Raw genomic sequence first — 72089 nt, 5'->3', positions numbered from 1 at the left:
ACCGAAGGCCCTAACCGAGACTGTGATGCACAGCAAACTTCCGCTCAGGCTACTCAGCTATTTGAGCTTGTTCAGTGGGAGTGACAAAAAAGTTAGCGGAAGTTGCAGTAACTTGTGGCGCCATCTAGCGCTGATCACTCGGGCAAGAGGCTGTAATCTTTTACTGGGAGTAAAGTTCACTTAATTTCATTGATTGCAGCAAACAAATATTTTACTGGTAATGTATTCACCACCACAAGCGACAAAGACGCGGGTTCGATCCCAGCCGCGGCGGTTGAATTTCGGTGGAGGCGAAACTCTAGAGGCCCGTGCACTGTGAGAAGTCAGTGCACGTTAAATGAACCCAGGTGGTCGAAATTTCCGGAGCCCTCACTATGGCGTCCCTCATAGCCTGAGTCGCTTTGGGATGTTAAAACCCTCATAAATAATCAGGTTTCGTTGCAGTACGAAAGATCGAGAGATGGCCGTAGTCAAAAAGAAGTGTATAAGGGCGCTAGTCTGAACTCTTTGTAGACCAAGCGTTGATATTGCATAATTACTGCACTCTCGCTAAACTGGCGCTGCGTCCAGGCAATGGCAACAATTTCTTCATTGTAATCGCACCTCGTGTCCATTACAACGCGTCTCTTTTGCAACGTTTTGGAAGAAAGCATCATGCTTCTCCAGCTAGCCAAACATTCACATTTCAATAACTGTGTAGCAATGCGAGCGACCGCTCTAATCAGCCTTGAAATGTATAGTACCAGCAATTGTGTTTGTTTATTTTTTCGGTGTTTAGCCTTCCTTCCTTCCTTGTAAAGGTGTAGTGGTTTTGTATGAGTCATTTTCCTGCTCCCAGCGGCCAAGTAACTTAAAGTTCTCTCGCGCGTACTGTCACTTTTTTGGTACTGTTAATTTAAATTGATGTCTTACCCGTAAGTCTTTAACAAAAAGTGCATCGCAAGACGTTCTTGCATGTTTCTGAAGCCGTGTAGATAGATAGATAAAGAGGTGGAGGGAAAGACAGGGATGTTAAAAAGCCGTGTAGAGACTATAGAACGAGTACGCAGAAAAGTCATCGAACAGGAACCAAATGTTTCACCAACGGCTGAAAACTCTTGCGCACATTCACAGGAAGAAACAAGCACGACTAATATATTTTAATTAACGCTGACACACTGTTCAGGTTACAATGACACGGTCAGAGCTAATGCCCGTTGATAACGAAAGCGCCAGTATGGGTCGTGCCTGCGCAGTTGAGTTGAGCTTCTGGTTCAATATGATAGTACTATGTGGAATGAGTACATTCTCTAGAGAGAAAAGCACTCTAGAAGACATGGTATTGCGAGTACTTTACATTGAGTGGAAAAGAGATTAGCTGATGTCGCACGGAGACTTTTCCTTGCCAATTCATTGTTCGAAAACTGACATTATGGAGAGTGGCGACTAGTGTATTAACCGATGAATAGACAGACGGAAAACGAAGGTGTGTGTACCCTCGGGCGTATAGCATTATTGCAGACTAACCGGTCCTAAGGGTATCGCTCGAACAATGGCAGTAGATAATCTTATGCAACTGAGCGCCGCAGTGTCAAGGCTTCTGTGAGACATGCTCAGTTTGACGCTGCCTTAATAAGGTTCTTTTAGATCAGTAGACATAACATGCTACGTAGCCTGTTAAGAAGACTTGCTTTGGGGATGTATAGGAGCCTTAAACTAAGAAACTAAGGGGACCACGTATACTATAGCTTTCTTGTGGGTCTGTCCACGCATGTACCGATATATTTTTCCTTTCGATGAAAACCAGTATATCGCTGCTTTACTAGCCCTCAGCGTGAATTGCTTTAGCAGGAAGAAGTAATATAGAGAAATAGAGAAACAAATATTTACCGCAAAGTTCTCACCCTCCTTGTTGTATTAACATGACACAAAATTCTGACAACCTGAAACTGACTCAGGGCTAAACCTGGGGTTAAAAATACGTTTTCCTTGGAAATGTGGGGCAATCTAGCCATTGAAATAGAGCGAGCGGAAAAAAAGAAACAAATAAACAATCGAACCGAGCTTGCTGGGTGACACTTTATTGGGAGGAGTGTGGTGCCGGTTTGTAGATTTTATTTTTTCCCCCTCGCTCCTCTATGTGAGTTGAAAGGAAAAACGCGGAGGCTGTTTTAATCGCCGATGTTTCTAGTGCTACGTATGCTAGATCAAACATTTTTGCGTGATGCAATATCAGTCAGTACTGCTGTTTTTTTTTTTTACTCCCTTGGCGAAAACCTTCCGAAATAAAAGAGCACACATGTGGTTATTCAAAATTTGATAAGTGAATTAACAGGCGTCATCTAGCGTCTTGAAGCTTGAAGTGACCTGGCATCACTTAATGTACAAGAAACTTCCTTCGTTTCATCAGAAAATGTTTAGTGTAGCCTCTTGGCTGAAGCTCAAATTAAGACAACGTGAGGGTTTTTCAGCGGGAAAGAAATAACACGCCTAACGATTCTCACTTTGCTGTCTTACCACAACGCTGTGGTTGAGAAGTAGGAAAATATAAATGAAACGTCCAGTGCTGCCAGCAGACTGACGGTACGCCTGTCAGGCCATAGTACAATGAGATTCCCGATGACATCAAACTCAAACATAATTTTTCGGCATTATTGAAAAACATTTTTCTTGTCTGCCCAGAACTGTGGGAATGAATGCGTTTGTGCTTGGTTTTGTACATTCATAAACCTATTTTTTGTTGTTTTTCAGAATATGCATGTGCTTAACATATTTGCAATGCCGCTATTGTAGCATCTCACGTCTTTTTGTACATGTATTTTGAATGTCTGCCATTCTTTAGTGAATATTATGTATTTGGACCTTTCACTAGCCGAGTTGGCTGTGGGTCCAATCAGGTTTTGATGTATTGGTTTTATAGAATAAAATAATGATGATGATGAAAAAAATAGTGATTAGCAGGGGCAATATATGAAAGCACGAATGAAAAGGAACTACCAGGAAATTTAACTTCCGCGTGCTGAAAGGCGGAAACTACAGATTCGGCTTTTGACAACTGAGCAACTAGTTATCAAGAGCGATCACGCGGACAGTGTTTATTATATTAGGAAATAATTTTCGTGTTAAGGAATGAGGCGCAAGTAACAAACGCGCGATTTAAAATTGCAGTTTGAAACAATGTGTTGTTTTATTCGAGAGCTTAATATTTGGGTCGTCATCTCAACAATAACGGCGCAAAACACGGCTTAAGTGCCCCCCCCCCCAAAAAAAAAAAACATTTTTTTTAGAATAAAAAACTGTTGACTGTGATTTGAACACAGTTTGGGTGAAAATAGACAAACGGTAACATATATAGCTGAAAGGCAGCAGTGGATTAGTAGTGAGAAACACTGTCTGTATTAAAAGCTTTTGAACGTGAAGCGCTCTGTAATAAATAATGAAGGTTGACGTCTGCTCCAAAAAAGCAGCTTTGATGAACAAAATCACGGCGAGAAAGCACGCACGTGGTCTCATATCGTCATAATAAAGAGGTGACAAACTTTACATGAAACATTTTATCTATCATTTAATCGGCTGCTTCCAATAGCTTCATAGCAGAAGCGATTCAATAACCTGAAGGCAAAATTCATTTTCAAATGTCGATCTTATCTTGAACGTGATTCATTAAAACTATACTGCTACCACGTACTGAGAGCAACATTCTATTTATATTTTTGGACTTCCAAATTTCCATCTATGCCCAATGCAGGGAAGCAGTTGCCAGTTAGCATGTATTTACTTGTGGTAAACTTCTCGGATGGGCTAACACACCGTTGAATTGAACAGGAGCTATCTTTCGAAACGATTTCGAACCTCTTCGTTTAAACCACGCCGCACGAATGAAAGAGGCACGTAGTTATCCGGACGTCGTAAATAAAAGACGAAACCCGCGCCTAATTAGGTTAACTGCTGTCGTCTGCGCTGACAGGTAGCATTAGTAACGTCAGGGTTGCCGAAAAACTTAAACGAGGATGCGTCGTTAGGCGCCGAAGAGCTTCTCCTCATTCATTCCTCTCTCCCACTGCCGCAGTCGGCGAGAGAAAAAAGAAGCGGGCATCGCGGAGGGCCCTTCGTGAAAACGAGGCCTGCATTTTTACCTTCCTTTTTGTTATTTTAAATAAATAATCACTATATATATATATATGCCAATGTGATCCGCGCTTGTCAGCGCTGTCAACACCACGGCGTGTGCCCCGGCTGTTTCCGACGTCGGCCGCTGGAGGCGTGCACGTCGTCGAAGCAACAGCGCGCTTATTTCCACGCGGCACATATTTCACGCGGCACACACATTGGAGCGCCGTCGGTTCATATTTGGAAGGGCCTTCCGTTCGCTCGATGCCGATACTTTAGCCGGTTCTGATGTTTGCCTTTCTTTCTTTCTTCTTCTTTTGGAGCTGTTCTCTCCCGATACGCGACACAACAGGCGGCCGTCACTTGCCTCGACTTGCCGTCAGGAAAAGCCGCGAGGTATATGGCTCCGGCTTGGAGGACAAACGAGTGCACGTACCCGGTGCGGAGGAATAAGAAAGAAAAGAGGAAAAGAAAAGGGAAGAAGAGGAAATGGAAGGCCCAATTTAGGAAGAGAAAGAAAAAGCTAAGGAAAGGCTCGAACAGAGCGGCAGATGAGGACAGAGAACGTTCGCAGAAAACCCCGGGTATTCGCTCGCGCCGGGGAGAGATGGAAGGGGGGGTGTCCTTAGTTTGGGCCTGTCACTGCAGGCTTGAAGAATTTACGACGAACGCCGCTCTCACTCTCGGGGACCTCCGTCGGCAAGGAAGCAGGGGAGACACAGAGCCGCGCCGCTCTACAAAAGCCTCGCCCCGACTCTGCCTGCTTGCGTCGCTGGCTTCCTCCCTGTGCCAGAGGCAAAAAAAAAAGTCTAGAGAAGCGGATGCATTCGTTCTCGAGCCGAGGAGGAGCTGGAGGAGGAGAAGGAGGCAAGCTGGGCAGATTGGGCGCGCTTTCCCCACGGATGGCGCAGTGCAGCCCTCCCTCCCTTTCCCCTTCAGCCCAGGCCAGGCATAAGCCCCCTCGATTATGTCTCCTCGCCAGAGCGACCCGAGAGGCGCGGGCACCCCTGCCTGCGTTTCCTCCGCGGGGTCCGCTCGCTTTTCTCCTCTCCCTCCTCCTTCGTTTCTGAACGGCTGCACAACGTTCCCCTCTGGTTGAGCGATCTCTCCTCCTCTATATTCCAGCGTTGTGGAGCGAACGCCCCGCGTGAATGCGGCATATATTGCCGGCCCGGTAGCCCTGATACAAAGCAGTTTGCGGCGGGGCGGGGCGGCGAGTGTGAAGCTCTACTGCAATGTGGTAGACACGTTCTGGTAGTTTTTAATAATCAGTTTTAGTATTGATTTTAACATAAGAAAAACAGATGCGCTCTCGTAAAAGAACCAATGCGCGCTTCTATATAGCGACAAGTAAAGTTCTAGAGGGTCATGAAAGCAGAGCTTCTAATATCTCATTGTGCAAGACACTGCCAAGAAACCGCTGACTTTCGGTACCCTAAAAGAGCGTGCTTGAGGTAATCTCCATTACGGAAGCTATCACTGGAAGTTCACCTAGAATGCGCTTTCAAGCCCATCAGATTTGCATCAAGTCTGCAACGTCGATGGCGCAACACTTCCATTCTGGAAAATAAAGAAAGCAATTTAACAAGAAACCCAGGATGTTAACTTCTTGCGAACGACATTTTGCTTTATTTCACGTTTTTTTTTTTTGTTAAAGTGCTACTGCAAAACCAAATTAGCTTTGCAAGATTGCAAAATGGTGATAGTTTATTATTTAAAAACGAAATGATAAGTTAAATTAATAGAAATCAGTTATGAATCTTTAGAATAAATCCCCCGCTTACATAAACTAGAAATTGAACCTCAAGTACAATAATGTGACGCTATTAGAAACAGCAAATCTTCATGAAAATGCTCCAGTACATAAAAAAAATCGTGCTACTGAATTCAATGTTGATCATTCTTGAACTAACAACGGCTATCACAATGCTTTTCCTTGTTTATTGAGTTCATACCTCGCGCAAGGGAAAAAGTTAGGGACCTTACACTTATAGAGTAAAAAATCTTTTAGAACTGCGTGCGTAACTCTAAATTTCTCTTTGAATTATCTCCTTTATAACATGTTTTGTTGCCAATGAACATAACGCTTGATGGCTTTTCATAGTGACTTAAATTTTTTTCTACTCTCTTTTCTCCTTCCTTTTTTTTTTTATCAGCTCACCCCTTTCCCCCCTTGTAGGGCAGTGAACCGTTTATTATTCCTGTCGACCTCCCTGCCTTTCCTCCTCCTCCTTCTTCTCCTCCTCCTTTTGATTATAATATATCCTAGTATGTGTTGAATCCGAACAATGTATAGCAGTGAACTGATATTACTAAGAGTTTTTATTCACTCAAGTATTTATTTTGTATCGCGTTATGTGTAGATGTATCATAGTGGTACATGGCGGCCAGCCGAAGAATGAGATGGTATGACCGATGGCAATGAGATTATTTAATGACTGCTGGCTTTGAGCGAGCGCTCTGTCCCGCGCCATTTCAGGCTTCATCGTGACAGTATGTATACAAATGCTGTGCCCTGTGTATACTTTTACTGAACGGGGATTGAGAACCTTCGAATTGCTAACTGTGCGGTCATTCGACGCCGAACTAATCAAGACTGTGCGCTCAACCATCTTCGATGTGTTAAAAAAAAAACATCGTTTATTGTGTTACTGTGACAAGCATTATCCCACCTTGTATTCGGCGATTTTCTTTTTTTTTGCGCCGTGGCCGACATCTTAAACTTGCAAGTGGTAGCAAAACATGGCCTTAAAGAAATTACAAAAATTAAAAAAAATTACTCATTACTATGAAACACTGCTTGCACAAATAAACGACATTCAGCTTTTATTTAGAGTCAAATGATACGAATTTGGTTTATTTATTTTTCATTTAAAAATTTGAGAAAATGTGCAGGAGTGTGGGATTTCGAAATTTTTATCAAATCTTGCATTTACACTGTAGTCATTCCAACTATTTTATCTAAGCTGTGCAGAAGGCAAAGATGCCGATTAAAATGTTTCAAAGAGCAAAACAACATAAGCCATGTCAGCGAAAAAATTCTGAAGTTGAGCAAATTTGTTTTTTTTTTAGGCGTATTCAGCCATCGATTGAAAAGTGAGGCAGTCCTAGCAAAAAAAAAATGAAGGAAAACACTTAAGCTGCTTCATAATGGATGACGTGATAGCGTTAACGGGTTAATAGGTTAATGCCCATATAAGCCGAATTCTAAACTTTAATAGATCCCGGATAGTCCTCATACCACTCCTAACGCAGTGGGGCACCGGTTAAGCGATGCACCACTGCCCTGCGGTGGCAGGTGCTGCCACCGGTGGTGCTTGTGGAACCAAGGTTGCTCTTCCCGAGGAATCTCTCACAACCAATAATTAAATTAACTGCCACCTGCCATGGTGGTCAGATTGCTGAAATTCCTGCGGGCAGGTTGCGATGACGCCACAAGGTCACATCACCTACGCGGCCCATACTGGCTGTTTCTCCGGAGATTTTTCGCTCACAACGCCGCCGAGGGCGACGACGGATTTTATACAGAACGGGAGCTTTAACAAAATCGCGTTGATATCGAAGACAGTAAGTTGCACAGCACCATTCAATGGCATTTATTTCGCAAAACTTATTCTGGGCAATTTTTATTTTAAGCCAGAAAATTATTTTGCAAGTTGAGTCCTTGCGTTCCATCTCGGCCTTGCTCCGTGCCTACTCTTCACTGCTGCCCATGCACTATAATGCCGGCTGCGAATATACACAGGACCTGCACTCCACTGCTTGAATATAGTGGTGCACTAGGCTTGGAAGGAGCCGTCTTCGGATATGCAGAAACCTGTTAAAGAGCATCGTTACAAAAAATAAAAAATGAAGCAGCTGAGTGGCGTGGACAGAAGATCAGGGCCAGACCAAGACTGCTGCAGCCTCGCCCCACATCAGCAAGTATTCAGAGGCCGCACAAAGGTCGATTACTGATCCCCCCAATGAGCTGTTTTAGATGGAGAAAACTATTATGCGTGTCGTAGCCGATTAGCCGACGACTGCATAGGCTAGTTGGTATAGCATTTTCGGTCCAAGCTCGGGCGGAATGGCTATTGTTCGTCCAGGCGCTCATTCTGTTTCGTCGTTCTGTTGGCCGTGCCAGTGCACTTCCGTCCAAGTTAGAACTTCCATGGAAAAAAAAAAAAAAGGGTGTCGTAACCCTCTCGCCGGACTCGCCGGACGTTTTGCAAGAGCGTCGCCATTGAAAGGAGTACGTGGGTTTCACCACATCAAGCCTTTATCTCTTTCAACAGTGCATGCTGCTCTTACGTCATACTCAGGGAGCAAAGAGTTTAAAGTGACGAAATTTGAACAAACACGCCAGCGGACCTTTCAACACCGAAATATCAGGAGCATCCACTTGGAGCACCATGCAGGCGCGTTGCTTATGTGTCACCTTGACGTTGGCTCTATAGCGTGCACTGCAGTGCAGAGCGAGCACCAAGCAACGGCGGGGTTGAATGTAAGGACTTAGCTTGCAAAATTATTTTCTCGCCGAAATTAAAAAAAAAAATGTTCGGTTTAAACATTGCGAAATAAATGTCATTGAATGGTACTGTGGAACTTACTATCATTTATATCTTTACTACGACCGCCTCACTATGCATGTAACTGACGGCTGAACATGCCTCAAAAAGCAAATTTCATCCAATTTAGAATGTTTTCTGCTGACACGCCTTAAGTTTTTAGATCTTTGAAACATTTTGATCTGCTTCTGTGCTTCCTGGACAGCTTGGAAAAATAGCTGGAATGACTTCTTCGGGAACACAAAATTTGGTTAAAAAATTTCAAAATATTATATTTTTGTATCTCCCCCGTCTCTTGTCTCTAAAATAAAATAAAACAACTCCAGTTCAACTTACTTCACATGAAAGCGCAACGCCTTTTATTTACACGAAGAAGTTTCAGAGTTGCGATAAAGAAGTTGACTTCTTTACAACTGGTTTGTGAGACTAGGTTTTGCTACCACTTGCAAACTTTAGATGGCGGCAGCGAAACGAAAAACGTTTTCCGACAAAAACAAGCTGGTATAATGCTCGTTATAGTGACGCAATAAGCCATAATTTTTTTTTAACGAAGTCGAAGATGGTCGAGCGCAAAGTTTGTATCAGTTGGCGGGGATGACCCTGCAGCTTTTACCTAAACTTCTACCATATTCTTCTAAATGGAAACAAAATATATTACGATATGATTCGTGCACACGCCAATTCAAGATGATGTTGCTATGCACTGAGGTTACTTCTATTAGTTAAACTACGTCATTAATTACAAAGACAATAGTATTATCTCCTGAGAGCAAGCCTTCGATTGGCGCTGCTTGTTTCTTCAGAATTAAGGCAAAGTCAGCAGAATATTGCCGAATATTCAATGGCACTCAGGCAGTTGTTGCTGCCTTATTTTTGGATTTATTCATTAAAGGTAATGCATGTTTTTCTTTTTCTTTTTTAGTAAGCATTAACACAGGGAGAATATTACTCCTCTGAACGCCTTTTGCTGTAATATAAGGAACTAGGCAATATGTGGCAACAGTCCATTTTCGGTTGACGTGTACGCTTATTATAATCAATTGTAGATAGTGCATGTGCAGACTTTCCTTGTCTTTACTTTGCGTATTAAATTGTAAATGAGAACAAGTATTCAAAGTGAAGCAATGCACATCACAGATGATGTTCGTTTGTACGCCTGTTCAGCATGCTTAAAAAAATTATTGTGTATATTGACAGACGAACAACTACTCGTTATCTATATATTTTCTGATGTGCTTAGCCTTATTAAGTCTCAAATTGCCATCGTACAATGATGAGAATAAAATATTCGAATAGGATAAAATTCCTAATATTAGGGTACATCAGAGCTGGAAGGCTGCTTTTCTTAGTCATTCGTTAATGGCCGATTTTATTTGCGGTATACTGCAATGTTGTATGATAATAGCTGTATCTTACCGGCACTCACCTACGGGGCAGAAACGTGGAGGCTAACGAAAAGAGTTCAGCTTAAGTTAAGGACAACGCAGCGAGCCATGGAAAGAAAAATTATAGGTGTAACGTTAAGAGATCGGAAGCGGGCAGAGTGGGTGAGGGAACAAACACGGGTTAATGACATCCTAGTCGAAATCAAGAGGAAGAAATTGGCTTGGACAGGGCATGTAATCCGAAGGCAAGATAACCGATGGTCCTTAAGGGTAACGGAGTGGATTACAAGAGAAGGCAAGCGTAGCAGGGGGCGGCAGAAGGTTAGGTGGGTGGATGAGATTAGGAAGTTTGCAGGCATAGGGTGGGCGCAGCTGGCAACGACAGGGTTAATTGGAGAGACATGGGAGAAGCCTTTGCGCTGCAGTGGGTGTAGTCAGGCTGATAATGATGATTACGATGAAGCGCTGATAACCAGAGAATGATTATCTCACAAAATACGAAACAAGGTCCTGTCGACAGACAGAAACGCGGTGTATTAGAAGGATTAATGCAATGCTCTGTTTTTATTTTATGCTTAGCAATAAGTGGTGTTCGATTGACTAGGCCATAAGATAAACTTTCGCTGATTGCTGCAATAACGATATGTGTCCCGTCTGAAATGAACAGGCAATCGCTTTATCTTTTCGTGAACAAAAAAAAATAACAACACCATTCCTACGCATACCTAGATTTTGAGAATACAATGTTTAAGCCGAGGGTTTGAAGGGGAACACTTCGAGTTGGGCGTACACGTAATGCCAGGAAGTCTTGATGGCTGTTGGCTTCCTTTGCAATACCGTATAGCAGGAATTTTGCATAGCATGGTGCCCATACCTAGCATGCGTGCTTAATTATTCAGCTCATAATTATGAAAAGCATGCTACAGGCGTTCTGAGACAATTCAAAATAGCAAACCCGCTACATTTCACGTGGAATGCAGGATGAATAATTGAACTGAGAAGACTCGGAAAAACGTAATGGTGTCGCGTTATTTTTTTTTTTCTTCGCAGTGTCCGTTCAAGCACTGATTTTCTTTTTTCCATGAGCATATCAGTAGATTAAGTGTGTTCCGAACGATTAATACAAGCCTAAAATCATTGGTTTGGGCTGCTTCCTCCTTCCCGGTCTCTATTTGTCAGGAATGAATATCAAATGGAGATAAAAACAAGTCCGAATGTGCAGATTGACAACCAGGAGCCTTAATATGACAACTTCATCATCAGAAGCGAATCGATAAATGGAACAAAGAAAGGTGATAAGAAGACGCAGAGGTAACAAATACGGCTTTGCCTAGCTGCTTATCTCACTCTTCAAATTGTGAATGAATTTAATTTAATTTCATTTTATTTCCTTAAATGCCCCTTTTCATGGGCATTACATAAGGAAAGAAATGAGTTTTCGGGAAAATAGTGATGGCAACAAAAGGAAATGCTACCAGGTTAAGATAAGAATTGCTAATAGAAGCACCAGGGAATTAAGCCTGTTAAAACGTTAAAGGTCCACACAACCAGGAGTGGTGACATAAAGAGGTGAAGGGAAAGAAAAGCAGGGTAATCAGACGTTTGCAAATAAAGCCATGCAAAAGGATAAATGCGCAGTTTCTCACGAAACATACAAACAATGTTCTTTGAACCTTTTTTTTGTTTTTTACTGCCAATATCAGCGTGCATAGAGAGGATGTGGAACTTTTGAGTGCATTTGCACAGGCTTCCGGGAATATGTTTCCTTCCTAGTGTTTAGATGTAAAACTCAACTTTGAGAACTTGTCAGCCAACAAGAAGGAAATTCATTCCGTAGCCACAGCATTATTCAAACTGATCTCGCAGGCGGAGGAATAATTTAATTTATAGCTCTCTAGGTTCATTTTGTACTTCGATGTTGAAATGCGGACAGACTTTCAATAGCTGCGGGCCACTCCACTGCGCAGTAGGAAGACGAAATGATGAAAAACGGCCTACGATCCGCGAGCCATGCCTGCTTCATCGACGCGAGCCAGACGTCAAAAGGCGAGCGCGTCAGCGCAACAGTAGCACCAGCACCGTTCGAGGTCAACGAACCAGCCCCCCGTTGTTTTTCTTCCGTCGTCTGCGCGTCCAAGTCAGTCATCGCCGCCTTCGCGCCCGCGCAAAATGCCCCGCAGCAGCCATTTTGGGCCTGCGGTGACGAGCAGCCGAGCCGGCTCACCCCACGCCGTCGGCCGCTTTCCTCCCAACCCGGTTTCTCCCCTCCCCACCGAGCAGCAACCGCGGCGCGTCGCCATGTCAGTTGCCATGGCAACGACGCCGCGGCTTCGGCGGCTGCGAGGCGCTCCCGGCGATCGATGGGCACGCAGCCATTGGGTGCTCCAGCCCCGCAGGGAAGCAGCGGTGTGCGCGACCCGTGATTCGCCTCCCCGAGGCAGTCGGCGAATGGGGCGGCCAGCGGGGGAAGCCGGAGCTGCCAGAGCTCCCTTCGAACCGGAGCTGGTAGGCAGGCGAAGCAGTGCTGAAGTATAACCTACAGCTCCATGGCGCTTTGAATTTTTCCTCCTAGGTAACTGGCAGGAAAAAATTCAAAAACCTAAAGCAAGCGTTTCTCCGCTCTTTTCCAAGTGATTTTGGAAAAAAATTGGAAAAGTAATTTTGGTGAAAAAAATTTTCGGAACGCGTAAAGAGCCTAGCTTTTGCCTTTTGCGATTACTTTAACAAGTTTTCTTGTATTGTTGTGTTGTAACGTTTTTGAATTGTTGTGGTTTTGTCTTGGCGTGATCCATTACGGTTGGAGCTCAAATCCCGTTGTTTCCTGTCTTTTGTTTCCCTGTGATTTGTCTCTTATTGATACGGTTGATTTGCTGGGCGTTTATATTTTTATCCTATTAGTGCGCTACTGAAGGAGGCGCCGGCGAGATTTCTTGTGACTCATACGTCAGAAAAATAAAAAAAATTATTAGAAGAAAAAACTCCTCCTATCGCCACCAGATCAGAAATCTGGCTCTACAGAGACTTCAGTACGACATAGGTAAATTAAAAGTTATTAAAGCCAAAGCCCCTGCAGTTCCACTGTATAAGACAAGAGTCCAACTGTCTTCTCAGTCAACGCGTGCGACAGTACTGTGTAGCTGTTGCCGAACAATATTATTGCTAAGGGATCCACTATTTATCTGTCGGTACGTTGCAAGAAACGCATTGAATTTTACTGAAGTGAAACATTTCTGCAAGAAAGTTTCTTCTTAAATCTCATGGACATTTCAAGCACGCACGTGTGCCTCTATAACCTGCTGGCTCCATTTCGAAACGCATCCAGAGTTTATGTATGTTAGATTTGGAAGCGCACTGCTGAGAATAGCAGCTATTTACTTCATTCTCTTACCTGCTCAAGGCTGCTGTGAGAAGGGGAAAGGGAAACGAGGAATACAAAGACAACCCTACCCAGCTATACAGTGCGGAACTTAACGAATCCGCACTGGTCTGACTGACAAACTTTAAAAGCTTCTGGGACACCGCTTGCTATGAATCACCCTGCGCTGTACCTTTTGTTTGCCCAAACGAAGGAAATTGGTCTTTTTCACTAATTTTAGAGCTTGTAAGCATTCCCCTGCTATGTTTACTCAGACCAATCCAATGACCGCATGTTTTTAAAACTCTCTTATTAAGCTACCTTTTGCCCCGTTATCTTAGTGCCTTTCTCTCCCAAAGCTCCTCTTAAATGAAAAGCAGCAGGTCAGCCTTTTTTACAAACTGGCTAAAACATCTGTCCGCCATTAAAGGGCTTCTCTCACCCTATAAAATGAATGAAGCTTTGCGGCTGCGGCCGGTGCTCATTGATGAAACCGCGAAAGATGGAGAATTGGTACCACGCAGCTCAGGCGTCTCGATCTGCTTGCATCGTAAATTTCATTAGTGCAGCTTGCAGTAAAAAGTTAGCCTTAAAAGAGGCATTAAAAGGAAAGACACGAAAAATGATAACGCAACGTTGATGCCTCGATCATTTCGGCCGACACTTTTTGCAGGACTAGGTTTTTTGTGCACTAGATTTGCATCCCACAATAATTTTGCACTATACCAAAAGTTCGAACTAACTATGGAATTCAGACTGTCGGGTTTTATTTGATAAAACTATGGAATACATTGCCTCATACCAATAAAACCATGTCATCTGTGTAGTCATTTAAATGCAAACTCCGCTCGTTCATTCTTTATGCTTGATTATGAAGCTGTTTCATTCCACATTATATCTATATATCTGGTTTGCTCTCTGATCGAAGCTTCACTTTTTAGTGCTTTTGTTCTTTGTACTTCATAATATTGTACTTTTTTAAATATCGCTAACAAGTTTGTATTGATATGCAATGCTGCTTCATGTTGCTATTTGTTCTTTTTTGCGTGTGTACATAGAGGTGCCACTACAGTGCCAAAATTTTGGACCTCTTTTTGTAACCTTCTTTATAAACACAACATTTGTAATTATTTCTGAATAAACATTCAAAATGCATGTGCATGCATGATTCCGTTTCCTTAAGTTCATTTTCTTGGTCACAAAAAGAGGAGGTGGGGGGGGGGGGGCGGGGGCATTTTAGAAGGGACAGTGTCAACCAATATAACATAAGTAAACACTCTTAGCCTCTCCTAACGAAAGAAGTGCAAGACTGAGGTGAAGATGCTTTATTATTGAATAGAATTTCGTTAAGTCAGTGTGGCTGCTCTCTCGGCAATTTTATAAAATACAGCTAAGAAACTGATAAATGTACTGTATGCTTATAGCTTCACTTACTACGAAGGTAACCGAGCAAGATATACAGCACAGGAATACGCAAATTGGAGAAGGGTTCGAGCCCCGCCGCGGTGGCTCAGTGGTTAGGGCGCTCGACTACTGATCCGGAGCTCCCGGGTTCGAACCCGACCGCGGCGGCTGCGTTTTTATGGAGGAAAAACGCCAAGGCGCCCGTGTGCTGTGCGATGTCAGTGCACATTAAAGATCCCCAGGTGGTCGAAATTATTCCGGAGCCATCCACTACGGCACCTCTCTATTCTTCCTTTCTTCTTTCACTCCCTCCTTTATTCCTTCCCTTACGGCGCGGTTCAGGCGTCCAACGATATATGAGACAGATACTGCGCCATTTCCTTTCCCCAAAAAACCAATTATTATTATTATTAAGGGTTAATAATAATAATAATTGGTTTTTGGTGGAAAGGAAATGGCGCAGTACCTGTCTCATGTATCGTTGGACACCTGAACAGCGCCGTAAGGGAAGGGATAAAGGAGGGAGTGAAAGAAGAAAGGAACAAATAGGTCCGTAGTGGAGGGCTCCGGAATAATTTCGACCACCTGGGGATATTTAACGTGCACTGACATCGCACAGCACACGGGCGCCTTAGCGTTTTTCCTCCATAAAAACGCAGCCGCCGCGGCCGGGTTCGAACCCGGGAACTCCGGATCAGTAGTCGAGCGCCCTAACCACTGAGCCACCGCGGCGGGGCTCGAGCTTTCTTTTCGCATGACCTCCCCTCCCCGATTGCAAAAGATTACCCCCCCCCCCCCCCCACACGCACACACCCTCTCCAAAAAATATTGCGGGCTACGAGCTTGTTCTGGCGCCTGATTTAACGGTCCGATGCACGCCCACGCTCCCATATCGATCGATTCCCACTTTGGTTTAAACAGGCCGAGTGTAGGGCAGTAGCAGGCCACCGCGTAGCTTGCACGTATGGGCAGACTTCCGGTGCTCTCGAATGCTGCTTCCGCTGAAGATGCGGTCAAAGCAATTCACTAATTCGCAAAACATAGAAGTTATTATTTGATGTTGTTGACTTCCTGGTTGGTGCATATGTCGTCCCTAAAACTTCCCGCGGACTCCTCTATAATTTGGGGTCCCTGCAACACTGAAGAAAGAAAACAAGCAACTACAGGCACGCCGCGAGACCAGAAAAAAAAAAGTGATACCTGCAGTTTGTCCTTTTAGCCAGGATTTAGGCAGAGCTTAACGTAACGGAGTGCTGTACTGGAAGCACATCCCGAATTCCTTCATCCACTGAGTAGCTAGCCAAACTAAAAGCAGTACTCGCATGATAGGATTAGAAGGCCAGGTTCACTAAGCGCGTATATTAGACACTGCTGCAGAATAGAAAATGCTCTACCAGCCTTTGCGTTAACACCAACCTAAATATATTTCCAAGCACCCCGCACATACTTGGAGCTGCTTACAAAGTTTCATCATCATCATTAACATCATTAGCCTGTTTACGCCCACTGCAGGACAAAGGCATCTCTCATATCTCTCCATTCAACACTCCTGTGCTAGCTGTGGCCCCCTTATCCCAGCAAACTTTTAAATCTCCTCCGCCCATCTAATTTTCTGCCGCTGTGTGCTACGCGTGCCTCCTCTTGGAACCGTTACCTCTTGGAACCGTTCCCATTTCTAAATTACAGTGCTGTAATTTCTTGCGGTCACCTTATCCCTCAACTGAATTGGGACCCGCGCGTCCACACTGTCGCTCTAGCGACGTTGCTCAAGCTACATGGTGCACCTGCCCTAAAACTGAATGCAATTGCTTGTTGCATAGCCTTCTTTTTTTTTTTTTGCCCTCTTTCCGTCCCTACCAGCGCAAGGATGTGAAAATCAGCGGTCGCATTGGTGTTACCGTCTTAACAGCGTCAAAGTTAACAGCAACCAAGAAAAGTAATTAAAGAACCAGAGAAAACATGTTTATAATATCTCTGCTTTTCCGGGTGTTTAAACGCCTACAAAGAACGTAAGGAAAATAAAATCGATCAGTCGCAGTGCGACCTGACGCGCCATTCCGACAGAGACAGTGACCCCTCGCTTCAGCATCGGCGGCGGCTGGCGCCTGCAGCGCCGCGTAGAGGCGGTGGGGCGCGAGCACGTAGCGCACAGAAGCGCGGCCAGAGACGAACGCAGATAGGCGGCGGTGCGCGCAGGCACGCCCTCTGCGTCGGAGACGGCGGGGACGCGGGAAAAAGCAGCAGCAGCAAGCCGATTATGTGACGTATGGGCGCCGGCATGATGGCAGGCAGGCTGGAAGCTGCGTGTACCGCGCCCTTGCTTGCTGCCCCCTCTTCCTATCTCTCCAGGTCTTCACAGAGTGCCGTCCAGGGGCTTTCGCTGCCAGGCGACCCCTCTCGGAAACCTTGCCTTGCGCGCACGCTTGGAGAGCCTGCGCCGCCATAGTGGGCACCTCGTTTATCAGGACTACTGCGCACATTTCTTCCTATTTTAGAAGTTTTTTTTTTTTTGTACCGCGCTTGCATTACGGGGGAATATCTGTCCCAGCTGAAAATGTCCGGGTCTTGGTGGTGACCTTCATTCTCCCGAGGATCTCTTCGTCAAACGTATACTTATAAAAGACCTCACTAGAGAGCATTCTCAGAATAAAGGCATAAAAAGTGTGCATCTGCTCCCTGGTTGCTATTACGTGTACAGGACGCGTCCTTTAAGAATATAAGGCGGGAAGCTGCTTTAAGTGGAATGGAGGCGTGGTAGCTTAATATAATGATGACATGTTGCAGTTTTCAAAGTCGTTCATTTCTTTTTTATCCCGTTACTTTTTTTTGGCACACATTCTACAGCGAAAAATGCTTGGCTTTCCTTCAATATTTATGTTGTTCACAAAAGCTTCTAGCATTCTTGTTCTACTTGATTCAGTTTCCGGGCCTCCGAAAGCCGCGATGGCAAGAGCTTTTAGGTGTCTGTGACTCTGCGCCTTTGGACACTGGCTTGCAGCAGAAGGGGCAAAACGACTCGGGTGGGCAGTCGATGCCGCTTGATCAGTTCTCTAACACTGCGATAAATATTCTAGAACGTGACACATAACGAAAAAAAAAACTAAGAAACAAATGCAATAGTCATACTAGCTGTCGGAGCAGCGAAGAGCGAAGGAAAGAACAGCGAAGGAAAGAGACTCTGATAGGAGAGTGAAAGGTGAGGCGAGGCTCCGCGCGTCGCTTGCTGCATACAAAGCAGCTCCGACAGAAGCGCGAGCAGCGCACGGCCTCCGCTCTCTTGCAGCCAACCCTCCACTCTCGCAGCGGCGAGGGCGCTCAGATTTCTTCGCATACATAAACGCGCACGCTGTCTGCCTATTTGTGATACGCTCTCCCTGCTTGCCCTCCCACAGCTGGCTGTCGCAAAGCAAGCGTGGAGCACTCAACCAAAATTAGCGCAAAAGAAAAGATAAAAGCTACGTCTAAAAAGACGACAACAAAACAAGGCTAGCCTGCACTCGGGAAGACAGAAGACTGACATGCTTGACTTTGAGGCTCTTCACTTTGAATTCGTCGGCGGCACTTTGTGCATCACTCGGCTCGCGTATGTCCTCCTCTCTTCTCACAGAGTGCATTTTTTTCTTTGACGCATGGTGTATATGAAACTGACTGATGCTCGCCTGCCTCTGGATACGCGGATGACGAAAGCAAAACGCGTAAAAAAAAAAGAAAAAACGAGCGCTCGAGTAGACGAAGGCCAGGTGTCTCGCCGATAATCGGGACGGCCCCTTGCTCTCGCGGGTCGTGTGACGAAGAAAAGCGCAGTGCCAGCATATGTTAAAATGATGACAGACGGCTTCCCGCGCCGATTCCTTTCTGCATATTTTGCCAACCACGCCAGCGCTCTCACAACGCCGCTGCGCGAACAACACCGGCAGGCTGCTTGGATGGCCACTGCCGCTTGGAGAAGAGGAGAGTCGCCGTACAAAAAGTGCAGGCCGATAAGCGCCTACACGTGCACATTTAGAGTACTCACTTCCCCCCATAGATGTCGCCGCAACATCCTTCTTAACGTGGGAGTCAGCGATGCCCTTTCAGCCTGCCTACGCGTTGACGTGGGAACGTACAGAGCGAACGTCGCGGCGTTCGCGCATAATACGCTCCCTCGTGTCGCTCAAAGGCGTGTCGCATAGCGGGCAGAGCTGAACCGCCCGCACGGCTTCCTTTATTGCGTGTGTGCGCACTAAGGAAGCTTTCACGGAGGATCAGAAAGGGTGTGGATGTGCACACACTAGGAAGCTTGTTCGCAGCTGGCGGGGGCCGCAGGACCTTGATTCCGGCGACCATTGACGCTGTATAGATGCTCAAGGGCACGTAAGCTCTCCCGTGCTCATGCAATAACCTCGGATTGCTTTTAATCCGCGAGTTAAACTCGACGGCGACAGGGCGCGGTTGCCGATGCTTCCGCTATACGGCGATTCTGCTTTAGCTCAACGCTGGGTGTGAATGCTGCTAGAGGGCACTAAAAACTGGCTGCGCATATGCGCAGCATTCATGCATGTACGGCAGCTGCGTATTTGTCTTGTATACATCTGAATCTTGGTTTCAGTCTACAAGGGAGTACACGAATTCCCACGATGGAGCGTGCACGGAAAAAGGCATTCAGCACCAAGCGTGGCTTACGACAGTCTGAAGAACAGCACGTCTGCGGGCTAGTTGCCCCCTCCCCCCCCCCCCCCCCCCCCCTCCCCATAGGTGAATTAAGGGACCCAAGCGGATCACTTCACTATCACCAGGCACAAACTCTAAACTGTGCGCACCATTTAAGCAAACACGAACGCAGCATCTGTGTCTTCTCAGCAATGACCTCAGTTAGAGTTAGGCTAAAAGCAGAAACCTTTTTTCCACAAACCTTCATCCATGCTCCTTAATGTTGTGCTCTTTGCGAGCAAATAATCCTTAATAAAATGCAAGACGTTGTTAGCGTTCTAGACCGGATATATAAATGTCGTGAACAAATATTCTTTCTGCCCGGACTCTGCACAACTGAAAGACGGCAATAGGTCTGTCCCACTCGGACCAGCAACGCCAAGACGCTCATAGTGGATACCACAGAGCTGGCCCGCAGCCCACTCGAGCAGTTGATTTACGTCGAGTGGGCCAACATTATGACTGTTCGTTTTCTTGGGCGTCTGTTTTATAGCCTAACAAAGGCGACTGAGCCATGTTCATCTCATATATGGGCGCGAATGTAGCAAGCCACATCTACGCAATACACGAAATGAAGGAAGGAAGGGCATCGGAGCATTAGCCTTTCTCATTCCTCATCGCCCCTTACGGCGAACGTTCTGATTTCATTTCGCCGATTGCATCCTTCTTAGGCATGGCAAAGGCGGTCCGCCATCCGTATATAGTTACGTGCATAATAGGGACACTAGTACTTGCATGCTGAGCGTCCAAGCGGATGCTCGCTACACGGTCTGACGCTGCACACAACTTGCCCGAATGGTGTCTGCAGGGCACCAAGAATTCATTTTTCTTTCTAAATAGTATCCATGAGCGCAGCCACGGACGGCAGGTTTACGACGCACGCCTACCGCAATCCAGTTACGCCTCCTTCTCTGGTCTTTGTTGGTCCAGGAAGGGAAATGGAAAACGCGAGGGAGCTTTTCGGGCATCGATTCACGCCGTTCAGGAATCGGGACATCCGGGTTCGTTTTGATGCGGAGATGCCTGCTTAGCCTCCACGCACCATCTTTCTGACATCGAGGGTGCTACTGGACTGAGTCATCATTCTCACGATGCACCAGCCATCGAATGCGGGGTTCGCTTTTTACGCAGTAACGAACACGGCTGCTTTGTGTGTTCCAGCTGGTATCACATTAACATGGTGTATACTGCAGGCTGTATCACAGGCGCCATTCCCTTCGGTACGGCATCTCAGTGTACGCACATTCTAGGCTGGACGTCAAAAAACAGGTGGGCAGGGGGCGGGGGTGGCGGGGGATGGGGGGGGGGGGGGGGGGTGTAGCGGAGGAAGGCTATAGACGGGGCGGTGGAAAGATGAGACTAGGAAATTTTTTTCATTCATGTATCCGCGGCTGACACAAGACATCAGCAGTTAGTGTTCAATAGAAGCGGCCTATTTCTTTCCGGGCACTCAATAAGGCTGCTGCTGTTTCTGATTATGACATACAAAAGCTATGCGTTTTGTAACAGCTGTTTTGGGATGATAATTTCGTCACCGATTGACGGCGCCGTAAGAAAGTCACAAACACTCTCAGGATACGTACAATGAGATCCTGACTTCCTCTTGTTCTCCCAAAATGCATTTCTAATCCTCTCACCGGAATTGATATAAACAGCTTCGCCATTAGCGTTATATGAGGGATGCTTAAACGTGTATTTATTTACATATCTACAATTCGATTTACCTTTTTAGTATTAGTACAGATCCCACGTTTGAGTCAGAGCTGGTAACGAGCGGAAATTAATACTAACTTCACAATAACACGTTTGTACTGCATCCAAGGATACGAACGGAGAATAGAATAAGGTTATTGCTAAATCTGTTTAGTTTCAATAACTTGCCAGCTGAAATCAACCAACATTATAGAACTTCAGTACGGTGTGACGCGAGGCCACCAGCATAATTATGCTTACTAAAGTATTAATTAACATTACCCTTGGTTAGCAAAATAAAGCGACAATTTTCTGTTACGACATATAATATGGGGAGATAGCACCGCACAAAACTACCGACGTAAAAGTGAGCAAAAAAAAAAAGGCGGTGATGAAGTTTGGCAGTGAGGCACTTCCGGGTGGAGAAACTCCGAAAGGCGGCCACAATGTGAAAGGTTCTAACTCCATAGATTGTCGCCACTTAGAAGTGCACAACCTGGGGTTTGGCATACCTCCAAATGTTAGTGTCGCTTGATCAAGCGTCTCGTTTTAGCCTGATAAGGAATTATCTGGCCAATGCGTGCTAGGCAAATAAACACAGCACCATTTCTCTTGAACCTAGGCTCCCAAAGGCTGAGTCAGAGGCTTTTCCTAAAGGACGCAGATAACTAACAGTTCGTAAAAGGTACCATTGAGAATGAAGGTGCTCGCAATATACAAGGATATATCATCGCACGTGTGGAAACTGTCGAAGCGGTCGTAAAACACCCAGAAGCCTGCGAAAGGTGCAATGGGCGTGGTGTTGCGACCCCTTTCAAGAGTTGGCAGTAGGTGACGACGATATCGATTTGCCTCAGGTACAAACAGAAGGCCAGCACTCTCGAACAGCGCGAAAATGCTTTGGCGGTAAACATTATGCAAATCTGTCAAGGTGAATAGCACCTGGCTGCGTGTTCGAAGATAGAAATGAGAGACATAAGCGAAAAGAGAAACGGCCTGCTATCGACTACCGTTAATCAAGGCTTAGTATATTCTTTTCCTTCAACTTCACGCTGCTTGAATCACGGGACGGAATCAAGCATGTTTCAATGCCAGTTCCCTTCCAGGAGTTAAATTACGTTCCACGATAAGCGGAGATTGGAGCGGCGATAACGTGACCGTACCGAAAACAAAATATTATAGCAGGCTAGCTTCTGAGCGCATTTTCTTATGTTGTTTGCTTTCGTGTTTTTCTTACTTCTGCTTTCAAAACTGCAGCTCATTAATGCTATGGCGGTTTCCTATAGTTAAAGCAGCTATCTTTTTGCATAACAACAACCAAGAAAGTGCGACAACAAGGAAAAAACAAGGAAATAATTTGTAAGGAATGAGTAGAAACGAAGCCCATATAACTCTTTTGAATGGTAAAGGAGCGTGCTACATCAGGGCCATAATTAAGGCGGGCTGAGACAGGGCTGGTGACTCGAAGTCCCAAGAAATATAACCGGAGGAACGCCTCAATGTGTTTATAAAGAAAGCAAAACGCAAGAAAGGGCCAGCGGCTAGCTCGATGACAGATGAAGGCGAGACCACAAGGAACAGCAAAAAGAAGAAAGCTAAAAAGAAATAGAGAAATGAAAACGCCACTAAACCCTGCCGCTGTTTGCGAGCGCACCAAGCAGCGAGGACGTACAGCAATACATCTTGCTCACAAACCTATACTACAGTGTCCAGCATCGAAGGCTACGCGAGACGGTGCCAGTGCTCGCGGTGTTTGCTGGATACACGTCCCAACGCGCACAGACGCAAACAACAAGAAGAGTGCCTCGCAGAAAGCTTCCTTTCTCTGCGCCCGCTCCGATTTCAATTACGCCCGCGTCGCTGGAAGACGGATTTATGGGACCCGTTGTCTCTTCGACAGAGCCCAGTAGCAAAGCTAGCCGCGCACCCCGCACTCTGTCGCTGGTGCTGCTTAGCCTTTCCCGTCCTTCCGTTCACTATATATGTTTGTTTCTTCCCCAGTCTAGAACGGCCTTTGTCCCAGCACCCACGAGCTTACTCTCTCGGCCTGTCTATTTACCCCCGTGCAAAGCCTTCCATCTTCGTTTTCGACGAAGCTTCGTTGTCACCTCTCTGCTACTTTTCATTGTTTGTTCTGTTTTATTGCGGGAGGATGTGCGCTCTTGCCTGAAGTTGTTTTATGGTTTACTGCCGGTATGAGGAGTTACAGTTAAAAGTTGTTTTGTTATACTTTTCTTTCTCAACCCTTAGTTGTAGAAGTGATAGTTAACGCTGCTTGCTCTTTTTGCAAGGAAAGCTGCCCGCGTTCTTGAGGAGTTCATGTCGTGTAGCGTCGCTGCCACGCCCAGCCGCCATTGGCGATATTTAGTCAGCGACTCAGGCTGGCAGAGCTAAGCTTCCAAAAATGTTTGTATGAGCTGAGAGACCTTGTTAGCCAAACTTGAATAATGGTATAAAAGTAATGTGTTGCACTTTACCACAAACTCATGTCTATATGGTACACATTTATGTGGGGTGTGTCGACTCTAATTGCGGATTCACAGCGACGACTAATGGAAGTGTGTTGGGTGAGCTTTGAGACGGCCTTTGATACGAAGCGACCATGGTACTTTTGTGACAATTACAGCGTCCTCGCCAGTACACAAATAACATAGTTATTTTTTCAGTAATCACGCAGTATTGCTCTGAGACCATGACAAGAACTCTTGTTTTCACTCGTCATCAGACTCTGCCTCTATCTGTCCCACGCATTTCTTCCTCCGAGCACCTTCTTTAATTTTCAGTAGGAGACTAGAACCTGATATGTCAGGCAGACGTCTAAGCATTTATTTTATTCAACTCTTCTCTCAGACGGGTTAGGAAGGAATCAGCGTTCAATATAATAAGAATCATTCATTAAATTTTCTTTGTTATGTCTTAACCCGTTGACAGTAGGTACGCAAAGTTATGGACGCTGCAAATGCCGAACATTCTTTACAGTTCCGCTTAATGGTTCGCGTAGCTTGGCTGTGTTTGTCACTTCTGCTTTTTAAGAATTTAACCTTGCCTGTTTAATATTCAGTCGAGCTGCTTTCCAGAGATGAAGAGACAATTCCACATGCGATGAACTGTCAGTTAGTTCAGTGCTGCTCTGTGGGATTTCGCTCCACTGCTACGCTATGCATTACCCAGAACGCCGCTTTGTTTAGCGAGCACGTCTTGTGTAAGCCATCTTAGTGTTTGCAGTTCTGTCCCTGCGCATTTTGCAACTTTGTTTGTGCGCTCGAAAGCCGTTGTTTACTTGACCATTCACCATCGCTGCAGATGCACTGGTCTAGGGGTTCTAGTATTGTTTAGGGCCAGTGCTTAGTTTTACTGGAATTGGAAAATGTGCATTCAATTGGAAAGGTATATTCAGTTTATTTAGCTTAAAGCACTTACGTCTGCACGTGTTGCGCGATTACTTAGGAAATGTGTGGAAGTAACACCAGAAAAGCGTGCTGCATAAAGCCCCCCCTGTAAATATCATCTTTATACTATCAGCTAAATTTGAGGACTAAGTTAACAGCATAGTAGTAGGGGCAAAGCCACCAAAAGTGGAGGTAGATAACGATACCGGACTGCATTCGATTTCCGCGCTGTATTCTTCCTGCGTTAAATGAAAAAAAAAAAGAAAACGTATAACAGCCAACTTAGCCCTTGCTTTTGCGTTGGTGTTTCATGATCTGAAAAAGTACTTACTACAGGTTGAGGTCGATAGGAGAAGACCTCGCCTGTATGTATCGCGGTTTTCTGAACAAGTACTAAACTTTTCGAAAGTTTTTGTTTAAAAAGGCAGTTTCAATCCTTGCCCTGCCAACAATAAAAAGGCTGTAATGATTGCCAGCGCACCCACCTGAACACAGTTTGAGCAACGTAAAGCCAATTTACAAAACAATTTTCTATATGTTGATCAATACTCGTGCAGATCAAAGAAGACTACAACAAACAAGTGCAGAGAGAAATTTAAATAGAATCTACTGATTATTTCTACATATCTAAGAAATCAGTCGCCTTGTTACTTTCGGAACTGCTGTTCGGTGCTCTTTTTGCTAAGGTTCCTATTGTTTTATCCAAGTAAGTGCTAATGAAGTAATTAATAAACAAACGTAATTGCTATATATTTTGCAGGCAATTCCAACTGTGCAGCGAAAATAAAATCATTGGGATCTGTTTCAAGAAATAACTTGTATAGTAGCTCAAAGGCAGTTCTGGCCATAATACTCAACGAAGTATCAACGACCGATGATATGTTGCCAAACATGCTCCAAACATTGAATTTATAACACAACTATAGGAACACCAGTGTCTTACTTTCCAACTAAGTTGAGTTATTAAATGATATGACTGCTTTAATGACAGCCAGCAAAATTCTTTTAAGGCGTGAATGATGAGTACGATACATGGGGCATATTGTGCTTTCCACCACATGCTGCCACATTGTTCTGCTATAAATCCTAGGTACCATACCTAGATAATGCAAAAAACTGTAAAAGCTATTTCGTCCTCCCACGTTCTGCCGCCATTTGGTTCCTTTTACTTACAAACAAATTTAAATACCAGAGCAAAAGTTTGTAAGAAATCGAGCGCATGTAGATATTAAAAAAAAACTTTGCCCCCATACCCCGGCTGCACGCTCTGGCAAAAATGGGTAAATAACTTGTAAGGGCACAAAATGCAAATCATATAAATGTTCTATGCACCTGGCGTCAAAGATATCAGAAAATGGGTCACTGAAAGTTTCATTAAGCAACAATAACACCCATAAACGTCGACCTTCCTACATCCAGAAAATAAAGGTCTCGTTTATGGCGGAACCAGCAAGCGTACACAGACCAGCGTTTGTGATTTCAAGCATGACCGTGATGCAAGGCCATATGTAACAGTGAAATTCCGCTGGCTACGTGCGCGAATGTTTAGTATGCATGGAAAATGCATGCCCGGCTGCACAGCGCTCAAGCTACAATATCGACAAAGTTGCAGCTGTTATTGCTTTATGGCTAGAGCACTGACGCCTTTTTGTTTTTCTTTTCCAGCTGGTATACCCGGAAAAAAGCATTATACGCTGCACCCAGTCATTTTGAATGCATCGAGTGAACCCCGGCCTGCTTTAAACGTATGTCATTTTTTAAATTTTTGATTGAGCGAAGATGAAACGATGTTTATAGAAGACATTCTTCAGCACGCTTTTTCCTATCTGTCCTTGGTGTTTAGGTATCCCAGGCATTTCAAGTATATGCGGAATACGAAGCAGTGTTGAAGGCTTGCCGAAATATACGAAATATTTCAAGAGCAGTGGTTTTATTTCTTTTGCGCCTTATTTCTATTGTGTTTCTTTAAATATTGCTGCTTTCCTATATGACTTTTAAATCATAATAAACCAACAAAACAAATCAAAGAACTTGTATACCGTGTATTCTTTGTATTGAGAAGATATATATGATGAGGCGCTCAGTTTTTGATAATTATGTGATGAATAAATAACAATTTTCGCTTTGTAACAAATTCATCGTAATTCACCGAGTTTGAATGATCGAGGTGGAATTTTACTTGTACCCAATTCTATCGGAAGTAATGAAATTGTGAAGCAACTTCAGTCAGTTGTATATATGGAACCATAATAGGGATTTTGAAGAGGAGCTTGCAAAGGATTAGTTCCGAAAAAACCGCACAGAAAATCACCCTATTTTACGCCGAGACACGCCACATCTGATCCTATGTGGTGGAATTTGTGAGTTTGTGAGATCATAAGTGAAGGTTGCTCCTCTTTGTACGACGGAAACAATACTATAGAAATCGCGCCTGACGGATTCTAACACAAGACATACACAAGGAAAGGCACGAAGACGTTTGTCTGCAGTTCCCACTGTATGTTTTGTGCTCTAAGTACCTGTCAGGTGGTTTGTGTATAATGAACCACGAAAGAGCCCTCTTATTAAAGTGTTGATGGAAAAGAACACTGGCCTCTCGTTTCATGGGGCTATGGTCCTGGTGACCACATCGCTTTACCACCAACACGTCACTGTGATAAAGCACTGCATGCACATCACGCAACTCAGCACGTATGCTCACTACCACAACCTGGTACCATGTGATCCAAGTTTTACTCTCTAAGAGGTATGATTTTGATTTAAATTTGCTTTAGAACCGAAATTTTAAGTTTCATGCAAGGATTGAAGCTAGCCTGCTACAACACAAGGAAAGCATTCATTGTGCGGATAGGTTGCAGAAGCGTTTCTGTTATTTTTTTTTTCACCCGCATTGCGGTCAAATGTACGCCATTTTTCTTTGGTTAGTTCTATTCTCTATTTGTTCTTCAGCTTTGCGAAAAGAAGACCTCTTGGTTTCAGATCAAAACTTTAGTAGCCGCTCCGAATCCTCGAATTCAATTGCGACACCTGGTGAAACAGACGTGAACCAACTACCCGTCGATAATTGGTTCCATTTAGTACGGTATTCGTGTATTTCAATTCCGCATTCTTAACGAAGGTGCTAAATACGCCATGGTGCTTTCGCCCATGGAAGTGCACTCGTCCAGCTTTTCGGAGGCCAAAGTGAAATTTATGTCCATTTAATCATAGCAAACTGACAATTAGTGCATCGTATTGATAAATGCTCCCTGAATAAGGAAGGAATTCGCATTTTGTAGCTGTTACGCGCATTTCCCCTAACGGCCAAAAGTACTGCGACCACCGAATGGAGTAAAACTCACTGAGTAGGCTGGAAAACAGTAACAACGCAAGTAAATCAGTCTGCTACACTCCTCCGGCAAGGCGATAAGCTTAGTTCCCCCAAAGCCCGTCAGAGCAGAAGTGGCGCTGCTGCAGCGAGAGCGCGCGCGACATCGACGCGGCGCCACTAACGATTACCGATTCAACTGCGACCAGTAATTGGCGCTATTATGCATTCAAAAAACTGCGAAGGTCGTCCCTATCTGGCGAGGGGAAAGGAGAACTGATAAGGACCTGACCAATGGCGGCTGACGCGCGGTACTCGACTGATAAAAGATAGAGGGGACAGGCTCCTCCCCTTGTCTCATTATGTTGACGAACTGTGCTTTCTTTTTGTTTATGCTTGCTTTCCTCCTCGTCTCCTTGCAGGCGAAGGGAAAAGAAAACAAGAAGAGGCGTAGAAGAAAAAAAGAAAGAGGGTGGGGAGGGGGGGCAGCGCACGTGGAGTCGGCGGAACAAGCAGGGGTTGCCGCTCCTCCCGAGGAAAGAGGGGAGAGGGGGACGAGCGATGTTATCGGGGACGGAGAAAGGACGTAGTGACTGCGCCGGACGGAGAAGGAAAGCGTGCTCCTGGACCTGCTGCCCTGGCCGCCACTCCAGTGATGCCGTGGAGGAGATTCCAGACAACCGGCTGCGTCGCGCGCGGAGGCGGCGGGCTCTTTTTGCCGCCGGCTGTGCCAGTGAAACTTCGCGACGGCTCTGGCATGTCCGCAAATGGATGGATGGATGGATGGATGGATGGATACGGCTGAACCCTTTACATCGGGCGGTGGCTCAAGCCACCTAGCCATGTCTTGTGAAATTTTACTCCTGTCTTGCTTTTAGCCACCAATCAGATAACCTTCGCTTGATTACTTCTAACCTCTTAAAATCCACTTTCCCTTCACTATCCCTAAACCCCAATGCCTTGGGTAAGTCAGCCCCGCTGCCTTCCACTGTAGGGTGAAGCCCTTTACAGAAAAGTATCAAGTGTTCAGCCGTTTCCTCCTCCTCTCCGCACGCAATGCACAAAGTGTCTATCTCCTGGTACCTGACTCTATACTTCCTAGTCCGCAAAACTCCAGTCCTGGCCTCAAACAACAAAGAACTTCCCCTACAATTATCATAGATATTTTCTTTGACAATTTCCTGTTTAAAGGTCCGGTATGTTTCTAGTGCCGATTTCGTCAGCATCCCTGTTTTCCACAAAGCTCTCTCTGTTCCTTTAACCTTTTTCTTAACCGATAATTGCTGATTTGCCCCCTTTCTGCTGTCCAGATATTTGCTTGTCAATTTCCTAGTTCGCTTTCTCCATTTCGTGTCAACATTCTTTATATACAGCTTATATACGAGCTTCAGCAGAGACACCACCAGGAGGCGGGCGAGAGGAAGACTTATCTATGATAATTGTAGGGGAAGTTCTTTGTTGTTTGAGGCCAGGACTGGAGTTTTGCGGACTAAGACGTAGTGAGTCAGGTACCAGGAGATAGACACTTTGTGCATTGCGTGCGGAGAGGAGGAGGAAACGGCTGAACACTTGATACTTTCCTGTAAAGGGCTTCACCCTACAGTGGAAAGCAGCGGGGCTGGCTTACCCAAGGCATTGGGGTTTAGGGATAGTGAAGGGAAAGTGGATTTTAAGAGGTTAGAAGTAATCAAGCGAAGGTTATCTGATTGGTGGCTAAAAGCAAGACAGGAGTTATATTTCACAAGACATAGCTAGGTGGCTTGAGCCACCGCCCGATGTAAAGGGTTCAGCCGTATCCATCCATCCATCCATCCATCCATCCATCCATCCATCCATCCATCCATCCATCCATCCATCCATCCATCCATCCATCCATCCATGGCAGCAAAATCGCGACGCTCCAAGAAAGATGAAACTGCGTTGTCGTGACACCCCCCCCCCCCCCCCCAACCTCTACCCCCCTGTCTTTCTGTCAAAACGTTTACTTTCGTGCTTTGCTCTTAGGTTTCTTAAGATTAGTGACAAGCACCAGTCAAGATATGCACACTTAGTAATGAGTTAAACGAAGAAATGCAGCAAGAAAGGAAATATATGACTTCAAAATAAAAAAAAAACTAAAATGTTTTCGCCATTTCTTATTCTGCAAGAACTGGAAGCGAAATTATTATTTATGGGACTTGGTCTCTGACTTATACTATCAGAGAACGCCACAACGGAGCACTGTGTTCAATGGAAAGCACAATAACCAGTAAAACAAGCTCAAATTACGCCTCAAGCTTGATGTTATGGAAGGATGAATGCCATACGCTGACCGAGTCGTTTTATTTCGCGCACAACGGTCAACGCCCTACAGTAAAACACGCGCACAGATCACAGTAACCCAAAACATAAGCGGCTGTTGAAAAGGTGAGGTACAGTCAGGAGCTTATTTTCTAGTTAAGGATGGTGTACATCAACGTGTCATGCTCACAAAAAAAAATATGAATAAGCATGTTAGTTTGATCAGCCGCAAACTGATGGCTGTGATAAAATAAATGCGAGTGTTCTTTCCCTTTGACTGAATTTTTGAAAAAAAGAGAAGAAAAACGGCCATGCCTTATAGCTGTGTCGCTCCAGGAAGTTAAACCCTAACTATCCAATTTCAAAAAAAAAAAAAATGTGCCCCTCATAGTCATCAGTTAACACAGTTAACTTTTGCAAGGAAGCAATTATGGAAGCGATAGAATATTTGGTAATGCTTGCATTTTCTGGAATATTGGGTGTACGAGCGGTCAAAGTTTGGGTAATTTTTCAGTGCGTTAACATTATTAGGACGTGCGAAACGATTACCTTTAAATGAGTGCACAGATTGACGTCGGTGATCTGGCACCCAGTGTATTCCTCCCATGGAGTTTAGCTCTTCCACCACAACAAAGCAAGCTATAAATTTCGGCTCGCACTTTGGCCTCTTCACCCTGCAAGTTTTCTTTCACAATAAAAAGCACGAATGTCTAGATCTCATCTATTTACGCACCAAGTTGTGCAGGATCATTTGTGAAGCAATACCAGAAGAGAGCACTCTAAACATGAAAACAGTGATCGATAATAGAAAAAGTGATAGGATTCAACGTCGACGATAAAAGCAACCCCACGAAATCTTGACATCAAACCTAAAGATCTGTGCCGAAGCGGAGACTGGGCTAAAAAACGCGGCAAAAAAAAAAAAAAAAAGTGAGCAGATTTTCTTCACACCGCTGTCGTGTCTTCAGGGCTCGAAATGCATTTCAAGGTTTCAGAAGCTCCTCAGTGTTGAAACACATTTCCTTTATAGCGTTGAATTACGAGTGTGAATTGTTTGTTGTTTTCCCTGACGTCACGCAATGTAGGGACGGTGTACTGACCTTAGCTTCAGAGTTCTGCATAAATGCTACGTTGGAAATACGCTCACCTTCTTTTTTTTTTTAAAGAAGAGTGATTGTGTTCTTGCTACATGCAAAAGTTGCGCACAGCACAAACTTTAAAAACGTATTTCATAGGCCTAGATTTTTCGCAGCTGGAGTGTGCTCGAGACATCAAAAACAAGACCGGTCGCCATGTTTCAAGTTTTAAGCTGTGCCATAACAAAAAAAGTTCCAAAAAAGGCTTCGGCCATTCAGACCACCCAGAGTGGCGTACGAGAGATAACCACCCAAATTCTAGAAAACTTGATCTTAACGGAAACCGGTTCTCTTGCCTTCGACAGAAGCCCCGCACTGAGTGATGATGCCACCAGCAGAAGGCGGCGGTATCACCTGCAGCGGGGTCGACGCCTAGGAAGACACCCCAGGCGGGAGGAAAAACAAGAAGCAGGTAATTTACGCTTCCTCTGAGAATGCTGCATAGCTGCTACAGACCCCCCACTCCACATCTAGCCAGGGGGTGCACCTAATTGGAAAACAAGACGCTACTGGATACGCGCTTCACTAAGAGCAAAAAGGACAATCTGATTGGTCCTGTCAGCGGGGAAGATCTCTCTCCTTGTCAGTGCTTTTTTTGTTCTTTTTTCACTGTGCTCCTGTAATATATGGACCGTGGGCGCGACGCAGCCACGTCTTTATCGCACGGCATGCAGAGCTGAACTTTACTGCTGGAATATATGAATGACCGAATGTAAAGAAAAACAACCGCATGTAAGGAGCAAATACGACAACGAACAATGAGCATTCCTTTGTTTCTACGAACGCTTACGAAATAAATATAAATACAATGCGTAGTGTAGACTGCTCATATGAATGTATGCCATTTGTATATATTTGTGCTCAAGCTTTCCTTTATCGAAAACTGAGAAACTGGTCTGTTTTTGTTCTTTTCTCCGTACATGGAGTATAGATATAGTCTCACTGGTTTGAATGTAGATAATCTGCATATTAAGCGCGGAGTTAGCACAGGCAATTCGATTTGAGCAGAAGGAAAGAATGAAGCCTACACGTGAAGCTAAAAGCCGGATACTGAAGCCGGTCTGGTTTAAGTGCTCAAATGAGCCGGATACTGCAGCATCATCCAGGATGAACGTATCGTCTGAGAGAAAGCAGACTCGGCGATTAAACCCTGCATTTCGTTTATAAAGCTGACCATGATAAAATCATCGAAGAAAAAGATATAAAATACGGATGCCTATTGTGAGAGAAATTGGGGTTTATGTTTTGGGGCACTTCGCTTAATTTTAAATTTATGAAAGTAATTTTACTTCCTCGTTGCTGTTGTTTCTCAAACACAGTACATTCATCCGTGACGCTAGCTGCTAAATTATCCTTCTTCGCTAAATGCGTATCGATGAAATATACCCAACAATTCTGGAAAAAGCATTTTTGAGCAGAAACCGTTTATGAACACAATTTTCATTTGATGTAAGATTTAACTATACTAATCAATATATCCGCAGATCACCCGACGGCAGTCTTGTGTTTTTTTTTCTATTAACGTTTTTGCAATCGTCAAAAGGTTTTCTCAAGGGTTTTCCATGGAAGTATTAACTGCCCAATGCGATCGACTGAAGCACTTTAAAAGAAAGATTTTGCTACATATGAGAGGAATGAACCATGACCTTCATTATTTCCGTCACAGTGTTTTAGAATTTACCAATTTTCAAAATTTTTGTCCGAACAAGTTGGACATGTCAGTAATTTCGATAACGCACACGCTTCGGATTGCCTTCGCCGCTTTATTTATTTATTGTTTCTAAAATGACCAAATCATAGCGTTAATGGGAGAAAAAGTAGTGCACAGCAATGCGTCACCCCGTCAGCAACGAAAGAGGAAGTAAAGAAAGCCTTAGGAGCAATGGAAAGGGGAGAAGCAGCTGGGGAGGATCAGGTAACAGCAGATCTGTTGAAGGATGGAGGGGACATCGTGCTAGAAAAACTAGCCAACCTGCATACGCAATGCCTTATGACCTCAACCGCACCAGAAGCTTGGAAGAATGCAAACATTATCTTAATTAATAAGAAGGGAGACGCCAAGGACTTGAAAAATTACAGACCGATCACCTTACTATCCGTTGCCTACAAAGTATTTACTAAGGTAATCGCTAATAGAGTCAGGGCAACCTTAGACTTTAATCAACCAAATGATCAGGCAGGCTTTCGTAAAAGATATTCCACAGTAGATCACATTCACACCATCAATCAGGTGATAGAAAAATGCGCAGAATATAACCAACCTTTATATGTAGCCTTCATTGATTACGAGAAAGCATTCAGCTCAGTAGAATCCTCAGCAGTCATACAGGCATTGCGTAATCAGGGGGTAGAAGAGCCTTATGTCAAAATACTGGAAGATGTATATAGCAACTGCACAGCTACTGTAGTCCTCCATAAAGTCAGCAATAAAATTCCAATAAGGAAGGCAAGGAGACATCTCACCAATTCTAATCACCGCTTGTTTACAAGAGGTATTCCGAGGCATGAATTGGGAACAGTAGGGAAATAGAGTAAACGGAGAATACCTAAATAATCTGCGATTCGCAGATGACATTGCCTTGCTGAGTCACTCAGAGGAGGTGAACCGCAAATCATGATCAATGAGTTAGACAAGCAGAGCAGAACGCTGGGTCTGAAAGTTAACATGCAGAAAACCAAGGTAATGTTCAACAGTCTAGCAAGGGAACAGCAGTTCACAATTGGCAGCGAGGTGCTGGAAGTGGTAAAAGAACGCTTTTACTTAGGGCAGGTAGTGACAGATGATCCGGATCATGAGAGGGAAATAACTAGAAGGATAAGAATGGGGTGGAGCGCACATGGCAGGTTCTCTCAGATCATGAGTGGCAGTTTACCAATTTCCCGCAAGAGAAAAGTGTACAACAGCTGTATCTTACCGGTACTCACCTACGGGGCAGAAACGTGAAGGCTAACGAAAAGGGTTCTGCTTAAGTAAAGGACAACGCAGCGAGCCATGGAAAGAAAAATGATAGGTGTAACGTAAAGACACCGGAAGCGGGCAGCGTGGATGAGGGAACAAACGCGGGTTAATGACATCCTAGTTGAAATCAAGAGGAAGAAATGGGCTTGGGCAGGGCATGCGATGCGAAGCCAAGATAACCGCTGGTCCTTAAGGATAACGGAGTGGATTCCAAGAGCACAGCAGAAGGCAGCAGAAGGTCAGGTGGGTGGATGAGATTAAGAAATTTGCAGGTAAAGGGTGGATGCAGCGGGCAAAGGACCGGGTTAATTAGAGAGACATGGGAGAGGCCTTTGCCCTGCAGTGGGTGTAGTAAGACTGATGATGATGATGATGATGAACGTCCGAAAACGGTTCAGGCTATGAGGGACGCCGTAGTGAAGGGCTCCGGAAATTTGAACCACCGGGAGTTGTTTAACGTGCACTGACATCGCACAGTACACGGGACTCTAGAATTTCGCCTGCATCGAAATTCGGCCGCCGCGCGGAAATATTAGCAAAAGGCTTCGAGCAGTAAGGGTAAGCAACATTGTCAAGGTTCACTGAAGGTATACAGAAAACTTTAACCACTCGAAGAAAGATATTGACTAGTACTAAATTTTATGCTGAACCCTTCAGCCCCGCCTTTGGACACTATCCAAAACTTCCCCCTCCCGTTTACCGCCAAGAATGACGTTCAATAAGGACGGAATCAAATCGAAGTAAGGGAATGGGTGCATCGCGCCACCAAGGAGAAAACTATTGCTTAAGACGGAAGAGTTAACGTTCACAAGGTATTAAAGAGCAAAAACAAATTGCACCGCTAACCAAGCCGGCAGTGGTAGCTGCGACCTCTTCATTACGAGGATCAGACCTCCGCTATCTCAGCCATGACGTCATCAGCGCTAGCATGTGCTGCTGGCGGAGCATACGGGACCAGTCGAACACAAATACCATAAAATGTTCGAAATATACTGTTAGGGAGTCGAAAATTGCATTTATAAGCGAGCAGGACGAGAGCGCAATGAAACATGTACTGCTTCATCTGCTTCTGTCTGTTTCATGTAGTTCAACTCCTGGCTGCGGCACAAGTTGTAGGTCTCTGATATTTGCTTTAGGTGCATAATATTCGATAATTTCTCGGTACGTCTTTGTCTCTGGGCAGCAAAGCAATGCGAAGGATTTTGGTCACGACCTATAGCGAGGCTCACGATGGTGCTGAACCTGACGGAATAACCTTATTAACGATCGCCGCAAAATATTAGTCCGTAATTACCGCGATGCACTGATTACGAGGCGAGCTTCAGACAAGAAAAAACCGTTCTATGACTGCAATAGAGATTTAGCTCCAGAAAAACCATTCAGCACACTCACCCGCAACAAGATGAAAGATGCTGACCCATTCCTCCTAGAGCGCACAACTGACGACGCCCTGCATCCACTCTCGAAACCGAAATTGTCCCGGATCAACTTGTCACGTGGAGAGCTCACAGCCGCCAGAAGGAAGGCATGAATCAGGATGAATTCTGGACTCGGCGACGTCTCACTGAACTACAGGCCGCCATTGCCGACACGGCCATCGCCTCTGGATTAGCGGCACGTCCGCGCGCGAGGCTATGACCACGCACTTTGCGGCCTTTGCCGGCCCTCGAAAGCAGCCGCATCCATCCACCCGGAGGAAGCAGACGGCGTGCATGCTGGCTTGGACGGGGCGGTGGCGCCGTCCACGCCGTATACAGTTTACATATACACAAACAAGGCCTGGCCCGTCGAGGGCATACATAAACTCGAAGAAGAGGGCCCTGCAGCCGCAAGCGGCAAGTTGGCATTTGTCGAGCCTACTCCATTGGTCGGCCGGTAATAAGGGAACGCCAGAGAGCGAACCAGCTCGTCTTTATTGCCTGCCGAGGCTTTCTCTCCGAAGGCGTCAGCAGTGGGCCCTAAAAGAGATCGCGCAGTCCGAGCGGCCGCCGCCGAAAAAGGGAAGGCACCGAGGACCGGTCTCCGAGTCTAGCGGAGGAAAAAAGAAGGGGGCGCCCTCGCCGCTCCGTCTTAATCGAGAGGCAGCCTCCGTTTGTACGGCGACGGCAAGAGACGGGACGTTGTTTAAGACGTGCGGCAACAGATGGCCGCCGGCGGACACGGACACCTCTGGCGGCGGCGGCGTCGGCGCCGAGTGTCATTGAGAAGCGTCGTACAGGGACGAAGATTCTTGGAGGCGCCGCGTCGGTTCGTTTCTGGGCGGCTTCTCGGTGTCAAGGATTGCCCGGCGGTATACGGCCATTCTGGATGAAAAGAGAGGCAAGTTGTGCCTCGCCGGTTCCCCCAAGGTGAAATATGCCTCCAGGAGATGACCTGACGTCCACTAGTGGTGGCGCGTCGGGTGTAGTCCCTCTATGGCCGCTCTGGGTTCTTTTTTCTTGTCCTTTTCGAGCACGAAAGAAAGAGGAGAAAACGGTAAGGTAGAGCTTGAATGAAAGCCCGCAGCGGTCGACCTTGGAAATGATGGAGGAGGCCGCGTTACAGCATGCAGCGATGAAGGAAATCCCTGGAAAAGGGGTCAGTATACAGAGCAGCGATAGAGTGAGAGGATCCTTTGAAGCTAGGTAGATAAGTAAAGCTGGAGAACAAAAGCGAAAATATGTGCAGACGGCGCGTGGCGGTCTAAAGAACAAGACTCCAAGACTTTTCGCACCCCTCCAACGGTGACAAGGGCCTAAGATAGGCCGCACCTCTACCTGCCCCCCTCCCCCGCGCAGGCGCAAACACACACGCGATCGCTCATCCTCAGAGCCACCTGTGAATGACATGCCCACATCATGCGGCAAATTTTGCACAGCATTCAATTTCCAACCAACTCGGTGCGTTTGGCGCAGACCCATGGGCTCGCAATGGAGACTGTGGGGTTTGACGTCGCGAAGCCGATAAGGCTGTGAGCGACGCCGCAGTGAAGCGCTCGTGATTAATTTAATTCGCCTGGCAATCTTTTACGTGCACTGACGTCGCACAGAAAGCGGGCGGCGTTTTGTGTTTCGCCTCCATCGAAACTTGCCCGCCGCGATCGGGATTGAACCCGAGGCCGCGTCGTATCGCGGCTGCAAGTCTTGCTGATTTTGATATAGCTATGAAATCTTTTTTGGAACCACTTCAAATAAATTTAATATTAATGCAGTCCAACGGCCAGAGCTGTACGAAACAATGTCAGGAAGCGCATGAACAAGCCTGAAGCCGACAAAAGAGCATAAGGTACAAAAGGTACAAATAAGACACTAATACTTCAGTCAATAAGGGTGTCTATTGGAGCACTTCTTTGACAAGATATCATCCTGGAAGACGGGCTTGCTCTGAAGCTTGTGATTACAAACAGAATTTGGCTGAATCTATGGCTGAGCGAAATTTTGGCTTGGTTAGGCGGTAGTGACCGAAGTATTGTGAACTTCGAATGTTAATATTGCAATATCTTACCTGGGATGCATGCAGATGTACGCAGTGTCCTGAATTTTTCTCGTGTCTGTCTTCATGAAGTGGTGCTGCAATATGTTCAATATGGTGATATGAAAACTTTCACATTGGTTAACACCGAATGCCCAAGCTACCCTGTAAAGGAAATATTAGAACATCTCTTCGGTTACTGCAGGCAAGCTGATTCTGGAGATATCCTTTTGGCGAGCTTATGGTAGTCTCTGTGCTGCTTCTTTGTTATTTAACATGCTACTTTGTTTTGTTGCAAGCTGTTACTCTTATTCCTGGTGGGTATTGAGCATTGTCAAGCTGTATTTACACAGCTGCTTCTCCGCCCTCTCTTTTCACTTCTTGCGTGAGATAAAAAAAAAATGTTCCGATTTTGATTGTGAAGCCTATAAATACATGCAGTCATCGCTTATCTACTGAGGTTGTTATTTACATGGGATTCTCTGGGCCCACGCAATATATTTACTTATTTATTTATTTACCCTATAGGCCCAGAAGTGGACATTACATATGGGGCGGGCGGTTGAAACAAATAACAACAGAATAACAAATTTTACACAGATACAATGAGCAAATGTCGGCAAATAGTTGAGAGAAAAGGAATAAATTTAAAACTTAGGAGGACTTGGTTGTAGCCCAGTTGGTAGGAAATTGTAAGGAGCAAAACCGAAAAACAGGACGGGACTGAGGCAGGCGACAACACAGGGCAGTGTTGCTCTGTGCTGTCGCCTGCCTCAGCTATGCCTGTCCTGTTTTGCGGTTTTGTTCCTCACGAAAATTTAAAACTGTTCAAACAGGTGTGCAAAAAGGAAGGTTCCTATATTGCCCACAACATAGCTTGATAAACAGCAGAACACACGGCTGTCGAGGATTGATCGTAAAGCGCGCATTCATTTATCGCCAAAGCCAGAGGCGAGTTCTGGTTTTGCGCAAGCGAAAATCAGGCGGACTTTATGTACAGGATCTGGGCGAGCTGAACAACGAGGCTCAAGGTAGATACGACTCCAGGAGAATTTTAAACAAATAAACGAACAAATAAACCAACACAGCTTTCCAGTGGAATGTGACGGAGGGGGGGGGGGGGGGGGAGCGGGCGGGTCAAGGGGTGTCTGAAACCTTTCAACTATTTGTCTAAGGCCTATTCTAATATCTTTCCTTGCAATTCGTGCTTGACTTTCGATATTTAGAAAAAAAGACAGCGCTCCTGTGCAACTCTCGCTTGACACCAACAATATTGAGCCACTGAGTAAGCAGCTTCCGAGCAGCAATCAAGAAAACGAGGCATTAATAGCAGGATTGGCTTTTGAGTTCAGACCAAAACAAGGTTTATTGATTTTATGAGATTAGATACATATGTGAAGTATGCAGAGGTGAATTCCTAAGTCTGAAGGCTTCAACGGGATCCTACGTTTATCAATAAAAGGACATTTTGTGGTCTCGTTGCGAAGCACCATGAATGGAACGAGACAGGAACTAAACATCGTAAAACTTCTCAAACAATGAGAGCAGTAAACGAATACAAGCGATAAGTAAATATAAACTCATAGATCACGAACAAGAAATGTCTAAGTGCATCCTTAGACTTAGATAATGAAGATATGCAATGATAATAAATGTTTTATTTGAAATTATAGTGTAATAAAAATGAAAATATGCCAGCAAAATTTATTTAATTGTTCCACAGTTGCTTTGAACGCTTAGAAGCAAAAAAATCTAGCTGAAAGTTTAGTGAAGTTCTAGTTTATGAGTATATTTCTATCAAAAACATTGTAACGGTACGTTGTGTCTGAAAAGTTGATAAATACTATTAGTAATTGAGACCCTAAGGGTAACAAACCGATAAAATGTTGCGGATGAAGCAATTAACGCTAGAAAAGGTATTGTAAGAATGCGAATTGCTTTGCTTTGCAAATCGTGCCCAGATGAAACGTGCCAACACGATTTGAGCTCGAAAGAATTCCATAAATGTGGCGACCATACACAAATACACAGTGTATAAACAGTATGCAACGATCAAAATACATCCATGCTTCAGTGAGTGTTCGAATGTCCAAAGCGTGCCATTTTTCTATTAAAACACGTTATTAGGTTAGTTGCTACATTGCCTTAAGGAAACAACGTATGGAGGCCGCCACTGTGGCTCAGTTATTATCAAAAGTAATTCTGAGCGGCTGCTCTCGGATGAAGGTAGGTCATATATGAAGGCTCTTCTGACCTCTTATAATCGCCATAAACTTTGTATTAGTGACATTAAAAATTTGATAATCAATGTGAAACAATCTATCGTTTCTTCACCAATATGATATTGGGTTAAAAAAGCGTCTGTGAACTTGCGGGATAAGTTTTTGGTCTCATCAGCAAATAAAATAGATTGAGATGAGACAATGCAATCGGGAAAGTCGTTAACATATAAACATACAATCTCTAATTCGGAGTGCTGAAGCACACTATTGCCAATAGTTTGTTTCTGGAAAACTGTTAATTACAAACATGAATGCTTTTCGATGGCGATAGACCGTAATGCGGTGGATTATGTAGCGGTTGTGATTCAGACATATGAACAGAATGAAATGATTAATCGTGTCAAAGCGCTCTTGTAAAATTTAGAATGACCAGTATAACGAAAGCATACTTGATAATACAATGCGTGATACGCTGGGTAAAACGAACAAGAGCCAGATTAGAAAATAACCAGGCGAAAAACAAAGCTGACAGGGTTCAATTGCATTATATTTATCTTAGTACTAGTCAAGACTACGGACGAATAATTTGTCATCAACATGCTAAGGGGGGAGAAAATCGGCGATTAATGACAATGAGAAGTTAAATTTCTATATGAGTTCAGAAATAATAGAAATACTTTCCGATTTTTCAAGTTGAATTTTGGGAAAATTCTTCATTCAAGGACGAACTTATTAGTAATAGAAAATGCGACAGAAACAAGGTAGGATAAAAGCTTTAATGACAGGATATGTTACCAATTTCAGGACTTCCACCTTTAGGTGACTGAATAATTTTCCACTACTTGAAGGAAACACGATAATCCTAGCAAACTTTTACGTAATTAAAAATAACGGCAAGATCGGTTAGTCGAGATTGTACCTATCACTGGCACGCTCTCTCAGGTGAGCGCTCATTGGTACAGCCGTGGTGAAGAGAGCTTAGAAAATTTCTATTTTGGTTCGCGATCAATGAGTAAATTGCTCAAACACTGATTGGTGTAATGATAACGTACGTAATTTCTTTGTAGACAGCAGTATACAGGAAAGAAGTTCATGGAGGGAGAGCCGCTCTCTACATAAATAAGAGGGAACGTGTTCTGAAATGCGAAATTGACGAAATTCACTTGTAACAGTGGGGGAGAATAATGAATAAGCTTCATTTACATCATCCCTATGCTAATAAAGAATGTGTAGTGAGGACCAGGCGAAAAAATCTGGTAATGCAGGTAGTATTGCCGCCATCTAGTATGTTGATAATGCCAAGTTAAACTTATTTCTAAATAAATGCTCGCTTAATATGACATATATTGTAACTCAGGAATAGGTGATGGAGATCGATAAATGCAGCCGAGCACAATATGCCGACAGTATTCGGAAAAAAAAACATCGATTTTCATTCCATAACGAATTCACAGTCAGTTATATTTAAAGGTTCGACTCTTCGGTTTAGGATTTTTTGAAAGTTTTGCAGAATTTTATCGGTGTTTACTTCAGACCGCATTTTTTTTTACAGACAGTACTTCGGATAGAAAATTACGAGCTCTTTATGGGTGTATAATTAGCACCTCTGAACGGCCAAAAGCACGCACACTTTATCTTGGCTTGTTTGCTCACAAGGGCTGTTGATGCACCAGCAATTTACGAAGAAATTGTCGTGTATACAAAAATGGTTGCAATCTGGTACGCTATCACTGTAACAAAAAGTAACAATGAAGAACTTAAGTCACCCGACCATGGGTCAGAAACGCAAATAGTTTTATTTCCAAAACTAGGTTGCGCAAAAATCAAGTAAGCGTGAAAAAGAAACAAGTGACAGCAACAGACAAAGACATACACTCGCCTCGCGTAGGCAAGCGGAATCAGGCATTCCTGTCTAGTAGCCGTCATCTCAGAATAAACCTCAGTCCTTATGACAATATGCAAGTGTATTTCTTGCTGCTAGCTCCTTCACTCACGAAACGGACAGTGAAGGCAGCTACCGCTTAAAAAAAAAAAAAGCTTCGGATTAGAAATCAAGAAAAAGCGTACGCAACAGAAATTCAGAAGGGGCCTTGCAGAGTGCCTGGAATCGCATAGTACTCATGATGACGGCAGTGATGCAAGTGCTGCTGAACCCTCATAAAAGCAGGAATATTACAATTTTCTGAGACGATTATGCATGGTTATGTGTTATCGGAGGCTTGTTACACTTATAAAAGTTGTCAGTGTCCTTATATTCCATCGGAAATCATCGGTAACAAAGCAATAGCTCTAACAAGGTGATTACAGGTGAGCAGAAGGTGCCATGCTAAGTTGACGGTGCTTGACGAGGAGTGGGAGCCTCTCGGTCTGCGCGCGGCGCGTATTCAAGGTAGGGAAGCAAAACATTAAAACGTACGACAGCGCTATTACTTATTCCACCGATCCCGCCAATTTACAGTATTCCTGGCCCCAGCACCTTATTATTATCTCTTGCGCCGATCTGGAACTCGTGCTCAGTAGCCAGCAAGCTCTGGCCTGCATCTCCATGCAACCGACCTTCTTGGGTAAAGATGGAATTTAAAAAAAAAATAATTCTGCGCACGTTTATAGGCTTTTTTCGGTTCAAAGCGAAAATTCAAACCCCTAGTTATATTCGAAGTAAGTCATTCTACGCTCATATACTAGGCGTTCGAGGAAATCAAAATTGCAGCGCTGTCTTGGCTACGACATGAGCTGTGGAAGCATGCATGCTTGAAAGATGGAAAACCAATAAATTGCCTGGCTTATGAAAACACTCATGTTTCAAAAATGCAAAATAAAATTAATACTGAAGTGAGAAGATGAAATCATTGTATTCATGTTGTTCTCCGAGCTTCCGAGAGGTGATAAGGATTAGGGAACGATTACTGTTCGCGAGTATTTGTTTTACACTGTCATGTAATAACATAAACAAGTAGGAATGAGGAAATCAGACAGATGAAAAAGTGCACGCCTGTGGAAATTCACTGAGTAAACCCAAGGCCTGCCTCAGATGTAATGCATAAAACCTTGCACTGTAGGTATTTCCTGCCTTTATTTGGCAGTTTGACCGTGCACAGATACTGTCATTTTTTTCCTGTATCTTTGGAAAAAAGCAGTTCCGGATGCATGTGGTTTTTATGTACTCATTCTTCCAGTTCAGCTGATAGAACACATCGATTCCACCATGGCTATCAGAACAGTATACCCTCTGGCGTGCAAACCACAATGTCGGCCATGGCGGAATATATGACTTCTGTAGATTGATCTCGCAAAATGAGTACATAAGAGCCTCATGCAACCCGAACTGTCATTTCATGCCACGATAACTCGTGGGGAAAGCTATCAAGGAAAGACACATCAAGAGCCCTTTGAATCAGTGTTTATCAAGCCGAAACAAAGTTGTACTATGTAATCTCATGAGTTCAGGAATAAAGAATGAAAGAAGCTGCTTTGTCTTGTGATTAAAAAGATAGATAGCAGAGTAGAGTGTAGTGCGCCTTGCATTTTGAACAGAAAGACCCGGAGATCTAGGAACTCCTCCTAACCCGCATAGCGGCAGTGGAGAGCCTGCAAGGAAAAGTGAAGGTTCGCTATAAAGCAGCGACTGCTTCCCAGGCCGCCTGTACGAGTCTGCACTGGACACACACATATACCCAGAGAAAGCGCATGCATTCATCTCCAAAGGCGCAGCGTCAATACTCATACAGCCTTGAAAGAAAGCAGTAACTGCAGAAAAGCATTTGAGGGAAGAGTGGAAAGAATGGGAAAGAGACGGGAAAAGGCGCGATGTGACGAAAGAAAAGGGAATAAGGAAAAACGGGACGTATAGGGGGAGACAGGGCGTGCTGCGCCTCCCGAGGTGCCTCCGCGGGATATACGCCGAAGGCCAGCAGCAGCGCGCCAGCCGCTGGGGTCGTGACGTCGGTGAAGCGAGCGAGCGGCGGTGGTCGCGCGGCTCAGGAATTGCACCGGCGAAGGAGCGCTCCCATTGGATTGTCCCTCGTAAATGTGAGCCGACTCGCGAGACGAGAAAATTGGCAGCACCCCGAGAGAACAAAGTCGGGGAATAGAGACGGCAGAGCTGGGACTTTTTTTTCTTTCGCTGGGCGGCAGCGAAGGAGTAAAGGCGCAGCGAACAGAGCCCACGCTGTTGGCGGCGGCGGTGCCACTGCAAACTCGCCCTCGGCGAGGCTCAAATGACCAAGGCGGCCTGCCGGGCTCTCGCAAGGAATGAAATGGTGTTGCGGGGAACGGAGCCAGAGGATGGCGGGAAGAGGATGACAAGGAAAAAAAAAAGCAATCTGGAACTGGACGGACTCCTTCACACAAAGCACAGACCGGGAGTGAGCGAAAGACGTGTAAGCAAAAAAAAAAAAAATACCGAAATAAAACCGACGCACAGAGCCGAGCAAAACGCAAAGCCTTGGAGGTTCTGGCGAGGCTTTCGTGCGCGGGTGTGTGCGCATGGCAAGCAATCACCGAAGCAGCAAAGCAGAAATGAATGCGACAGAAAAACGGAAGGAAGGCGGCGAGAGGCTCGCGCTGCGGGAACATTGGCTGAGATAACGACTCGGCGCTACCAGCGATGTGTGTGGCATGAGGAGCAGCGACTATAGTTGTCACCTAATCCGAAGAGCTGCGCGCCTGGTCGATACGCGGGTCACAGAAAACGGAAATGGCGAGAGGGCACTGGAGCGTATAATATGGTCAACTCTTTGCTTCGACTGCTGATGGAAGCAACTGATCACCAAGCGCCGTCTGCTATCAGATGTGACGTAGCTACGAATCTAGCGGCTTAATTCTCATAACTGAGGTAATGACATAGATAGACCTCGTAGAATACGAAACTGCGCAAGAAAACACTCTTAGGCAACCAGCAGTCTGTTTTTAAACTGTCCGGCGCAAGATTTTGTGTAAATACACCACGCTTCCGTCGTTGATATAAGTTAGAAGAGAATATGCACACATGTCCTCCAATCCTCCTGTGGTCAGGTGAATTGATACGCAGGATAGTGAAAATGAAGTCCGTTGCTGACGCAGAAGAAGCGCAGCTGGGAGTAAGGGATCCTTTACGGGCTGTGACGCTATCCGACGTCACATTTGTTTGCCCGGAATGTGCTCGATGACAGCGCAAAGAAAAGGTCGGGTTTTCTCCAACTCTGCTTGATGACACGAGGGACACGTCGTAAAATATAAGGTGCAGGCCGGCCAAATCCCAGACGCAGTGCCGCCTCTTCTGACTCGCTGGCGCCGCCGCCTTTCGCTATATACCAGGCACGCGCCCTCGTCTCGAAATAATAATAAAAGCAAAGAAAAAGGAATCCTATTGGAACGCACGGGCCTAGAATGGTATCTCATGCGGGGCTCGGAACTCCTGTTCCTATGGCGTCATCCCTCTGGCGGCGAAGAAAATACAACGCCCAAGGCACACTGAGCGGGACAGAGGCGCCTCTCTTGGACTTGGGCGCCATGGCGTGGGGAGCACGGCGTCCGGCTTTCAAAAGACGTGCCGCCCAAAAGTGTACGTGTGTATGGCACTGGTACAGACGCACGCACGAACGACCGCATCTGAAACGGGGTACTCTGGCGCCTCTTCCCTGCATACACTGGCACAGAGAGAGGGGGGGGGGGGGTAGAAAAAAAAAAGCCGTTTTCTGAGAGGTGCCCGTACCCGTCTCACCAATCACTTTCATGTCATTCGCTCCTTCTTTTTCTGCGCCGCTGTGATAGCTACTAAGTGCTTGCTGTAGCCGCTATACAGACATCCTTCACCTCTTCGGTGCCACTAATTCGAGGTCATGATAGGAGACTTTTATCGATCTTTTTTTTTTTTTCCGGGAAATTATTCTCTGAAGGCTTTTTTCTATTAAGAGAAAACAAGAAGAAGGGTATTTTTCAGAGAACGCATACGCTCCCTTAGGAGTGGCGAATCCTGTGATTAACCGCAGCGCTGGCCTAGCGGTTTGAGCATCCGCCTCGCATGCAGGAGGTGCGGGGTTCGATCCTCAGTGCCGCCGAGCACCCACCGGTGATACAATGGGTACAAGCTTTCCCATGTTCTGGTGCTCGGCTTATTTAGGGTGAAATGCTTGGGAAATGGGTCTTTGACCCCATCTTGTGAAATGAAAAACTACCCGCCATGGCGCTCTTTGGCCAAAGCTGCCCTTGCGCCATAAAAATTCAAACTTCATCATCATCGTCATCCTCAAATTTCGTGATTATGTGAATCCTTTGTAGAGTTGATAATACGAAAAACTTTTCTATTTATCTTCTCCTATGTGCTACTTCAATGAACGAATGACAATAATATACAGGCTCAAAATCTGTAAAATACAATATTTGCGTACATAATTTAAAAAATGGCTGCTCTGTATGAAGAGTAGCCTTAATAATAGTCTCTTCGTCGCAAAGCCACAATAGTCGTTCCTCAGATAGAGCTGGTCACGATTATCGAAATATTTACGAATTTCCAGCAAAGTAGACAGCTTGCTTGAACTTATGCATTTGACAACGCATCCTAAGGCAATACCATTGTGCGCAGTATCTGCAGGAGATATTAACTGCGCTCAATGGAACTATCAACTAAGTAATGTTCAACGGGTCGTCGCAGCCCACGTACCGCGCTCGGAGAATATGTGGCAGCCAGAGCTACCGATATTATGTTTGGCGAAGCTCCTCGGTACTTTAAACAACGCTTAATTTTATGTGACAACCAATGCAACAAGGAGCAGCTTTTCGTAAAAGCCTGAAAGACATTCGAAGAACATATTGATGCTTCAACGACGATTCTTGAATACTGTCCGCGTGCATAAGCTGTTTGAAGTTTCAATGCTTTCGTTGCGCCTATTCTTCTCCAAATGCGGCGCAAGATGGAAATGGGTCAGCTACTTTAGATACGCTCTCGCAGGTGGCGCTGTCTGTCGTACAGGACTCAGTGCCACGTCAGACAGTGACGGTTACGACGCTCCGCGGATACCGCCCACCAGCACCGTCTCTTTGATATTACAATGGTTTTTATGAGGCTATTCTACTCCAAATTCAGCGGAAGACGGAAATGGGTGACCAGCTTTGGATACACTCGCACAGGTGGCGTTGACATTTCCGCAGCGGTCAGCGTCGGGCCGGACAGTGACGGTCGTTTATAGCCAAGTCCAAAAAAAAAAAAGGATGCTCAAACGGAGGTATAGCTGGCCTTCTTTGCCCGCCAATGGCTCCTCCCGGAATGGCTCACCCATCGCGGCACCCACGGATGTCTGTGCGATCAATTGTGAACGCCCGGCGAATGACGCGCGGACGCCCATTCTCACGCACTCTCGAACCCCTTGGCGACCTTCTATGCGCGTCTCCTTTGTGCTCGACCGTCACGATGGTGAAGCACAATGGGCCCACACACGCAGATAGCTGGTTTCTTTTTCCTACCCATACCTGAATAGACGGGCGCTATCCGGGAGAATCCATACGGCCTATGCTTGGCAAGTTTTACCTTACACACCGCGGGCATACGCGCACACACCGACACAACGGCGTGGGTTTCCCCTCTTCCCGTATTCGTCCACGGCGTTGTCCCTAAACTTTCCCGAGCACCGCCGCCGACTTTAAATCGAAAATTTACGACGCGCACAGCACCCTTGGGAGCCGCAAGGGGAAACGTTGCCGAAGGAGGCGGACGAGGATCGGATCAAACGTTCCTTCTTTGTTCTCTCGTTATTTTGCTTATTCCCTGAATAGTATTATGCGGCCCAGAAGCAGCGTGGAAGAAGCTCGTGATCCTCAAAAAAAGGAGAGATCACAGGGGCGTTCTGGCGGGTCTGGAAAAATGAATAAAGCCGAAAGACCACTTTCAAGTTTCTCCTTTGGTCGAGATGGATAGCACCCCGTGCTGCGTCCCTGCGAAGGATCAGGGATTTCTTTACAACCTCCAGCGGGTGCACGACCCGGGGTGCTATGGGCGAATCAGGCGGCGGTCCAAGGGCGTGAGCGCGATCCCCTTTGCCAACGGCTGAGAGCTGGGGATAGAGGTGGGGGGTGGCAAGCAAGGAAGCCTTAGCGTGCATGCAGATGTCTGCGGGAGCACGGCACACGAGGCGTCCGAGGAGAGGGCGCGATGTCGCCCGCGGCAAGTTTACGGCTCCAGGGATTCCTCCGTGCGTATATACGACCTCCTCAGCTGTTGCGCGCCTTGCCTGCCGCTGCGGAAGCGTCCAGGCTCCACCCCGAGCGACGCTCTCGACTCGTTGCAGACGCGGAAGGGTGCGACTCGGGTGATGGCCGGAAGAAGAAAGGAAAGAAAGGAGGGAATCCGGACGTCCATAATCGGATTCGACGTCGCGCATTACATCAAGGCGCATAAATAACGCGAATTTTTCTGGAACGATGGCGGTGGGTGGACCTGTGTTGGACCACTCGCACACAGCGAGGAAGACTGGTACAAAGAAATTAAAAAGAAGCAATAAAAATAACGAACAATGCCCTTATACGCACATGCAACACCCTAAACCTTCGATTCCATTTTATTCGCGGCGATGAATATTGGCAAGAAATGTGCTCTCGCTGTGGACATAACGCGATCGTTATATCGTTACGACGGCGCCTTCCCGGCGCTCTTGCATGTGATCACGCTGAATTGCTTGTACCCTTACTTTTGTTTCTGATAAAAAAATAAACACGAAAAAAGCACTGCGTCGGGAACGAAAAGGGTGAAATTGAACTGCATCTGCTCCGGGCGCGCATATTGAGTGCCTGCATTTCCTTCTGGAGGCCATCAAATCTCAAAGTTGCGTGCGAAAAAAGAAAACACGTAACCCTTCTTTCCGCATTTTATGCACGAGTTAAATATTCAACCCAGATGCACGCGAGGACCTTTATGACTGCAGAAACGTGTTGCTCGTTTTAGTACTCTCTGCAGGACAATGGCGCTCGGTGGTGAAACATGAAAAGGCGTTGTTTGACGAGTATAGTCGAACTCTTAGGCATTTTGTTTCTTTCTGCACGAGCGCCAGGCAACGAACGTAAAATTATGCGTCAGGAAACGGCATATCGGCTGCGGCAGACGTGTACGCAGTGTGGCAGATGTGCGTCCAAAAGCAAACCAAGATTGGTCGCTTTTTGTGCTACTCCTATACTTGCACGCCTTGCATTGGTCTACTACTACATACTGCTGCAGACAACGATATAAATTCGCGTCAGGTTCTCTGTTCACATGCGGTCTGCGAAAATTTCAGGAAATGATATGTGCCAGTGTCAAAAGAAAGAACACAGAAATACCTTTAACGTAAAGAAACATGTCGGCTAGCGCTTATTTCAAAGAAATTGTCATAACACGAATGTGACGCATGTATTCTAAGAAGCAATGACAGGGGGACGGCTGCTTCTTCACAAATGCACGTTTAGTTAATGACATAGATATATGTGACAAAACTCAAGCGCTCTGATGAATCCGGAGCAACCGAATCTGAAACGCAGCAATTGAATGCGAATCGACCAGCGAAGAACAAGCATGCTCATGAAGGGAGCCCGACGGAAGTCGTCTTGAGTCAATCAACCAGTCAAAAGACGAAGGACAGGGAAGAGACGAGGCACACACAGCGACTGTCGCTGCGACAGACCCAAAGTGGTCTGTACGAAAACAGTTCCGAAAATTCGGCTTGGCATACACTCGCCACATTTTCATTTCCAGCAGCGCTTTCCGAGGATAAAAAGCGGGACATATACGGGGGAGTTAACTCCTGTTTTGAAACGAATTTCAATGTCCCGTATGACCCACGGAAAACGAATCTCAACTACCGCAATGTATGCATACCTACTAGTGCGGATAATTTGCTTGCAACATCGTTGTAGCCAGTGATTTTCAATCGTTCGTTAGATGCTTCAGCAAAAAAAAAAAAAAAATTCACAATTCACAATTCACATTTATTCTCAACATTTCGGAATGTTGACGGTCTTCCAGGCAAAAAGTTGTGGGGACAGCTTGACGAGGCCTGAAAGCCGGCGGCAGGCAACAGTGACATCAGTAAAAAAAAAAAAGTTATACATTACTGTTACTTTGAAAAAGACACATTTTATCATAAATTTACAAATATAAGAGCAGAAGTAAAAGCAAAATACATCAAGGCGTTATACAAGGACTAGCGTATACATGCACACGAGATTACAACAAAGACAATCATTGCACTCAAGTTAGAGATAAAGCTAACATTACTGTGTTTATAGGAAAAAAGTAAATGATAAAACGCGTCTGTGAGCACCGTGACTTTCATCATCATTGTTGCTGTGGCTTAGCGAACTTAGACTGGTATTCGGCCTGATAGAAGACGCGAATCATAGCGATTTGATATTACGGCTCTGTATGAGCACTGCAAAGAAAAGCGCAGGGTTACTAGAACATCTATCAAGCCACGCTAAACGCGTCCAAATTTCTTTGGCTAGTTAGTTCGGAAGTGACGGCATCGCACTCTTGTATAGGTCCGGAGAAATCTGCTTCTGCTTGACAGCTGCCATGCTATGGTCATGTCGGTGTTTTTTCAGTATACTTGCTTGAGTTCGGTAGGCCAGAATATGCACTTTTACTTGCTTTAATAAGGAAATAATAATAATATTAGTAGTAATAATATGATAGGTTCTATGGGTACTGTGGTGCTTAAATAAATAACAGAGAGCGCTCTGCCGCGGAGATAGTTGCCACAAAACAGCCAAAGAAATGTTCCAACCCCCTCCGGTTCGATGAGTGGTTGTTGTTGTTGTTGTGTTGTTGTTGTGTTGGGTTTAATGGCGCATAAGTAACTAAAGCTATCATGCGCCAAGCGTTCGATGAGTGGATCACGAAAAGCCGCACCAGGTCTACCAGTGAAATTACCATTACTCATCGAAAATTTAGCCATGACTATCTAAAGTTATTTTTAATACTTTGAACTTGCCGGCGTTTGTTTCTTACCTGTTATAGAAATGAAGACCACACACATGTTATTATAGATATTGTTCTAAACGCTCAAATCAGCGAAGCAAAACGTCGAAAATACTTCACTGAAGTCGCCTATTACGCGTTGATCAGCCGTCATTTAGCGCGGGGAAGCGAGGCGTATGCCGCACGCAATCAAGCAAAATTCAGTTGACGTTCATTCATTCAGTTTACATTCATTCTGCAGCCACGTGCTGCATAGCTGGCGCGATGAAGCCACGATGCGTGTGATATGAACGCTACATGAACGTCTTTACGAAAGTTTGCCCCAAGTAGACATATCCAAATGGGCACGCTATAGACTGGCCCCCTTCTGCAGCCCCAAACGTCAACATACGCCAACACCCGAAAACATAAATCCCCAATCGCTTTTAAAACTTCACTGTCAACTATTCTTCAGTATGGGAGGGGAAGTAGGCTTCCTTATAGACTTTTTAGCGGACTCTCATGGCGCACTTTATTTCAATATTCACGTTTGCTTAGACTGTAGTTGCAGCAGCTTTCCGGGACAATGCTGCCGTCGAAACTCCAACGTAAATTACAAATTTCGTCTTTTCGCATTAAAAACACTACACTTCGTTAAATACTTCACCTAATGCAAAAAACCACATTGAATACGACGCAAGGATGTACTGAAATTATGCTGATATTCAAATTTCATAAGCATATCTCTACTAAAGAACGTCTGGCAAGAAGGCGCTCTCTAAGTTTTTTTGCATCGCCGACAGCCATGCACGTAGTACAAATTCTTGTATAGCATTGATTTTTACTGGATCCAGGCAGAGAATAACCCGCTCGCCGAGACATGAATCAGCTCGACCATAATTAATTTGACATGTAAACTTCTTTAACGAATGAACCGTTGGTCGAATGTCTGCTGTGTATTGAATTGCTACAAGAAGGTACAGTTGCTATGAGAAAATTTTGGCTCTTCTTTTGTGCCGCCGTAGAAAGAGAAATGGGCACAACCTAATAGCAAAAAAGTTACTGGCGCTCTATATGCTTTAAATAAAGAAAAGTGCCTTCTGTACAGATTTAGAAATGCCACATTAGTACAATGCCGGATATCAAGAGACATCACAGTTGTGGTTTGGAAGTGATCTTGGCTCTAGCAGTTTCCTTTTGAGTCATCGCCACACTTGGCGCTAGAATTGAAGGATCTTACAATAGCGACTAGTGTGCTGGATGCATGATCTAACGTTACATCGCTTCATTTTCCCAGTTTGCGTGTACATTGGCAGGTTCAGGATTCTTGATGTCACTATTAACTTCAATGCACATCAACTTGTTATTTAAACTTTCAGTGCCTTAAGCACGTCACATGTTCTTTTTTTTTGTGTGTGGTGTAAATGACTTCAATGTACAGTCCAAGGTAACCTTGAGTTTGAAATTTTTTTTTAATGCAGGCTTTGAGCGGAGACAACGTCCAAAGGGGTCCAGGCAACCTAATCAACACTCAGGCGACGGAAGCGCCGAGAAAAGCCGGCTGCGCCGTGGAGCTTCAATGCAGCTTTTGTCACCCGTTTGCTTGTTAAAGTAAGTGCGTGAAGAGATTTCTTGAAAGAATGAATGCCGTGTCTTCGCAATGATGCTCTGTTCTGAGGATTATTCCTTTCTGAGGGAACTTTCAGAGCAAAATTTTGGCGAAAAGGGAATTCTCTAGATATCCAGACAATTCTAAGAGCCAAAATTTTTTCTTCTTTTTCCTAAGCGCTGAATTTTCCAAACTGCTCTAAGAAAAAAAAGACCCTTTTGTGTTTAATTAAGGGAATTTTCGGTTCCGGCATATAACATCACTGTGCCTTTCTAAAGACATAAGTATTAATGAATATTACTGAACTCTCAACCAAAGAAATGGGTGGCCGTTTCTCGCCAGCCCAAATAAGGAATGAGTGGAGAATTTGCCTGGAAGCCCAGGATGGCTTACCTAGCATAGATGTGTAGTTCATCACGCCGGTAGTGTGATGAATTCCGCCGTCATATATGATCAATGTTGCATAAGAGATTACTTAATAAGGGTACAGAAACATTTTTTACGACATAGTTGACAACACTGCAAAAGATTGAAAAGAGAAGCTTAGAACCACTGAAAGGCAAGCGTGCTCTGCGATAGTTTTAAAAAATATTTTATTAGCCCCATCGTTTTGTGAGCTCTTTGCAGAACTTGCTTGAAAGCCCAGGGTGGCTTATTAGCATTGATACGTAGTTCTTCACGCCAGTAGTGTGGTGAACTGGGCCATCATTTATGATCAGTGTTACATAAGAAGTTATGTAATAAGGGGACACAAACATTTATTGCGCCTTAGTTAAAAGCTCTGCGAAAGATTGCAAAGAGAAGCTTAAAAATAACTGGAAGGCAAGCGTGCTCTGCGATAGTTTTCAAAAATATTATATTGGTCCCATCTTGCGAGCTCCTTGAAAAAGCATGCTATATCAGAAAAATATCTCAATTGAATCATGAGTCAAGCACCGTCGGACTGAGGAACAGCGCTTTTGGTCGTTATCGTGATGTGCTGCAGAGTCATCATGTGCACCGCAGTAGTCATCACCTTGTGTGAAAAGCAGCAACCTTAGGCAACCCAGATGTTTCGCTTAATAATGATATCGCCCGGTAAACTGAGAGTTATATACAGCGTTATCGGAGAAGAAACACGAGACAACACACAGTGCTGACTGACAACAAAAGTTTTACTTCCGTAGCATATACATAAACATACCGGTGATACAAAAGAACATCAGAACACACACGCTGAGAAAAAAAGTATAAAACAAATAAAATTTAAAACAAAAGAAGGGACAGCTCACTCTGTAACAGTGCAATCGAAAGGGAGCTGACGCATAAATAGCAAAGCCTGATAATGTTCAAAGCTTTATTTCTCTCATGCATCTATGATGAATGCTTGCGATCCCTCACCGCAGCGTGCCCATGGCATAAAATTTTTTCCCTTTGATTTCTTGTTCAGAACCTCTGCAGTGGATGCTGAAGTGACCTGATATGACTTTCGAAATTTTACTGTGTTCTTTGAACCTTTCATTAAGTAAGCGTCCAGTCAGTGCTACATATTGCCTATACCACAGGAAAGGGGAATAGAATAAACAACAGCCTGATGACAGACGACGAAGCGCTGTTAATGCTTCGTAGTGCACTTCGCTTCCATGTCATTTTTTGTTTACGGTCGGCTTAAGACCGCCAGACGATCGGGTGCCTGGTACACATCGATAACCACTTTTTGCACAACTTTTTTCAGGTTGTGTGAGAGGCCATACACATATGGAATCACATGGCGACGCATGTCCGATTCCGGTCATCGCGTGTTTTATTGTTAGACATCCTCTTCCTTGGGGAAGATTCAATCAGAGACGCAGGAAGTTCAAATGCCTCACCAGCAAATAGCAGGCTTTTCAGCTCTTATAGAAAGCTGGTATGCTGTCTGTGGGCGCGGGATTTTGTTATTGAGCGTTTTAAGCACTGCCCCTTATGACTAGCTTAAAATGCCATGACCTATGGGGGAGCAGAGACATAATACATCGGGGCTTGACGGCCCAGCAGACATGTGCGGGGGTGAAGTGCCTACATCCGAACGCCTAGAAATTTGACGCGGCTGCCAATAGGAACTTCGTGAGGGATTTGATGCGAGGCAAGGCAACCAGAGCAAGCGAAACTTCATCAACCAGTTGTGTTTTAGCGCAGTTAAGAAACACAACGTAAAAGGGTACCTTGTTGAGCTAATCGGTGCATATTGAACAGATACAGGAACTTCGTCCTGTCTCAGTTGCGCTGTTACTTTAGCTGTCGAAATTCAAGGTAATCCTTGAGAAACCTGAAGGTTCTTACAGCTTTCGTTGTATGAAGATGGTCACTGAGGACGCGATAGACACCTGGCTAAACTGTCGATCGATACACTCACTGACATTCGTTAGTAGTTCGTCATGAGGGATCGAGTACAACAAATTTTTCATATCATCGGAAAATGCTAAATGTCTATGACCATGTTTAACCAGGCAGTAAGTTAGAAGCTCGCAATTTTCTACCTGGAAAGGATTGTCTACGGACATTAATTCGAGTTTTCTTCGAATAAAATCAGCGGGGCCCTTCTTCCACGTACCCCGTTCATACACTTACGCGCGATGGACGGTCACTGTTGTGTGTCTTGGCAGAGAAAACACGTTCTGACAAAGGTTATCTTTAATCGTGATGTCTTCAGCTAGCTTTGTAAGGTTGCAATCACTGCGAAGATATAATGCGCCGCTTCTTACTTTCTGTAAGAACCCGTTGTTGCACTCCTTGAGCACTGTTGTACAAGGAGCTGTACCTTCTAGGGGAAGTATAATCTTTGTCGTGGTTTTTTTTTTCCCGAACATTCATTTTTGTTATGTTGTTCTCTGCGCGTGTGTTCTGAAATCAATTGGTGTCATCGGTCTATGTTACATGATATTTTACATGATGTTTCGTCTCGCGCTTTTCGTCCTTGTGTACGTGTCTCCGAAGCTCTGTCCGATTCATGATGCGTACGAGCCAACCAGCTCGCCAAAACGCTTCAAGTGAGATGAGCATTGCTTACTGAAAACGTCATGTTCATTTCTAGTGGTTTCATTTAGACACATAATCTCACTGCTTAAGGGGCACCGAGGATACAACTGACACTTGCGGTCCTTGCAGTCTTGACCAATATCAATATGAGAAATTTAAAAAATTTAAAGTAAGTCTAAAGAAAAAACCCTATATAAACTGAACACTGATATACCGGCAAGGAATGCTTGTACGCTTGTAAACAGGACACAAAAACGTGTGTTGGAGCGGACATTAAACGGTATCCTCAAAGGGTGCATGGTTTTATCATGGGATAAAAATGAGTTCTCGTCCTTGTCTGCCGAATTCAAGCTTCATAAATAAGATACAGCGGCCAGCCAATGGTTGCATTGTCCTTTGCTGCAAGCTGAACCATCAAGAACTCGATTATCTAATTCTTCCTCAATATTGACGTTATGGAGTGCCGGTACTGTGGCTCTATGTGTCGTGCTGACCTGTATAACTTAGTTTGGCATTGTTAAGAGTTCCACAAGGGACGCGACGACCTCGTCGCCAAGCATGGTTTTCCCACCGATGGCGAGGAATTTCGTGCATTGACCAGAGCCGGAGCAAACGACATCTGGGAATATATTGGAAAATATGCTAAAATAAGGGACCTGTACAAAGCAGTGTAAAGAGTGGCCAGACCACCCATGCCGTCCCTTCATATATCAATAGACCCCAAGTTTCCCCTTCCTGAACAACCCAATTCCCCAACAAATGGCCTCAAGCCTCACTTTCTAAATGAACAACTCATTCATTCATTCATTCATTCATTCATTAATTCATTCATTCATTCATTCTCACTGGACACTGTATTGAAAGATCATCAGTCAGGATATAAAAAAAAGCCTCGGAATTCCTCGGAAGTCCTCTCTAAAGCGATGTCTTACTGCGCTCCACTTACGAGTGTGCCCGCTACCTGGCGCTCCGAATTCCGTCACTATACAGGACATATTTTTTACAGCGCCCACCATTCTACCCAGTAACTTCTTGCTGCAAGGTTGGCACTCCATTTCAGTTTGCTTACTTAATAGTAACCATCGAGAAGGATAAAAAACTATTAGCTGATACTCGGTGGATCATTTCAATGGGTTAGCAGCCAAACGTTCGTTGTATTCTAGGCTGACAGACTAAGTTCGTTATATGCGAGGTGGTATGCACTGCTGCACGCAGGTTCGTTTTATCCGGGGTCAACAGGCGAAAGCACGTTATAGACGAGGCTAACTTACGAAATTTCGTTATATATGACGTGTGGTATGGTTATATCTGAGGTGGCATATACACGTAATATCTGAGGTGGCATATTGACTGAGAATTGCTCATATTGCAGTCACGTAGCAGGCATCTATAGTTGCGTCTCGGGCTTACTTGAATAAGCGCAAGTTGAAAATTGGTGAGTAATACTGGATATCAGTTCTGTCAGATATATAATAAATAATACGACACGGCAGAAGAGTATCGAGTGGCTGCAGATCTCTTGTAAGATGGCGAAAATATTGTGGTCGGTAAACGAAATGATTCCAATCAGTAATGCCCCGTGGTTTCAAGCATACTAAGGACATGAATCAGTGCCGCTATAGTTCTAATCTGTTAAAATAATAACTTCAAAAACCTGAAATATTACACGCAAGTTAGCTTGGTTTCCGTTCTCTTCAAGACAATTACCACTCTGTTTGCTTGGAGTGTCATAGCAACGCCAGACTCCATTAATCCATTTGACGGCACATTTTCGGAGAGGGTAACACGCATTAGACCGCATTAATGCCGTCAGTCAGCTTATTCAGACCTGCGCAGAGCATCACAAGCACCGGCACATGGTCTCCATAAAACCAGAAAAATGCGGCTCATGAGTGGACCGTCCACAGTCATGCAGACAGCGTGCAAGTAAACAGCTCAAAGAGCACATTAATGGTTCGAGAAAATACCAACACACGCTACACAGAAACTACAATCCTCCACAAGTGGAACCATGTAATACCAATATGGTTATCACCAGCTAAGCAATAGTCACAACTATATTTTCAGCAGGCTAAAAACTCGAGTGTCATGCAGTGAACATTACCATAATTATCCGTTTTCCACACTGTCATTGGACATGGCGGCTTGTTCACAAATTCTATCCGGAAATGCGTCCTATCATGAGCTTGACGTTCGTATCTGAGCGCTTTATCGCATTTTGGGTCCAGTACTTTCATGCAGATATTCTGTCCTGCATGCAAATGTCTGCTGACATGACAAAATGTCGGCCATTTCATGCCTGTTGTCGTTCCTGGCCTTGTGCGTGACAGGCACCACTTTCTCCTCCATCACCTTTCTTTTCTAGCGTACAGTCGACCTTTGCATATTTAATAGGTACATTCAAAGAGTAAATACAACAAAAATGCACGCCATCTGCTTTGAACAATATGGCGTGGTACTTAGGTCCTCATCTTTATACATTCCTGTCGCCTACGCATCTATTTTACGACGCTGCCGTCGAACCATAGACGGCATCACTGTAACATTAACTCCAGTCTGTACATAGGCAACGAGAATGTAAACAATTTGCTGGATGTTACCGATCGCAGGTAAAAAATGCCGCGACTCTGGCCGCGAAGAAAAATGACGTAATGAGTTAAGTGTGATAAACATTCAGCTCGAACTGCCCCAATACGTGCACGTAAGAATAGAAGCTTACAAAATGGCTGGAATTGTACTTTTCGTACTAGAAGCGCGAAATACCTTTTGCAACCCATAGATGAGTACAGCTGTTTAAATTCTAAGTGCGAACAGATACGTTTTACCGGTGTCTCAGGAATTCATCATATATGCATTCCTTTATGAGGTTAATTGGCAGTTATGTACCTGCTACTTAAGTTTCCAGGGCCAGGACGCCAGGAGATAGAGACTATCAACAATCCTATAGATTACAACTACAAGCCAGTATAAGTGAGCAAGAGCTGCTGATATCCTTTGTAAATATTTTTTTCATTATTTCGTAACAAGCTTTCACTGGGGCTTCTTTCATTTACTGAGCGAACAAGCACTACATAATGCTTTCGAATCCCGTTTCGATAAACTGTACATTTGCTATTTGTTCGCCACTACCTCCTTATATCTTAATAAGCTGGGCCACGGGAGCTATTAGGTGAAAACATATTCAGCGATGGAGGCGCGGAAATTGAATACGACTTCCATTTCTCTAAGGAACTGAGGGGACCATATATAATGGGCACCTACAGAAAATATAACTTATTTCCAAATTTACAGAAAAAGCTGTACTTTTTTTGCCGTTTGACGCGTAGAATCATTTGCGATGTTTTCGGAGTTACACTGCACAACCAAGCAGCCCGAAGAATCTTCGTTTATTGCTCGCTGCTAAAGGAGGCCTTTAGTTGTGGTAGCTCTGTTCTGTCGATTAAAGCCGTTTACATAACTCAGACATATAAGCAGACAAGGGTTAGGAAATGAGGGCCTCGTTATAGGACACACAAACGAAGGAAGCCAACAATCAAAGCCCAAAGTCTGGTAAATGCATGCGAGGCCATTTCTAGTTAAAACAATTTGGAAATTGCACTTCAGTGACAAAGAGCGGAAGAAAAAGCCAGCAGAGGTAATTTCTACATTCGATCTGCTCCTATTTTGATCAAAATAGTGCATGACAGAATGTTGAAAAACTCCAATGTACGTATATAAGCCCGCCAAGCATACCTGAAACTATTAAAATGGCTTCAGCCCGCGGAGAGATATTGCAGTGTTCTTAGTGCCTGCTCAGATACGAGATGTAATTTCAGAATTGGCGGGAAATGTTGCATCGTGCACGTCTTTAACGTATATAACGCTCCTGATCTTTGACACGCTGACGGATATTCTATGCGTGAACTTAATAAATAAAAAAAAACAATTGAATTTGGTTTGCAAGTCGAGTAACAAGATACCGACATTGGAGGAGCGTGAAACAATTATATTAAAAGGGAGCCTACTTATCTTCGAGCTTATATTCTTCGTGGGAATTGAAAGTTCCATGTCCAAACAAACACATACCCGGCTGCAGGGGCTCAGAAATCCGGCATAATGATTTAAAACGTAATTATTCGACATGAGAATATATAGCTTTCGAGTGGTAATCGGCGTCTCCAAACCCGGAAATCACACAACGTACGAGTGCTGAGTTCATGGGTAATAAATAATAAGCACGATATTAGCTAGGATGCACAGGTTTTTCTTTAAATAAACTATGGTATAATGCACTGGAATGGTTTAGAAAACTAACCATGAGATAAAACTGATGATATCTATCACATATTTCCGGAACCGTTTATCGCCGAGAGGTCATGACATTAGCTGAGATCCACAGGTTTTTAGTTCAAAAACAGTACTTCACTAGCAATCCTGAAAAAGCAGATGTCTGTCTAAAGGCGCTCAGATACCTGCAGAAATAAAATCAATATTGCCGCGACTGGGTTTCGAACCCACGGCAGCGTGAACAGATCAATTTCGCTTGCGACTGCACGAGGGCATTAGTCTTTTGCGGCAGCCGATCACGCCTCGTGTTTAACTGCAACATACTGCCGAGTTGTGCATTGCGCGTCGTCGTATTCATCAGTTTCCATCTGTGCACAAAAATCACGAAAGGAAAGCAACTGCGCATAACTGGCTCCCTGGGTCAGTGGACTCCTGAATTTGGCCAAGGTCACCCTTAAGGCCACACTCCTATTGGACGGCTGGCTCGACACTCACCCGAACTTACCCGAGCTTCCTCCCATTGGCTGCAGCTGGCGCGACGCTCCTCCGAACTAGCCCGAGCTTACCTGAGTTACTCCGAGAATTCATACAAGATTCTTGGTTTGGACCGTGTTAAGTAGTGCTTTCGCATGAAAATAGTCCTCCATATGGCGCTCAGTGAAATTCATTAAAATGTAGCATATTCTCTCAAGATGACGTAGTTGCACTGCAAACAGAACGACAAAGTTTTAACAAGGAATGGCGCAACTGTGGGCCAGACTTTTCTCGCCAAGTAAAAACAAAAATCCCCGCAAAAACCTCGAGTGCTGTTCTTGTTATAATCACGATAAGAGTCTAGAAGAACAGGTGAAATTTTTTATGCTCGTTTTCGGCAGTAATTAAACTGTTCCTTTAAATCTTATTGACAAATGGAGGGCCAGGGGAATGTTTACGTTTATTCATCACAACGAACAACTGGCGTTAAGTGGAATTGCATGGCAAGTAAACAGGTGCATACGTTAAGTTCAGAGTTTTTTTTTTATTAACCAGTCACCCTGCCACACAAGCAAAACCAAGGGCTTCAGATGTTGCTCTTTGAAGGTGGCTTCAATGCACGGAAGTTTTGAACCTGCGGGATCAGGGTAGCGAACATCTAGGTGCACTTATAAAAGCAAGGTCACGGTTTATAGATGCGTAATAATTTACATTACTTGCAGTGGTTTTTCTTACCTTTAGTCACTGTCTGTTACTTGTATTTTCAGGTTCACGCCAGGGAATGCAACGACCACCCCAGTGCCGTGAACAAGAGGGCCTCACCGAGACCGGTCACTACGTTAGTGAATGGGTTCTCACAAATCTCATCGGCAACAACCGCGACTCTTATCCGGAGCATCAGTTTGGGCACAAGGTCGAAAGAGCTTACTTTCGGATTTTGCTCGGCAGCATCGCCTTTAATACATATTTACAATCACGCTTCTGTGCAGTTAGTTGTGACAATTTATGTCGAAGTGTAAGTGTTGTGAAAACAGAATGTGATTTGAACTCCTCAAGAAATAAGGCCTGAACTGCATGCTTTGCGTTGTTCCAAACTCAGGTGTGGAACAGAGATAGGAAATGACATGGAAAAGCAAACTCAAACGTAGACGAGGAAAAGCACGGAATGCCAGAGACAATAACATAATACTTTGCTGCAGTGTAAACATAAGGTGGTAGTGCTGGGATTGAAATACTACTACAGATGCGGAAAAAAAAAAAGTTCTCGGGTTACTCATGGAAGCTCAGAAGAAAAAAAAAGATGTTTCTTGGGTCTTATTGCACCAGCTTCTTTAAAGCACATCTAAATCTTGCCATCTCCGTCATTCTCGAAGTATCCCGAGCGGTAAGAACACAGTGAAGAACACAAACTTCAATCCAGTGTCACAAGCTGAAAACATTCCCTTCTGGTAGAATCAGCCGAACTACTTGAAAATATCTCCTAATAATGTGTTCCCTTTTTGCCATACATTGTTTTAGAAGCATCAACGAGGAGAGAAGCAAAGACATGTTGTGCAGCAGTGGACTGAAAATGTGCAGTCACTGCAACAAATCAGTTAAGAACGAGACCAGTGAGATGAAACGCAAACACAAGTACTGTTCGAAATTTTAGTGACAACGAACACATCTGACTAAGCGAATTGGAAGGGAACAAAAATTAGCAGTGGCTTAGCTCGGCTATGCCAGGATATACGTAGCGAAAGCTAAGGCATAGCTTGGTTAGTCTTGGTTAATCTTGATTGCAAGTCCAGGCTAGTCTGGTTGTCTGGCGAGTTGTCATCTGGTTCGTCACGCGATTGGTCACGTGACCAGTCACGTGGTTGGTCACGTGGTGCGGTGCGACCACGGTGGGAATGCGAGCACGGCGAAACTGCGAGTTCGTGGCCAATGTGGCTTTCGCTACAAAACATTTCACGAACGCTTCTCAATGTTTAAAAACGTCACTACGCTGTCGTGTTACCACCGACTTGCGGAGCTCCCTATTAAGCAATATTAATGCACATTCAGAGAGAAGTTGCGCAAATTCCTCTTCGTATGCAGGTGTTCGCGTGGTGTGTGCAGGGCTTCGCAAATCATAAATACAGCCCACCAACATATCCCCACTACAAGGTTTATTTGATGTTATATCCTGGGTAACATCATCTAGTATCTGACACCATCCTTGTTTACAGCGATTCCTTGTTCAGCAATTCGCACCCCAGCAACGTGAATTGTGTTTTATTCTTCCTTTTAAAAATTATCAAGCTTTGTGCTTATGAGTATCGCGCGCATTAAATAATAATGCGCGTATTAGAACAGATTGTATACTCGAAACTATCGTTAGTCGAAATCACTAAACTTGGCTGGCTTGCACACAGCTAACCGAGTATCAAAATAGTATAAATGGCAATAAACAATACAGTCCTGTAAATAACAGAGTCCAACTTCTAAATAGCCAATTACTAATCTAATTCCTCAGACAACTTTCGGGAATGCGGCCTTGTTTACTTTCTTGGACTACAGGTTTTCAAGAGCGCACGGTCACATTTTGCGATGACTCAATACGGCCATGATCTCGCGAGCCGGAACCCTCGTTTTCCGACTTCTTGGAGTTCCACATGCACCCAGCAATACCCACTAAAGACTACAGCCTCTCTCATCTCCCTCCTTTCTCGACTTCCTTAACCTTTCCTGGCTCCTTTTGTGCATGTCTTCCCGCCTACGTCTACAACCTACTTTGGTCGTCATAAACCAGACCTGTACACTAAACGTACTTCGATGGCGGCGGCTCCTAGAATTGCCACTCACAATGGCTGTTGGAAGCAATTATTCCTTCTTGTCTCGCCGTCAAGCAGCCACATGCTGCGGGCCAGAGAAGAGGAACAGCTAACAGGAGTGGCCGAAAGAGAGGGCGGAAAGGCGACCGAAACGCAAACGTACCACTCAGGACCTGGCCGCATGAGAAGAAGGGGCGGAAAACCCATTAGTTGTTTTAGGCGCGACTGTCCAGCCCCCTCTCTCCAGCACCGCCGCCTCCACTCCTTGCCGCGGCGGGATGAGTTTGTTCCGGTCGATGGCTCGATTGTCCGTCCAGCGAAATGAAGGCTCATGACAAGCCATGGTGATAGGCCTCGCCAAGCGGGTGGAGCTGTACGCTGTAGCTGCAGGCCTGGACGTAGCCCGATCTAGAATCAGCGCGATGCACGGTCGCGCCCGGTTTACATGCCTGCGTGCAAACCAGGTGGAGACTTGTGCGTGTCGTTCGAGAAACTCCGTTCGAAGAGATTTGTGGATTCCGTCGGTCTTGTTATCAGATCGCTCGCCGAAGTTGACAAGAATTTCAACAGGTATGCATTTTGCTTTTGCATTCGTCTTTTTCTTCTCTCCTTCTGCGAACCCGAATGCCCTTTCTTTATATCATTAGCTTGGTTTCGACCTGCTCGTGGCACTAACAAACAGGTTTACTCGAAGCCCCGTCTCACTTACATCTGATGAGAATTCATTGTAATGCTGCGTAGTGCTGCTCTCGAAGCAGAACTGTGGAGAAAGGATATTTTTTTGTAACCGGTTTTCGCGCGAAATACATAAACTGCATGCTTTCCTCACCACGTAACATGTCAGCTCTGAGACATTCTTATTCACTTCGTTGGAGTACTGTCGTTTTGAAACAGCATGATGGTGCTGTAGTATCAAGTGATCTACAATTTAAGAAAAGAGAATAACTGACGCACGTGTCGCACAAACTATCGACTTTTATTTCGGCCGAATTTCGCATACTTTGTAGTACATTGCCTAATTAGCTAATGACTACCAATATGTCATAAAATATGAAGTCGAAGTTCTTCCTGTAGATACTGAACGAAGCTGAAGGCAAAGTGCTTTGGCAAGGTGCCTATAAAAATGTTATACTTATTTTAATATTACTGTAGAGTCCACACCTCTGACTACGACATTTATACTTCAGTTTGCACATTTCCACCACCGAGCATCAATATCCTTCTGTGCATGTACATCAGTTCAACGTTGTCTTTGTCAACAGGGCTATTCTTGAATAGCCTTCACTGGGACGTGAGTTGACGTTCACATTTTTTTTCTCGGTAGACTCAGCAGCTCCCTTCAGTACTGTATGTGTTATTTCAGCATTTGAACTGCCATAACAGTCAGAAACAGAAGTGTATCTGTAAGGTTACTACACTGGCGGCTACTGTGGTGGTAACTAGTGTTCTTGACATTTTATGACTCTCAGTGGTATGGCAGGGTGGCTTTAGATTCGATGGTCATTCTTACACTAAAAAACTGGCGATATCATGCTATTTCGTGTGTACTTGCAAGGCCAGAACATACCTGTTCCCCTCTTACGCGTGGCTTTATGTTGCGTGCAGGTAGACCGCACGTTAGCAAGCATACCGGAGTAAAGCCAAAAGTGTTTAATATACGCTGATGCTTCAGCTTCGCCGTTCGCCACGTGCGTCTGACAGCTTAAAACTTTTAACTTATTTTAGCAGTTGTTTTCATTCATCTTTGGAGTTTAACATCGCACCTGTCCCATATGCATGTTGACGTCTAGTTGTACGTCATGTTGTGCGCCTAGTTTGCCAACTGTAACGAAAGGAAAGTGGCATGATTGGTAGTGTGAACATGATTTGCCGCCAGCTCTCCCTTCGCTCCCTAGCAACATTCTGAAAACCACTCATTACCGTCAGTGTTTCTGCCGCATTCAATGAGACGTGACTAGTTTGCACAGGAAAGAGGAACTTCCCTGAACAGCCCCTTTCTGGGCTATCGGAAACTCTGGATGTAAACTAAAAAGTTGCATAATCATTAAGGTCGATTCCATGTAGCAGCTTGCCATGCCTCCATCATTCTGAACTTTCTCTCTAAGTATTAAATGAAAGGTGTGGCAGAAAGCAGAAAAAATAAATGTTATGTTGACCTGTGAAGCATATTTCTTGGAACTGAAAATTAACTAAAGCGGGAGTTTATTTCGCTAGAAAATGATATGCTGGATACACCGTCCAAAGTGGAGAATGAGAAAACGTATTTCAGCTGGCTCCAACTGTCCGAAAATTGAACTGACATCGGGGCATGGTATGGAATGTGCCGAATGTAAGCTTAGACAAACGATGAGGAGAAGACGGTTAAACAGACAAAAAACGAACACTATTAAAAGGACGTACTGGAGCTAGTAGGGAAACTACATTCCTTTCAAATAGAGAACTCAAGGTGTCAACCTTGCGCTGATATTTATTCAGCGTGGAGTAACGTTGCACTGTTATATATATATATATATATATATATATATATATATATATATATATATATATATATATATATATATATATATATATATATATATATATATATATATATATATATATATATATATATATATATATATATATATATATATATATATATATATATATATATATATATATATATATATATATATATATATATATATATATATATATATATATATATATATATATATATATATATATATATATATATATATATATATATATATATATATATATATATATATATATATATATATACAATCCAAAATGCTTATAGATGGGTCAGAAAATCTGCCTTACTATTTAATTGAATTTCAATATGCGTTACGGTGAGTGTCTCTGTGTAATTCTGTGTTTTGCATCGCGGTTGATTTGAGTGTGTGCAGGATGAAATAGGTCGGTAATTATGGCAAACAGTGGATTTCGCGCGTTGTTGTTGTTTACATTTTCGAGCTTTTCATAGGTCCACGGGCCTCAGTTACGATGAGCCAGTGGTCTGGGTCTCAGGTCGATACCTAGACCATGTCATCGGGTTTTCGAGTCACACCAAGAAAACAATCAATTTTATTAGGCTATTTTTTCCGCGTTCAATAAACTAATGGCGCGGGTGCTCTATAACGTGTTAAAAGCTGCCCAGGAGAATGTTTCTCTATAATTTCTCATAAGTGACTATAAAATTGCACTGGTTTCTATTATACTGAACATGGAGTAACTCTTGCCACCTCCTTGGCATGCCCAAAGTTTTAGAAAATCTCCTAAATAAGTATTTAGTTTGGTAATCCTTCACAACAAATTGTTAAATAAAACTGCCCAATTTTACTTACTTGGAGAGAAAAGTAAGTGCAAGTGTAAAGGAATTCTCGGAGAACGAGTGCTAAGAGCGGAAGACAACATTTTTTCAGAAAAATTTCTAACGGATTTCCATGCGGCAAATTGTACAGTTCTTTTCATTTTCTTTAAGCTTTTCATACCACACTGATGAAAAGCATGCGTCGCTCACATTTATTGTGGACTCAACTGAGATGTACAGCTGACAAAATAAAAAGGTCCAAAAAGAATACCGTCAGGTATTCCACATATAGCTTTGCGAAGAGAGACAGAGGTGGGCAAATGAGGAGCTCGTTAGAGCAAAGGTATTAAAGAAGCCAACAGTCATTGAAGGCTAGAATTTTTCTTTATTTCTCTTTCTTTCTTCCTTTCTTTTAATTTTTGTTTAAAGTTTGCCTGAGAGGGGCTTGGGGCTAAAGACTCAATATCGCCTGTCGAGGCCTCAGTCCCCTGCAACGAGCCTAACAAGCACGCAAACGCAATAATGCGGCAGGCCGGCACAAAAGAGTACACTTTACTAGGACATGAAATCATAAGCAAAATAGGCAAAATTATATTCGGTGTATACAGGAGAAATGCACAACCCTTAAAAAATTACCCCATAAACTTAAGCTGTTCACAACAGATAAGTAAAACAATCTCAAGAGGCTGGAAACATTTAGAAATTACACCACAGATTTAAGACGCGCACAATAAATAAGTAAATAAAAAAGAGTAAATAGATATGCAGCATTAAGCAGTACTTCGCAGCGATTTGCTTTCTTTCTATTTTTGCATCAAATCAGAAAATAACCCACATGAACTAATAAGCACAATCGCTTACACGTACAGATAAGGCATTTAAAGTACAAACTTGCACTGGTGCGAACGAAAAATCCCTTTTTTTAAGGAAAAACGCTAAAACTTACTTGGAAGGAGGAAATTTTAGTGAGGGGAATAGGGAACATAGCCACACGAAAGAACTCTCTTGCAGTCGATTTTGAAAGCCGCTAAAGGGCTTATTGTAATTTATGGAGACATCTCTTCTGTTGAGCATTTTGGTAATCTGGAAAAATACTGTTTGGCAGCCATATTTTGTTCTCACTATTGGCATCGTTATTTTGGGATCTCTAATGGCATAGAAAGGCTACTCTGTCTGTGGACTTAAAAAGTCTGCCTTCAGTATATTGCACTTCATAAAAAGCGGATGTGTTCTTAGTTTCCATTTTCTCTCATAATTTTTTCGCATGTGCGTGATTCTTTCTTTTATAAAATAAATATTTTTTGCTATTGCAACAAGCTGTGCCCGAAACTAAAATACTACAGCTTAATCTAGAATAGAACAGAGAATAACATAATGTTTGCTTCAACAAACATAGAACGAAGCGTTGAATTCTGTAAATGAACAATTTCAAAATTTGAGATACAATTTAAAAATGATCTATTTAGATTTGGCTATATTTAGGCCTATACGATTGGCTTGTGCCACTTGGAGAGTATAATCAAGTAAGCATCAACAAATTTTTGTTGGCATGTTTTCCATGCTCCTGTATAAAAAATATTAGCGTCATATGCACACATGATTAACTGGGGGGATCTTGGTATCATTGTTATATCATGGACCATTATAAGGAATAGTGAAGGCCCCGAAACTGATCTTTGAGGGGCGCCTTTTTGTACGGCCATTTTACTCGATACATGGTTGTTGATAATTAGATACTTGGATCTCTCTTGCCTCTACGGAACGTTTCAAGTAGTGTGAAGAGCGCAGTGCCCGAATCCTACTGATATCTATAGCTTTTTATTCATATATCATGTTGCACAGTACCGCACCCTTTCCTAAGATCTATAAATAGACCTAGGGTAAGGAGTTGCAGTTTCATGTTTTCAATCATTTTACTTTTAATATGCATAAGTTCCTATTCAGTAGACTTTTTTCTTTAAAACAATAATGAGCGGCTGCTATTATTTTATTTTCTGACTAAAGCCGGTCAGTCAGTAATTAATAACGCGTTCAAACATTCTAGACGATATAGGTAAACGAAAACTGGTCTGTAATTAGTAATATTTGCTGCGCCGCCAAAATTATACACAGACGGCCAGTGTGTTCATCAATCATAGCAAATTTTTCGAATAAAAAAAACACACACACACACACTGATGGAGATCAGTCATGTGGTATTTCGATTAATTCATTTTCTCGCAATAGCGTATCACCACAATAGATCTATTGAATCCACTAGATCGAATTCAGAGCGGATCCAATAGATCCACAAAGAATTTAGTGAGAAATCAACTGCCAAAATTTGTTCCGAATTTATAGACTCCGACAAAATTTTGTGCAAATCAGTCAGCTACCAGAAAATCAGCCTTTACTAAAAGGTAGCGTAACGTACAAGCACCATGCCACCTAAAAATGCGTATCAAAGACCCGCTTCTTGGCGATATTTTGAGCATTTCTTGTGTGTGGTACAGCAAACAACCGACACATCTGGCATCCACGATGTAGCTGGATATCAACATTAGTTTTCAAAGAACCTGCCAGCGCGCCTTAAGAACGCATGTACTGCAACGTCGTCTTATTTGCGTTGATACTTTATGCTAACGACGCGCTGCTCTGTTGTGGTTACCAGATTTTCAGCTGTGAAGTTGAATGCTGGTTTCAAAGAGCACGGATGAAGTGGTCAGGTTTAGTATGGAATAAAGCGACTGCTGGTAATTGTGTACGCGAAAAAAAAGTAATAGAAGAAATATTTCTCTGAATTCGTTGATGACAAAGCCTGTCACTCAAACCTGTCACTCATACCTGTCATTCCATGTAAACAATGTACAATGAGTAACGTATTTCTTGACACCCAAGTTTCCTGAACAGATGCTAAATTAAGGGTGTCTAAAAAGTTTGATTAATACCCAGATTTAAAGAGAAAAAGAAACTGCGACCGATTTCGAGCCCCACAAAACAGGAAAAAAAGTAAACATCGGGTAAGAAAGGATCTAATTACGTGCCGCGTTGTTCGTTAATACTAAAGCAGCACAAGGCCATGAGTAAAGACAAGCTATGTGCTGCACTTTCGCGCGATCATCTCAATGAATACGTTTGTCTGTCTTTCTACATTTAAATTTTTTCACGAGTACAATTTTTTGACGCCAACTTCTGACACAGACGCAATTTAAAATAACGTAAAAAGTTTTGAAATAACTAATGAAATTTTTGACCAAGCAACATTGCATAGAACTCACCACTGAACTGAAACAAGGATGTTTGGGACGGTACAAACCCTCTTAATTCATCCTTGAGTGGCCAACAGCGAGAAAAACAACAAGCACTAAGGAAGAAGAGACACGGCGTCCGTCGTCTTTGTTGCTTTACTCGCTCAGTTAGCCAGTCAAGCATGTCAACCAAACAATTAGCTCAGCTAGCCCCCCTTAATTCTTCTCTTCGATTCTATCTCATCATTTTAACTTGTACGTTTCTCTGCCATTTTATTTCTTTTATGAGGAAGGATAAGAGCACAAAACAACAAATTAATTAGAATGAGCCCTCTTCGGAGCCATTTTCCGCTTTATTTTTGGTGAATTCCGTTTCATAAGGATGGCTACATACGATTGGTTGTCTCGTGGTTATGGACGTTTTTCCTGCATGAACGAGGCGTTCATTTCTGTACCCTCGTTTGGGCTCTATGAAGTCTCATCAGGAGATAATAGTAAATTCTGAGCGGGAGGTACAAAGATCCCAAAATTCGTCCTCGGTGGTCAAGACCGCGTAGTTGACGTTTTTGATTTCATTTGTAACTGAGCTCTATTGCGTCTCCAAATCTTCCCGGTATTCTTGCTGGTATTTTTGCTTTTTGCAGGGGGGTTGAATTAGTCAGAATTCTACCTTGCATCCGGGCTCGCTTTATCACCTTATGCAGTGACTTCCCGGCAGTGCTATCACAAAAAAAAAGCCTACTATGGAAGAACAAAGTAGTATACGGACCATTTTCCCTCAAATGCCATTCATTTTTCGTTTCGTAGTAGTAGTAGCAAGTGGTTTCTTAAAATAATAATAAAAAGGGAGGAAAAATTTTTGCTAGCCCCGGCATCTGCCATCGCTGCGGAAGGACCTGAGCTGGGGCAGGTAGCAGGTAGAATGGAGAAATGAAATGAAAGAGGTGAGGGGACAGGAAGAGAGGATAGGGAGTAGAAGTAATGTACACAAAACTATTTACACATTAATAAATATGCACAGGTCGCGCGCGTGATTAGTGCGTGATGAAGCAACGTTTTTAGCTCGGGCTCGCAGATACTGGCTTATAGTTTATGGAGGTTTAGCGTCCCAAAGCAACTCAGGCTATGGGGACGCCGTAGTGAAGGACTCCGGAAATTTGGCCACCTGGGGTTCCTTAACGTGCACTAACATCGCATAGTACGCGGGCCTCTAGAGCAGAAATTGGCATGTGGCCGGAAATTCTGACGACATTGAGGTAGGCAAAAAACATACGCTAAGCCCGAATGGCTGCACCGAAACCAGCTTTTTTATTTCTTCACCGAAAGGTTCATTCGCAGCAAGGAAACGGGCTTGAAAACTGTGCAAACATTGAGCGTTGGTTTGTATCAGTTTTTGTACTATTGCAAGCGACCTCTCCAAGTGCATAACACAGAAGAGAGCACATGCTTTCAGGACTAGGCACACGACAACAAAAATTTTATTTTTGTTTTTAATACATACGCGCTGTTCATGTGTACGATAGATAAGGTTCCACATTCTTAACTTGGGCAGGTCTGTATTTTTGCCCTGCGTTCCTGCTGTATACAGCAAACGTCGCGCGCATCACGTACAAGCATATATATATATATATATATATATATATATATATATATATATATATATATATATATATATATATATATATATATATATATATATATATATATATATATATATATATATATATATATATATATATATATATATACAGGCTGCACACGCGCGAATCCTGTTCAACTTTTAACTTTCTTTCATTCAGTACGATGGCATGAATCCACCCCAGGCAGAGTAAAGATTGTTGTCTCATATAATATTCTAAGCACTGAGGCAGAGGCAACGGCAACACCGGGGCAGTCTATCTCTGCTCTATACCTGATTCATGAACGCTGCCTACCCTGCGTACAACGCCGTAGCTGGAGGGGAGATTCTACGCTGTACACCACCGTCTACTTCGAGAGAGGAAACAACGAAGGTTACGAAGAAAAATCCGCAATTACAAAAAAAAGTGGTGGCGAATGAAATAAAGCAAAGCAAATGAATAAAGTGGCATCCCAGTCCCGCACAGGCTACGTCCTATCTCCGTCTTACTCTCGCCTCTTCCCGTTCACAAAACGTGATTTCCCGGCTGTCCGACATTGACCGGCCGCACGATTACCGTCCGCTCCACAACGAAGAAGCATAAACAAACCTAAACCAGAAACAAACGCTACACTGCAGCTGTCGGAATCAAGAAAACGGCAGCCAAAGAGATAAGCCTGCACCGACCAATCGGGTGTGAGCGCCAACCTCGCCCGGTGGCCAATGAAGAGACAGGGCTGTAGCACTAGGTGTGTACATGCGAGCAGGAGGCGAGAGGCCGAGCGCTTTGTGTTTCTGTATTAGGTGTGATACAGCTCTGCGCGGACTCTCACGGTTCGCTGGTGATGAGTGCAACCTGCTGGCGGCTAAACTTTCGCCGGTGTTTCTTGATATACGACAGCCTTCTGAGGCGTCGTAATCTGAGCTGTGCTTTTAGCGAGGCGATTACAAAGGAATTTGGCTAAATTGGAGCGGTGGTG

At 44.2% G+C, this 72089-nt stretch overlaps 1 protein-coding gene, 1 long non-coding RNA gene and 1 other non-coding gene across 3 annotated transcripts; 2 read left to right on the top strand and 1 right to left on the bottom strand.

Moving 5' to 3' along the window:
- Positions 1-15443: 15443 nt before the first annotated feature.
- On the bottom strand, positions 15444-15515 carry TRNAS-ACU (transfer RNA serine (anticodon ACU)). Its single transcript has one exon. It is a non-coding gene; the product is annotated as a tRNA-Ser (tRNA).
- Positions 15516-18172: 2657 nt separating this feature from the next.
- LOC144094826 (uncharacterized) lies at positions 18173-28431 on the top strand. The gene is made up of 3 exons (XR_013306589.1): positions 18173-18366; positions 26219-26298; positions 28283-28431. It is a non-coding gene; the product is annotated as an uncharacterized LOC144094826 (long non-coding RNA).
- A 1859-nt stretch (positions 28432-30290) lies between these two features.
- Positions 30291-61055, top strand: LOC144094825 (uncharacterized). The gene is made up of 3 exons (XM_077628709.1): positions 30291-31688; positions 52289-52418; positions 60921-61055. The coding sequence occupies exons 1-3, from the start codon at positions 31433-31435 to the stop codon at positions 60958-60960; spliced, it is 426 nt and encodes a 141-aa protein (XP_077484835.1). The 5' UTR covers positions 30291-31432; the 3' UTR covers positions 60961-61055.
- Positions 61056-72089: the final 11034 nt, after the last annotated feature.

The sequence above is a fragment of the Amblyomma americanum genome, chromosome 6, assembly GCF_052857255.1.
Source record: "Amblyomma americanum isolate KBUSLIRL-KWMA chromosome 6, ASM5285725v1, whole genome shotgun sequence".
Lineage (NCBI taxonomy): Eukaryota > Metazoa > Arthropoda > Arachnida > Ixodida > Ixodidae > Amblyomma > Amblyomma americanum.
This window is presented reverse-complemented; position numbering and strand designations above follow the sequence as displayed.

What these genes read in the sequence shown, in the direction of transcription:
- LOC144094825 (XM_077628709.1), top strand. Translation starts at nt 31,433, where the DNA reads ATGTTTCAAGTTTTAAGCTGTGCCATAACAAAAAAAGTTCCAAAAAAG. An exon ending in GGAGGAAAAACAAGAAGCAG is followed by an intron (nt 31,689 to 52,288) that starts GTAATTTACGCT and finishes TTTTTAATGCAG; the next exon opens with GCTTTGAGCGGAGACAACGT. An exon ending in TCACCCGTTTGCTTGTTAAA is followed by an intron (nt 52,419 to 60,920) that starts GTAAGTGCGTGA and finishes TTGTATTTTCAG; the next exon opens with GTTCACGCCAGGGAATGCAA.